This window comes from Anomalospiza imberbis, chromosome 11, assembly GCF_031753505.1.
Source record: "Anomalospiza imberbis isolate Cuckoo-Finch-1a 21T00152 chromosome 11, ASM3175350v1, whole genome shotgun sequence".
Lineage (NCBI taxonomy): Eukaryota > Metazoa > Chordata > Aves > Passeriformes > Viduidae > Anomalospiza > Anomalospiza imberbis.
The window spans coordinates 15,648,099-15,717,960 of NC_089691.1; the positions used below are offsets into that span (position 1 = coordinate 15,648,099).

The 69,862-nt window shown below is 44.3% G+C and overlaps 4 protein-coding genes and 1 long non-coding RNA gene across 32 annotated transcripts in view; 2 read left to right on the forward strand and 3 right to left on the reverse strand.

Moving 5' to 3' along the window:
• Positions 1 to 9,040, forward strand: part of PTPRG (protein tyrosine phosphatase receptor type G) — a 389,287-nt gene extending 380,247 nt beyond the window's left edge. For all 3 annotated transcript variants that reach the window (XM_068202110.1, XM_068202112.1, XM_068202111.1), the window contains 6 exons: positions 1 to 30; positions 458 to 586; positions 2,832 to 2,978; positions 3,731 to 3,873; positions 6,913 to 7,048; positions 7,772 to 9,040. The exon at positions 1 to 30 is cut by the window's left edge and continues 47 nt beyond it. In XM_068202110.1, the coding sequence (XP_068058211.1) occupies positions 1 to 30; positions 458 to 586; positions 2,832 to 2,978; positions 3,731 to 3,873; positions 6,913 to 7,048; positions 7,772 to 7,918 (732 nt within the window). In that variant the 3' untranslated portion in view covers positions 7,919 to 9,040. The remainder of the gene's footprint in view (positions 31 to 457; positions 587 to 2,831; positions 2,979 to 3,730; positions 3,874 to 6,912; positions 7,049 to 7,771) is intronic.
• Positions 9,041 to 27,834: 18,794 nt separating this feature from the next.
• On the reverse strand, positions 27,835 to 31,238 carry LOC137480389 (uncharacterized). The gene is made up of 3 exons (XR_011002870.1): positions 31,142 to 31,238; positions 29,840 to 29,962; positions 27,835 to 28,210 (listed from the first exon to the last, which is right to left on the reverse strand). It is a non-coding gene; the product is annotated as an uncharacterized lncRNA (long non-coding RNA).
• A 172-nt stretch (positions 31,239 to 31,410) lies between these two features.
• CEP15 (centrosomal protein 15) lies at positions 31,411 to 41,498 on the forward strand. 3 transcript variants are annotated; one of them, XM_068202113.1, is made up of 5 exons: positions 31,411 to 31,565; positions 33,013 to 33,093; positions 33,811 to 33,934; positions 38,614 to 38,688; positions 41,215 to 41,498. In XM_068202113.1, the coding sequence occupies exons 2-5, from the start codon at positions 33,041 to 33,043 to the stop codon at positions 41,356 to 41,358; spliced, it is 396 nt and encodes a 131-aa protein (XP_068058214.1). In that variant the 5' UTR covers positions 31,411 to 31,565; positions 33,013 to 33,040; the 3' UTR covers positions 41,359 to 41,498. The 3 variants fall into 3 exon arrangements, with proteins under 3 accessions (XP_068058214.1, XP_068058217.1, XP_068058215.1); XM_068202116.1 differs by lacking the exon at positions 31,411 to 31,565 and adding an exon at positions 32,026 to 32,099; XM_068202114.1 differs by lacking the exon at positions 31,411 to 31,565 and adding an exon at positions 32,075 to 32,199.
• A 10,258-nt stretch (positions 41,499 to 51,756) lies between these two features.
• FEZF2 (FEZ family zinc finger 2) lies at positions 51,757 to 56,054 on the reverse strand. Its single transcript, XM_068202117.1, has 5 exons — positions 55,130 to 56,054; positions 53,907 to 54,748; positions 53,680 to 53,814; positions 53,456 to 53,588; positions 51,757 to 53,027 (listed from the first exon to the last, which is right to left on the reverse strand). The coding sequence occupies exons 2-5, from the start codon at positions 54,690 to 54,692 to the stop codon at positions 52,771 to 52,773; spliced, it is 1,311 nt and encodes a 436-aa protein (XP_068058218.1). The 5' UTR covers positions 54,693 to 54,748; positions 55,130 to 56,054; the 3' UTR covers positions 51,757 to 52,770.
• Positions 56,055 to 66,207: 10,153 nt separating this feature from the next.
• Positions 66,208 to 69,862, reverse strand: part of CADPS (calcium dependent secretion activator) — a 207,016-nt gene continuing 203,361 nt past the window's right edge. For all 24 annotated transcript variants that reach the window (XM_068202133.1, XM_068202137.1, XM_068202141.1 and 21 more), the window contains 2 exons: positions 69,261 to 69,365; positions 66,208 to 67,542 (listed from right to left, as the gene is read on the reverse strand). In XM_068202133.1, the coding sequence (XP_068058234.1) occupies positions 67,363 to 67,542; positions 69,261 to 69,365 (285 nt within the window). In that variant the 3' untranslated portion in view covers positions 66,208 to 67,362. The remainder of the gene's footprint in view (positions 67,543 to 69,260; positions 69,366 to 69,862) is intronic.

The following is a 69,862-nucleotide window of genomic DNA, read 5'->3' on the forward strand; positions in this document are numbered from 1 at the left end:
ACAGATTACATTAATGCCTCTTATATCATGGTGAGGAAGCCAACACCTAATTACAAAGTAAAATCAGTTCTAAGGTGCTAAATACCAGATGCCTGTAATTGTCTTAATTCTGTATGTAATGGCTGTGTATTAACAGATGAGATTTTAACACCTTCCCCATAATGTAAAGATATTAACCATGTTTTATTAAAGATTCTTGCCTAAAAAAATTAATTACAAGGTGCATTTAGATGGAATGTGTATTTCTGTGAGATACAGTCAAATAGATACTGGGATTTAAAGTAAATTAAAGCAGTAGAGACTCTGTAGAATTTAAACGGAGTTAAGAAAATACAGTCTGTGTGAAAATATTGTGGTGTAAAATGAAATAGGGTCATTACGTGTCCCCAGAAATTAAATCACTGCTTTAAAAATATGGGAAGCAGTAAGTAACTGTGTGTTTGTTTTGCTGCCAAAGGGCTACTACAGGAGTAACGAGTTCATCATAACCCAACATCCACTGCCACATACAACTAAAGATTTCTGGCGAATGATTTGGGACCACAATGCACAGATCATTGTCATGCTGCCGGACAACCAGAGCCTGGTGAGTTGCCTGTGTCTCTCCCTGCGTGGTGCCACTGTCACAGCCCAGCTGGGCACAGCACAGGGTCATTCAGTTGCCTGCTGGGGCTGTGTTCTGGCCGAAAGCAAAGCCAATTTTTGAGCCACCTACTCAAACTTTGCCATAAGCTGGTTACAAAAAGATAAGTTCAATGATGTAGGGGCTGTTCTTTTGCTGTCGCCTTCTGCACTCACCCATGGACATCAGGGCTGGAGGGACTTCAGTGCTCACAGATAGCACAGCACACCAGTGCTGTCAGCATCTGCAAGGCTCCTGAGGGCTGCCTGGCAGGATGCAAGCACTGAGGGTATGGAGAGGCTGGGCTTACAGGTAAGGACTTGGAGAGGAGCAGAAATGCAAGGTAGGGACAGGAGGACAATTGCTTGTTTGCCTGTGAGCTTAAACATCAGGCCATGCAAGACTATTACTGTGCAAGGCTGCACATGCCATTTTTAATGAAAGTAAAAAGCAAACAAATATGTTAATTTAAGTGGAAATAATGAGTCAGAAAGAGTGATAGAATAAGGAGACACAGGTGAAGTGCTAATCACTACGTCCAGATTTACTAGCATGTCTCAAGAGGGTGTGTTGAAAAGGATTAGGAACTAATCGGTTCGTTTTTTCATGCACGCATCACTGAGGTGAATAGACAATTGTAGCTGAAAGTGGAAGAGAAACCGCCTTCATTACAGCAGGAAAATAGCAGTCATGAGGGGCTACTAAAGAGGCAGCAGTCAATATGCTGCTTGTGTGTGGGGATGAAAGGGAGTGCAGCACTGCAAGGAGTGCTCAGAGACATTCGATCGGATCAGAGAGTGCTTATGAAATGAAAATATGTCAGGTGGAAATGAAGAGGCTGATCTTGTCTTCACATGTACATGAAATAGCTCTGCAGAACCACAGTGATCAAAGGGTAAAGGAAGAATGATGGGCTCAGCCACAGTGCTTTCACCTTCACCATTCCCGGGGTGGAGGTGGCCAGGAAGGCAGTGGCATCTGGCCTTGGCTCAGTGGTCAGTGTGCAATGTTTTGGCTGGCAAGAAGGGCTGGCACAGGATTCAGGCAGCACCAAGGATGTGCAATGCCAAAGGACAAGGCAGTAATGGAAGGCACCTGCTGCATGAGGACCTGTCAGGTGCGGGACAGGTCCCTTGCCTGGCCCTCGGCCATATTACTCTGCTTCCCAGTACTTCTGCTTATCATTTTCAGAATAAACACTGACAGCACAAATCTCAACAGCATCATGTGTATCAGAGCTGCAGACCCACAGAAATACACCTGGTTTAACAGGGATGTGCAAGGCCACGACAGGATGACATCAGTTCATAGTTCATGTTCACTCATGAGGGAAAGATGGGATGTCCAGAGACATGGGTTTGTGCATGTGGCCAGGGCAACTTCGGTGCTCATTCTGCAAGGACATAGACCTTTGAAGCCAGGAGAAGAAACAGACTTTGCACGTAGGTGGTGACAGACCATAATTTCCTTTCTCTGCAGCACATTAGGAATTCACAGTTATTTTTTAAATAAGGGCTTTGACAGCTGTTTTAAAGAACAGTTTTGAATTACATCCTGCCAGTCAGGCTACTTCAGCACTGAACTTCTTCCAGCCTTCCCAGTCTCACTGAGGTTTTACAGTGTCCCTTCAGTAGAACTTGGGAGAACAAGGGAGAACTTGCATTAAGTTCAGCCAGTGTTTCTTTCAAGGCTAAGAATATTTGGGTTTTTCTCTTCCTCTTCACTCCTCTGCTCACTCCTAAAAATTCAAGCCCTACATAAGTATCCATCAATCTTCTACCTAGGCCTGATCCACAGACCTTGAGTTTTGGATTAGACCACAATAAACACAAATTTAAAATAACAAGTCATTAATTTTTAAAGGTCAATGAGATTTTCTAAACAAATATCTGACTTTCAAACAAAACTGTGTAGGCAGGAGGTCACAAAGCCTGGGATACAATACAAAGGTTAAGTATGAGTGAGCTAAGATAACCATTTCCCTGTGAAACCAATTAAAAAACAGATGTTACCTGTTTGAACACACAAAGGGAGGATCTGGCAGGTTTACTGCCTACTGTAACAGTAAATTTGTTTTAGACAGAAGTGTTTTTTAAAGGTCAGTTCCTGATCATCTCTATTTACCAAAGCAATTTTTTGATCCACTGGATTTTTCAGTTGCACAAAGGTATCTGAAAGGCTGCAGTAGTGTGTTCTTTCATTTCTCCAGGCAGAAGATGAGTTTGTGTACTGGCCAAGTCGTGAGGAATCCATGAACTGTGAGGCCTTTACTGTGACCCTTATCAGCAAAGACAGACTGTGCCTCTCTAATGAAGAGCAAATTATCATCCATGACTTTATCCTTGAAGCTACCCAGGTAAAGTAAACCTTCAAATGTGAGTCTTTGCTTTGCACCAAAATTATACTGATGTTATTTAAATGCAGAAGAAGAAGAGTTCAGAAGATTTTTGAAAAGGAATTACTTGTAAATGCATGTGGATGCATGTTTCTCTCAGGGGAAAGGTATTCTCATTGGCTCCTTCTCCCTCTCACATCTTCTCCTTCCAGGTAGATTCCTCTAGCCAGTAAGGCTAGTATTAACTGTCTGTCTTGCTTGAAAGTGATTTTACCAAGGTGTATTGTCTTATTTCTGCTTACAAATGTCAGCATTTATAGTTTAATTGTTTGGGAGTCTTAACTAATCATAAAAATGTTAGCATGATTGTTTTGAACTATAAACCTGCTTCTAGTTTGTTATCTGGATGGCAGCAGGACTTTGCTGCAAGACATTTGTTTTTGCAAATTTAAATTTGCAAATTTGCAATTTGTTTAAATTTGACTTGGTTGCTCTTGTTTGACTTTTGAGCCATAAGGACTCTGAGAGAGGTTTGATATGAGCCCTGAATTCAAATACAAAATCTTGTATTGATTAAACCTTTTGTCAAACTTGCATTATTTTAGGGAGCTCACTGTTACAGAGATGCTGGAGCTGTGTGTCCTCTTTCTGTGTAAACTGTTTGGAAGAAGAAAGTTTCCCTCCAGTTTGCAGTGAAGCTCTTTCCTCTCTGTCCCTGGGGTGGATGCCTGTGAAGTGGAGGAAGCTAATGCCAGGCTGGTTTGTCATTGCAGGATGACTACGTTCTGGAAGTCCGCCACTTTCAGTGTCCCAAATGGCCAAACCCTGACGCTCCCATAAGCAGTACCTTTGAACTTATCAATGTAATCAAGGAAGAGGCCTTAACAAGGGATGGCCCCACCATAGTTCATGATGAGTATGTCATCACTTTTCTCCCATTTATGTGCAGATTGTACACTCAGCTGAAAGACACTTGTTAGGACTGATGTCCATTCCTGCATGGAGTAGGTGGGGTTTAGTAGTCCAGGGAACAGATTAAGAATATTTAAACTTCCAAGGATGAGTTTTCAGTTGGCATTTGAGGCCAAGTACATTTTGCTTAGTGTAGTTTTTGTGTCTGCTATAATCTCAGGAGGTGAGGCTGTTTGCTTTGCAAGCATTTTGGGTTTTTCTGCTCCTAGAAGAATCCCAAGCAAATCCTACAACCTGCTTCAGAGCCCAGCAGAGCTTTGCTGTAGATAAGGCTCTAAGCAGCCTAAAGTGGGCTGATGGAACTAAGTTTCAAAAGAGCCCAGGCTTCTGTCTAACAGCTCAGGTTTCATGTGCCATGTAAGACAGAACAAGCTCGGCTCAGTTGTGTCTCATGATGAGCAGCGGAACTACCTTGTGACAAAGGGCCCCGGTCTTCTAAAAGCAGATTAATTCTTTCTCCTTTAGCTTCCCAAAAAATATTCCAAGAGACCCATACAGTGCCAAGTGGGAGTGAGGGGGCCCACTGACTCCAGGCCAGCATGCCCCAACACTTGCCTCTTTTGTAGCACAGTGGCAAGCATTGTCTCACCAGCTATGCTTGAACACCCAGATATAAAGAGTGCTAAATACTGTATTGTATATGATAATTGCACACATTGTGGAGCTGCAGAATACCATTATAGTGAGGCTGGAGCCTGGGTCTGACCTGATTTCCTTGGAGGGACAGTTTCCTGGTGGGCAGATCACTTCCTGGAGTCATTCTGTGCTTAAAATCCCAACTTCTGACAGTGCTCATGTTGTCCTAAGAGCAAGCACCAAGCCAGCACAAACACCTGCTCCACCTGCAGCCTGTTAGATTTTGCCACTGCCACGAAACAGAATCAGTGGGAAGGTCTTGGGAATCTTTGCAAAAGCCTCACTACCACGCTCTGGTGTGTCAGTGGTCAGAGCAGGCACTGTGCTGGTGTCCCAGGAGGAGGTTCATATCCACCGGTGCTGCCGGAGCTCTCCCTGCACATCCACGTGTCGCCACTGCAACAGGTTTTTCCCAACTGACTCCTGCAAATGGTGCCTTGGGCTGCAGCAAGTAGTTTTTCTCCCACCACCTCCTCCTGCCTTGCTTATGCAGACTTTAAGCTCTGTTGCCTTTCACCAGCACTGATTAATTCCAGGCTGGTTTTAATATTCATGCTTTGGGTAGTCTGAAGTGAAGTTTTGCTGCTCTTGCAGTATTTAAGATTATGTTTTACAAAATTAGAAACATTATTGATTTAGGCATTTCATTTCTAGATGAAAAAAAGAAAATCAAAATTGCATTCCAAGCAATGCTGAATCATTCTTTCTGTACATTGCTTTTTTGGTTTATTTGTCATATTCAATGATTTTATCTTTATGCCTAATACATAATGTGGATTCTGCTTTTAATTGGAGTCTAAGGAAATGTAGCAGAAAATGAAAATTTCCCTTTGCTACATGCAACAACTATATCACATAATCTACTAATAATTACAACTGCAGATTAATTCCAAATATATGAATATGCAGATAACTAAATTTATGTGGTATTTAGGAAGTACATGGTGGGATGAACTTGATAACACTTTTAAAAGTTCAGAAATTCCAACTGAGACAGTTGTCAAGATTTTTAAATGTAACTGCCCAAGTGTAGGCAACTATGTACAGATCTGCTGCATAATTTTCTGCAAGAAAAGTCTTCAGATTGTTGAGATCTGGAAGTTATCAGCCTGTGTGAAAATGATGCCATTACACCCTCAAAGGGTTTTAGTTGTGTCAAGTACATGCACTGGGCACTTTGTCCACTGTCCCTGTAGATGAGTCACAGCCATCTGTATGGTGCTGCTTCTCCTCTAGACCTTACAGCCGATAGAGCACATCCATTGTGATCTGAGTTCTGTTTCCCATCTCTAGGTAAACTGAGTTTGAGTTTGCAAAAGTCATATAAAATTAAGTCAGCATATGTCTTGATTTCCATGGCAATGCTGTACAAATCCTAGTGGTAGTCTTGCAATACAAGATGGTATTGCAGCATTTGCTGATTATTTCAGTTTTCTATAAAGCTCTCCAAGTGGCTTAGAGAGCAGGTCAGCACTGATGACCCCATTTAGCAATGGGAACATTTAAACACAGACTTTCTCAAAGTCACAGAGTAGACCCATAGCACAGCCAGGACAGAATTTCAGTCTCCTGAGTACCAGGAGAGCAGAGGAGAGTGTAGAATCCGTTGTGTAGGATCCTTCATGATGTGCCTCACACCTGCACCTACAGCCTGAGCACACTCCCAGGCTTGCAGCAGTGAGGTTTCCACCTGACCAGTATCTCAAGGATATCTCAAGGACTGAGTCGTGATTCTGATGAATAACTGCTGCTTGGGATTTTATTTCATGACAACACAGCTCAACTCTTCAAAATCTGTAATGTCTCCTGGGTGCCTGGCTCAGGGATGTTGCCTTTACCGATGAATCAGACCTAGGAAAGACTTTGAGATGTGCCCCAATTACTTGTGAGCACCACAGAGCTGTGTTAGCTTTCTGCAATTGTCAGATGTGGAGGAAGAGGCAAAGTCTCATTTCTTTCTAATCACTCGTGTTTTACTTGAGCTTCCACTAATGAATTTAAAATACACTCCACTGTAATGCAGATGCTCTCAGCCCATGTGGTGTGGGAGAACTGATTTCAGTGTTACAGTGTTACAGTCTCCAGGCTGGGTATTTTGGAATGGCTCATATTCTGCTGCTGATACAGTTCTTTGTGTTGAATAGTGCAGATAACCTGAGGTTACTGGTTTACCATCATTTCTTCTATGAATTAAAATGTCAAAAAAATAGCCACTATAAAACAAGCTTTTAGTAAATACAAAGAGGAACTACAGTAATTAAATAAGGCTATAACAACACTTCCATGACTCTGTGTCAGTGCCCTGGTGTGTTTCTCAGTAACTCTTCATTTTGGTGTGGTTTTCCAGGTATGGAGCTGTGTCAGCAGGAACTCTGTGTGCCCTTACCACTCTGTCTCAGCAGCTGGAGAATGAAAATGCTGTCGATGTTTTCCAGGTGGCAAAGATGATAAATCTTATGCGGCCCGGAGTATTTACAGACATTGTAAGTCTCTAAATGGACTATAAATAGACAGTTTACAAGGTTTTAATCTGAGACCAAAAGCATGAACTAAAACATGCATTGTGTATGTTATCAAGCCTTACAGCATCTGCTGCCAAGCAGAATTTGCATTTGAACGTCTTTTGTGTAGTTGTCATTTTTTGTTAACCTCAAAGCCACACTGTAAGTCTCTGATTTGCACTTGAACTTATTTCTCATACTTTGGAGGGGAGCATCATACAGGCAAGTCCTAGCAGAGAAGCACCTTTCAGCTCGTCACCCATCTGCCTGCCAGCCCTGTGAGCTAAGCTGTGCCATGTCGATCTGGCACGTTGTGCTACAAAGGGATGCTCAGGGCAGGAGAAGCTGCAGGGCTGAGGCTCTTCCCTGAGTATCCAGCAAGAGCAGCCCCCTTACCTCAGTGTGTGTGGTACAAGGTTCTGACACCCAGGGAGTGACCTGGGGCTGACTGGTGGCCTCAGGTTTTGTCCTGCCCTCCTGAAGTGTTTAACAGTGTATCAGAAATAATATAATCTACCCAAAACTGGAGTTTGAGTTGACAAGGTTAAACTGGATGAACAGAGGTAATTGCTCTAAGTCTATTTCTTTGCTAAGTGTTTGCTTCTGGTAATGAATGCCCATGACCTTCCCTGGAAATGCCAAATTAAAGTGCCACTCATTTATGTACATTTAAAGGACTGAAATGACTTGTTCTTTCTTTTCCAGGAACAGTACCAGTTTCTTTATAAGGCAATGCTAAGCTTGGTCAGCACTAAGGAAAATGGAAATGGTCCCATGACACTGGACAAAAACGGTGCTGTGATGGCCAGTGACGAATCTGATCCTGCAGAAAGCATGGAGTCTCTTGTCTAATTGGAAACCTGAAAAGGCACTTAATTTGTAGAACTTCTGAAGACTGAGTGAACTTTTTTGAGGCCTTTTTTGCCAGACTCTAGGTTATACAATAACCCAATTACTTTTTTACACTGATAAAAGTTTTGATATTTATTTTTTGCCATTTTATGTCTTAATGGTATCCTACTGAGCATTTGCACCTCTGTTTATTTCACACAGTGAAACGCAATTTTATCTAGTTTGCACTATATGATCAGTGTTACTGCCTATAATATCCTAATACAAGACAAGCCCTGATGTGACATTCCATGACAACAAACATATGCTTTTTCTGTTTTGTTTAAATGCAGTGAAGTTTTGCTAACTACAGTGACCCTCAAATCTTAAATCTTGAATGCTAGGCCAGATGGATTCTTTCTACAACAGATACTGTACCCCTTAGTACCATATTTATTATTTAGTGATCATGTCAAAGTTTTGGTAATGGTGTTCTGCATTCCAGTGGAGTGGATGAGCAGTGTTCATCCTTTCTTGACAAAATGTGGCAGGTGATTATTAGCTACATTGAAGGTCTAACAGCCTTGTGGAGCTGAAACAATTATTTCTGTATTGTTTCAAATTGCTGTGTTGTACACTTACAGACCTGAGACTTGCTTCACATGGAATATATAAATTACATACAATATAATTATAAATTAGATGCAATTCATACGTGGGATGCGGTGATAAGTTTTGAATTTACAATTTCAAACGTTCCCCATGTGTTCAGAAAAATGTTGATTTTGGTTTTTAACCAGCCCTGTGATGGGAAAGTATTTTGGTTTTATTTTCATCGGAGCCAATACAGTGAGAAATCTACAACAACCCAAAATCAGACCAGTTTTCAGATATATTAAAGGTAGCAATATTTTACATTACTAAGCTATTCAATATTTTAAACACATCTAATTTCCTTACTATTTCTTGAATATGACCTCACACCTAATGGTATGTTACATGATGACAGGCGTTTCTTAATTTCATAACTGTTAGATGCCATTTTTACAGGTGTGTAATTTTCATACTTTAGTGCTAAAACATAAAGTACTGATCCATATTTACTGGTGAAGCAAACTAATAAAAAAACTACCTATAAAGTTACATTCTCCCTCTTTTTTTTTTGCCAGACTAATTCTTTAGCAAAAACCTAGTTTATTGTGTTTTCCCTCCCATACCAATAGAATAGTTTCCCCCAAATTATGTCAGTAATTATTGTTTGGAGCATTTAAGTTTACATCCTCACTGGCTCCCTCTTCCTTTGTATTTGGTTGCAATTCAACAAAGTTAATCCCTGTTTAACAGAAGAAGTAAGCACATGCTTAATTCTCCTGAAAAGTAAAATTAGTTGTGCCCTTCATAGCTTGGCTGAGTAGGGAGGGGTAATTGAGTCTGCCTGGAAAAGGAAATATGTGATTTCAGCCATCCTGACCCTTGGTGTACAGTTAAAGGCACTATCCCTTATATGTGGCATTAATTTCTTCTAAACTACAGAAAACATGCATTGTAATTTTTCAGGACTTGTCAAAATACTACAACTTTTTTTTTTTCTTTTAAATGTAAACCTATTAATTTCTGCCAGTCCAGTCTTGCTGAGATACAGATATTTGGCAAGGTTCTGTGTATTTCCATTTACAAGGAAGCTGAAAGCAAACTGCTCAAAAGGATATTGAGAGTAGATATGTTGGTTCAGAACTTCTTAAGGTGCAAACTGATACGGCCTCGCTGAGAGCAGAGGAGCTGTGCAAACTGGTATGTGCTAACATTTGGCCTTTTATCTTAAGAAGAGAAAGATTCAATGTATTCAAGGATTCATCAGCAAGCTTTTACACAGTCACATTTACTTCTCAGTTTGTTGAATCCCTCCATCCAAGCAATCCCAATAATTGCAAATACCAAATAATTTCTTAAGCCCATGGTTTCAGTAAGGAAATCCCATGTCCAGCAACAGCTAGTCCAAATAAAATATGTGCAGAATGTTTCAAAATATTGTAGTTTGCATCCCCGTTGCACTGCATGGAGGTGGGAGTCAGTAGGAGTTAGGACTGGCCCTCCAGTCACTACACCCCAGTAACAGAATGGTTTAAGTAAGTTCTCAAGTGCTGCTCCCAGCAAGGGCTGGAAGGTTTTGCTGAGTGGTTTTCTGGACAGCCTGCATCAGCCTCAGAGGCTGCTGAGCCCCCATGTGCCCCCAGTCCTGGACCTGGGCCCAGCCAATGCCAGCTGGTAGCACAAAGGGACTCATGAGTTGGATCAGTTCAATCTAGAAGTATTTTAAGTTCCTGGGGAGATGTAGGGAGAAGTTAGAAATTCAAACCTTGACAACTAAGTGACACCAAGATTACTGGAGGCATCAAGAGGTTGGATTTGTTCAGTACTTTCAGGTGATTCATTTCAGTAGCATGATGGAAGATAACTGTGGTTTGTGACACACTGCCTGAATACCCTTGGTTTAATCCCTTACCTTCTCACAAGTTTTAAACATCAACGAATGAAGGCTGCGGGGGTTGAACTTTGGTAGATGCTTTGGAAATCCATGCATTTGCATTGGCATTGGCATTTTCCAACACCTGAAATACTTGTTTGGGGTTTAATCCATGGGGAAATAATGTACACTGATGTTCTAGGAGTTCTCCATGGATTATTTCATAAGGGAGCTCCAGCTGTATGTTAAGTGCTGTGCTGACAGCCAGGTAGCCAATAGATGGTAGTGATGCACGAGGCTTGAAGGGGTGAAGCTAGAAAATTCTTGTGAAGGTCAGGATTAAACACACAGAAGAGCCAAATCTGTCCTCTTGCAAGCAGCTGCAGCTCTGCTCTCTTACACAGGTTTGCACCCTTTCCTTGGGACTGAGTGAGTGGCAGAAGGAGCAATGTCTGCTCAGAGATGGGCACTGATAAACTCTCCTGATGCTCCCACGAGTGTCCAGCCCAAGTCCTGCTCTGCAAATCACCACCTCTTGCTTTTGGGACCCCAACCCCTCGGCTGTACCCAGCTCCTGCCATTCAGTCAGGATGTCTTTCAAGCATCAAAGGTTCCCAAGCAATGTGCAGGTCTGCAAATTAAGAGAACCTGAGAACATTCCTATATCACTGCAGAGTGTGGTCCTCAGCACCAGCCCTGAGAAATAAGGAACAGAAGGACTGAAACACACACGTGTCTACATTTAGAAAATACCATTTCTCCATGTCTTGCACGTGTCCTGTGCCCACAGACCGTGTGAAAGACGTGAACTTTGTCTTGAGACCATAAGAGCAGCCAAGCTTTCCAAGTGGGAATGCTTGGAAAGCTTCTGTGTCATCTGAACATCTGAAATAGGTGGCAGGCTCAGAATATCCCGTCCTCCAAACACTCCTGTGTGTGAGCTTGGCTTTTGTAGGAAGGTCTGGGGGAGCCAGTGGGACCGCTCAGACCACCAAGTCTTCTGCAGGATCAGTGTCTAAAGAACATTCATTTTAAACAGCATTTGTCCTTAGTATTTCAGTGTCTGTTTCCAAATGCTAATTTAGAAACAGGAAAAAAGAAAAATCCAAACCCCTTAAGCTTTTCCTTGTGACTGTTCCTGTACTGTGGGTCTACTCTAGGTTAGTGGAGTCATTTACAGGATCTGCAAAATTTCACTTGTGTTTCCAGCTTCTGACTGCTTGAATTGTTTGAACACAGAGTGATACATTGGAACATTAGGAGAAGAATCTTTATGATACAGCACAACTGCCTTCTCATTAATCTTTTTTAAAGCTGATGTATTTTATTTAAAAGCTAAAAAGTACAGATATGGATTCTACCAAAGATACATGCTACTAATTCTCAGCAAAACAAAACCAACTTAATTAAAAAAAAAACAAACCTGTAGTTGTCTTGAAGATTTAGCAGTCTTTCTCAAATTCATGTCTTTTGACATCAGATCTTTTGTTCCGAAGTTTATGTTCAAATGGTGCCAGTGAACTTTTATATGAAGGGAAAATGCCTATTTGTTAATCTACTGCATTGCTTTTCTTCTTTTTCTTTTTCTCTCCTTTTTTTTAAGATGTAATTCACTGTTACCCTTTGCTCTTCTTCTCCTTGTTGCCATTCTAACAATGTGAACTGCATTGGCTTCACTTATCAAAGGAGAAGGAATGCAAAAATAAGGAAAGAGAGGAACTGTAATAAAGAGATTTGGCCTCTACTTTGTCTTAGCTGTTAAACTGTTTTTAGTGTTTTTGTTAACTATTTGAAAAGGGAAGCATTTTCTACAGAGGATAATTAATTTCAAGAAAAATGTCTTGAGTTTTAAGAATAAACGTCTCCAAAAGAGGAGATAGTCAATTTTATACAATGTCACAACTCTCCAACATTTGGGGTAGTGACTTTTTTGTTTTGTTAGAACACTTGAGACTAGCAAGCAGCCATTGTTTCTAAAAACCGAAGCATTCATGTGTACTCCTATTTTCTTTTCCTTCATTTTTAAAATAGCAAAGTCATTAAAACTGTAAATATTTTGTTGCTTAGATAAGCATCTTCTGGGAACTTTGTATCTATGGTATATAATCATAGAATTTTATATTTTCATATAAAGCTAATTTTTTTCTAGTTTCACCTCCTTCCTAGTTCTGTGGTGGTTATGTGAATACAAACCTTCTGTGTTTCAAGGTAGTGAGACGCCATCATCACACTCCAAAAAAGATTTCCACACATGTCATTTCTTTGGGGCAGTGATTGTGAAAGTTGGATTTTTTTTTATTCCATTGTCAGTGTGTGCAACAGGATTTAGACTTAGCCAGTCACTAGATACGTTTCGTCTCATCGATCCATTCAGAAGAAAAATAAAAATGTGGTGTTTGGTTTGGGGAAAGGGTGGGAGGGAGTATTTTGAGGGAGACTTTTTGTTCAGTTTTGGTTTTTGTTTGGGGGCTTTTTGTAACTTGAAGAATCTTCTTTTTGTTATGTTAAACTATATCAAATCATTCTATTATAGTGTTATTTAATATGTAAATTGTATTGCTATACATAAAATAAAGTATGGTTTTTGATGTATTTACGGACTTCTTACTTATTTGCATCGGGTAGACACCAGGAACAGATGCAGGAGTCAGTATTTCATTGTCCCAGGCGTGCAGGAATGATGAGATTCAAGGCCTACTGTAATTAGATCTCAAATTTCCAAGCAGTACTCAGCTGGGAACTGCCAGTGACAGTGGAGTTCCCTTCTTAATTGTCTCCAGCTGTTACAGATCTGCCAGTAAATAACCCCATCCCTTTCCACCAATGCTCCTCCCCAGACAACTGTGACCCATCAAAACCCCTTTTGGATGGGGCACTGTCTCCATTCTGAACAGGACCTCAGATCTGAGCTTTCTTGCCAGCTCCTTTGACGTGCCCTTCCTTAGATCTATTTCTGGCTTACCAGCCTGGAGGAGCAGGGGCTTCCACCAAGCCACCATCACCCCGTGATTTACTGTGATGAATGGCATTGCTCACTAACCCCAGCACCGTGGCAGGAAAAGCAAAGTACTCATCCCCATCTCAGACAGACTGGGGGGACACAGATGTTCCAAATCCTAGAGACAATGCAGCAAAAATCCCCCATGGAGGGTGTTGGTAGTCGCAGCTGCTTGCTGCTCTAGCCGGGGGCTGTCACTGAGGTGGACACACGAGATGTCATCGATGCTCTCAGTGTTTTGCAACAAAACCTTGGCAGCTCCAACGTCACCTCCATTCTGGCTCTGTGCTCAGAGCTGTGTTAACTATTTTGTTGTTCCTGGGGGGAAGCTACTCAGGTTTGTGGACAGATTTTTGCTGCAATCTGCTGCTGGCACAGCAGCTGCCCAGGCTGCCAGCACCTTCAGAAACAGCAGCACTCAGCCTCCAGAGCAGCACCTGCACAGGGACAAAAACATCAATATCTCAAACTGCTTGGTGATGTGAAATTGCTGATTAAAATCAATACACTACATCTGCCGCCTTTTGCGTTGCTGCATTCTCACCTGTAAGGTCTGTGTTCTGGTTGACTGGGTGGAAGAGGGATCCTGGAGCACTGGATGGGGACTGTGATCAGTGGGACACCACACAACAGCCTGATGACCCTTGCCAAGCCCCCACCTCGTAGGGTGCTCCCTCCAGCCCCTGCTCTGGGGTGCTGCCTCATGTGGCACCCCAGGAGCAGCTTGACACCATCCCACCAGCAGGTCCTGCTGCCTCCTGGATGAGCAGCAGGGAGCTGCTTCCCAGCCTGCCACACCTGCTCTAGGGGATGCTCCAGCACCTCCAGTGCCCTCTATAACTTTTCCAGGCCAGAAGCAGGCATCCAGGGTAAGGTTCCTCTGCCCAGCTTGGCTGCTTCACCCCCATGGAGGAGATGGCAGCCCCTGCATGCACAGGTAGGGGGGTACACAACACTTCACAGCAACAATGTGGGAAAAGAGTGGCGTAAATACTGCTTGTCTGGGAAGTGCCTGAAGGATGGAGAGGATGGCAAGCTGAACATGAGCCAACCCCATCGGCTGCAAGGCAGACACATGCAGGTCTGGCAGGTCTACACTGGGACCAGGTAAGGACACCTCCCAGTTTGCTCACAGCAGGGTTAAAACCATCTTCTTTTGGGAAGGGAGAGCCACACAAACAAAAAAAATGTACCCCCACTGAAGACAGACAAAAGGAGAGCAATGGGGATGGTCAGTGAGCAGGAAATCTGAGCAAAGACAGGATGAACTGGGGCATTATCTAGTGAAATGATGGAGGGAGAGGGCCTGGAAGAGGCAGGAGCAGAGAGGCTGTGGGACTTGTCTCCTGGCACTTAAAACACCACTCCTGAAGGAAGACTATAGCTGTTTCTACATCTTTGATAGATACAACAAAAACTAGAGTTTGACAAGCCACAAGGAAGGTAGGGGTCAGGCAGTGGGAACATGACCTGGGACAGCCATGGGACAAGAAAAACAGCTCTGTAACAGCTACAGAAATCGGAACACCCCAAGGCAGCTCCTTAAATGACAAAAACCAGCATTTTCACTAGAGAGCAGCACCTCTGAGGTGAGCCCCCAGCTGCTGCCAGCCAGGTCATCACTGCACAGACAACAAATGGGGCAGAGGTCCCTGCACTGCCAAGGTCATGCAGCATTTGCTCCAGGAGGCCCTTGCTCCTCCTGAGACATCCTGGTGAGCAACAGAGGCAGGAGTGGAGGGCAAGAGAAAAGACAAAGCCTTGGAGAAAGTACTTGGATTCCATGCTTGGGAATGCTCAGGGAAGAGGCCTGGCTGGGACCTGTATCAAGTGGAAAGATGTAGTAAGTAGTTAATTAATGCTTTGGCAACAGAGATATGATTTACCAGCACTTCCCACTACTAACAATATGCCTGAATTAATTGGTGGTATCAGGAGATCCCAACATCTTCTGTAATAAATAGCTAACAAGTTTAGCCTTTAAGGCTTCCATAGGCTGCTAGCAGTCATCTTAAGCAGGCACAAATAATAGCAGCATTTTTATTAAATGGATTCAAATGCCAGAAGGTTTATTTTCAATATCTTTTACAACATAAAAATAATTCTGATCAATGGCTTGGTCCCAGTTCTATTACTTAGCCACCTGAAGCCCCACAAAGTGCTTCCTGCACTGACATGTCATCCCCACCTGCTGGCAGCCACCTTATTGATCACTGGTGATTTCTGTTCCCCTTTGCTGCCAATCAATGTTTTTGATGTCTTTCTGACTTTGTAATGCTTTGAGAAGCAACGTTCACAAAGCAATCTTTCCTGACACTGTGTTCAATCAATCTGACAGTCACTGGGCTTGCTTTGCTTTTCTAAAGTTGTTATCTTCCTTATGTCTTGAAATCCTTGTTTAGGAGTCAACGCCTGCTTCATTTGTGTTTTGTGCTATGGTTTTGAATTTTGAAAAGATTCTGCATTTCAGTTCCATGTCTCTTATGGGAGCTGTTTCAAATATTTCACATTTCCCTGTCTCTGTGTGTCTGAGCCATGCTTTCTGCACAGCTCATCATTTCTGTCACTGCCCAATTCAAACCCTGCTTCATATCACAGACTATCCTTGCACTACATCTAATCATAAATTCTTTGTTCCTTTGTCTAAGGAGCTGCTGAAAGAGAGAGTTTTTGGGTCAACATCAGAAGAAAGGCAGAAGGTATGTGTCTTTTGTCTTGAGAGAAGGCATTATTGGCTGGAAGCCCAAGGCTCAATATAGGGAACATGGCACAGCCCCCCATCATCTCTTTCACTGGGGTTTTTGTTCTAAAACTGTCTGCAAGATGAGAGCAGCAGACTCTGACTGCTCAGGCAGGGAATAAGACACTGAGGCAACAGTGGGAACGTGCAAATAAAGCCCAAATAATAAATCTAGTACAGACTTTTTAAAAATATTTTCACATCATGATAGAGAAAGAGTGACTTCTCAGCCATGCATCACAGAGACCCCCAGAGTCTCCTAACGTGAGGTTCTGTCAGTCAGTCTGGAGTTCTGAGATGCTGCAGGTCCCTTCCATGAGAGGGAAGGCTGTGATCCTTTCCAGTTCCTTGCTGAGAAGGAAGAGCAAAGGGAGAGTTGATGAGCTTGATTGCAGGACAAAATGAGATCTTTATTCTTCTCTCAGCCAATGCATGGGAGGAAATTTGTGATCTCTGAAGGAAAGCCAGGCTGGTTTTTTCTGTGGGGTTGCTGTGGGGTGCACAAGAGGGATGGAATATGGGTGTCCTTTATGCACTACATAAATGAGCATTTTTCTGTAACAAGGTGCTTATTGTGTTTCATCAGCATACAATCAAGAAGAGAAAACCATAGAAAGACAGTAATGGAGGCCTTCATTACATGCAGTCTGATGGGACCATCAGCACCACACTGCTTCATTCTCCTAATGGGTTCAATTCATTCCCTTCAAAGGTATTGGCTCAGTGTCAGAGCTCTTGGACAAATTCTGAGTCTAATCATCAGATGAACATTTTAATTTAAAATATCATTTAATTTCATTTAAATTAAATATAATTTCATCGTGAATCTGAATACAGTGTGACTGTGACCAAAAGAGGCTGTTGGCTTGTAGCTGTAATATATGTAGCTGTGTAAAAAAGGTGACACTGAATAAAAGTTGACACTTTATTTATCTAGGTATAGAAAGGTTATCACACTTTGCAACTAGCAAAGAAAGTCCTTAGTGCTGCTTGATGCTAGACTTCAAGCTGAAAAACACCTTTATTGGTCTGGGGTGGAATCATAAAAACTCTTAAAGGTTCAGAACCTTAGGTTATGAAAGGCTCTGCCTTCTGAATTTTAGTGTGTTAAATAAGCTTCCTTATAACTTAAATCCAATTTTCTAGATGGCCTCTTACTTTGAGCCTCTTAGACATATGTTATGCCTTTGCCTGAAAGTCTCCCAGTGACCTGTAAATTGTTTGCAGCCTGGGAAATTGGCCATAAGTAAATCTTTGCACCTTTTTCTTCCCCCTCTGCTTTCTGAAATAAAAAGGGTGCAGGTGGCTTGTTTACTCTCAGGCTATAGATCCTATATGGACTTCAAAAGCACTCTTGACCTCCTAGCAGCATGTATTAGGAAGAACAACTGACTCAAGCTAATCTGCTCAGATGAGCAGAGCCCTGTCACAACACAGTTTTCTCTATTTGTCAAAATTCTCCTCCAGCTTCTCCACGGGTGCCTGATCAGCCAGGGCTCAGCACCTTCCAGACCCCAGTGAAGATCAATGACTGGTCTATGATTCATCAGCAACAGTTTCTGAAACACCTTGTTGTGCTGGTATCCACCACAAAGATAAGGTATGTATCTGCCAAAAAAAGATATTAAGCTGGAATTTTGTCACATAAAAGATAAGACAAAAGGAAATAGAACAAGCTCCAAAATGATAAGCAAAAAGGACATGGTAATTTAATATAAATTTCATAAAATTGCTCAAGTTACACCAAAGTCCTTAAATAAGGAATACTAGTATACCCCCATTTTTATGCCTTTATTTCTTTCTGGTTTTATGCCCCTGTCACTGCATGTAGCTGGGTAAAAAACAATGCACAAAATGATAAAGCAAATTTTGCAAATGGCCACAAAGTCACAGACACATGGCACAAAATGCTGAGTCAGTCCAATGCCTTCCTGGTGGTTTCCAGTTTGTTCACAGAATTGTTTGGGGGCAACTGCATCCCCACAGACTTTGAGCCAGATCAGGAGACTCCATTCTGTCACAAATGGCTTAGAACCCACCACTTTGGGTGCTTTGAGCAGATATTTGTTATTACCAGTTATTTAATTACAGCCTCAGCAATGAACAGCCCTGAGCAGGGCTGGTGTTTTCTGAGCACACAGCTACCCCTGCCCATATTTTCTGCTTGAATCATGTCTCACCCTCTTTTCTTCCTCAGACTATACAGTGGTTCCTACCCAAAATAGAGAGTAAAGTCCTATTATGTTATTTCCTTCTAAGTAAGTACAAAAAGCATGTCCCAAAAAGGTAATACTAACTTTGAATTCTTTGCCTTTTGGAGCTCCTACTCCACATTTTGCCTGCACTTCAATTTTGATTGATTTTCCTCTGCCACCTCTCAGTATCCTTCCTAGGCAGCATGATGCATTAACTTTCCATATAATGAATTTTCCCATTTGGTTCTGTACTCCGTAATACACCCACCTCAAAATGAAATTTCAACACTTTGCATTGCTGATTTCCAGCTGTGGGCCATAGCCCTCATTTTTCATAGGCTGGGAACACCAAAAAAGCCTTCAAGACCCAGAGGTCTTCCTTTTAACACAATCACTGCTGTACTGGGTGGGGAGGAGAGCTTTTATATTTTTACAGTAGCTCCAACAATGAAGTTATTAAAGCTATTTTCCACCCTGAAAGAAAGCTACCTGATGATGATATTGTGCCTGCCTTTTAAACTAATTTTATTTTAGTATGGTGCATTTGCAGGCATCATAATCCTGTTGGTGCATGTTATTCCCACTTAATGACTGAAAAGGCTATTGTTTGGGGAATGGGTTTGTTCTGGGTTTTGTGGGTTTGGGGATTTCTCTGTTTAATTTTATCAACTAAAACATCAGAAGCTAAGCCAATTTATTCACTAAAATCCTTCCTATCCATTGCTTTGTTGACTTCAGATTCCTGAGAAGGATACAAGGTACTTTTGCAAAGCAATATGGAGAAAGACCTACAGTTATTCCAGGTAGGATGCATCCACACAACTAAAGGTCTGTCCTAGCCAAGGTACAGAGCAGGAAGTATGTTTGTAGTTCAGCTTCTCATAGAAGAGGAATATATATATATATATATATATATATATATATATATATATTTCTACAGTCAGGTGTTCCACACTAGATTTGGAAAATTGTGTCACTAAATCCACATCCCCTCTGCAGCACTGGGACGTCACAGTCTTCCTGACCTGAATGGCATCAGACCTCCAAATAAAGGATCCCCAGATCTTTTATTTTCACTCTTAACTATTTACTGGATTTTAAAAAATTCTTTTCACCTTGTGTAAGCAGGATTGGTTTCACAACATGTCATTACAACTATTACAGCTCACACCATAGCCCAAAAGCACTATTTTGAGTCTCAGACTTGAGGCATTTTAGAAAGTAATGAGATTCAGGAGAGTGGAATTTTAGCCTTCCTGCAGTTATGATATTTGTGTTAAGAACACAAACTTTAAAGTCTTCTTCAGACACCCACATAAACATGAGATCCAAGGTGGGTACAAGGTACTCAGTGACCAGGTGTGACAGGAGGACATTGTCCCCCTGAGATGCCCAGCTCTGTACCTACAGTTGGGGAATGCCACTGGATTGACATGGAATAGCTGCTGCTAGGGGTGACTTCAGAGGATGTCACGTCACTCAGCTGGCTTTCACAGCTGCTGCAAATCATTTCTCCCTGAAACCATCATTGCCTCTGCCCAGCTCAAAACCTGAGCTTCCCATTAAGAGGAGAAATACATCTCTCTCTCTCCTCATAGGTGAGTTCTAGTGTACGCATTTCCTACTTACAGAAAGAAGGATCTTGGCAGGCATAAGCAAGTGCTTAAAGACAAAAAAGTATTGAAAAGGGGATCTCATATTGTACATATACCCATTATGGCCATGTTTTGTATTAAACTTCCTTTTATATTTAATAGGAATTAATAGATATTTTCACAAATATCAAATGTTATAGGCAATAGCAGAGTTCAGCAGGTTGATTATTACTGCTATAGAGCATTATCTGCTAATGAGCTTGTAACCCGTGTTATCCTTATCTGCTAGATGTTCACATTATCTATTAATAATTTATAAACTAACCTCATTATACGGTTGTAGTATCAACTGCAACAGATTACAGCAAAAACATGCAGGACTCAGGCACTAAAAAGTTTCTCTGTGCAGCTAATCCTGCCTTTATTTTGCGTTCCTCATTGAATTTTATTGTACACTCTTGATATTCTGGAGAGCTCCACTTCTTCCTAGGGCATGGTTATCAGTAATCTGTGGGCTGCATTTTCCCACATGGCAACTGATGCCTGTAGCAGAAGCTGAGCTCTTGCTATTGTGTTGGTACGGACAGGTTTGGGAACAGGAGCAATTAGGATTGTCCACTAACAATCCTCAGGGTGAGCAGAGCTCTACACAGGCTTGTGGGTCTGAGTGCACCAATGAGGCCACAGCAATGCCCATCCCTGGGTGGCTGCCTTCAATCTTCCTTTTACATGAGACCTGTCTAAGTGTCTGAGGACACAGCCTCACCAGTGCACTAAACTGTGCTTCCCTTCTGGGCCATGCTCTCCATAGATTTATTTCACTAAGGTGGTCACAACACAATATACTAAACCTACAAGCAGAAGCACTTGCTGTAAAATGGATGAAGAAATTCCCAAAGGACAGGGAGTGGTTCTTTTCCTGATTTGTGTGTACAGAAGAGGGAAAAGCTTAGAGAAAAAAAGTGGTATATGCTCAAGTCTTCAATTTTTGACAACAGTCACTTTCCAGTGCTATCTAAATAGCAAGTCAACCTCTTTTTTACAAAATCCTCTGCACTTGAATGTTTTCTGCCAGTCCTCCCTCACAAAGTGGCATGAGAACACTGACAGCCACAAGTGCTCAGCTGCAGGATCTGGCTTTGTGAAAATGAATAGCTAAGCTGGAAAGAGTAGGTTCTTCACAAAAAGAGTAGTACAGTCATCCACAGTGCACACATGCTCGTTAAAATCCACTGCTCTAAATACATGACAGCACACCTTTCCTTGGAGCCCCTTTGGGCTCTCAGGACATCCAGGAAGAGCAGCTGTCTGGGCAAACTCTCAAAAAAGAAATCCGGGCTTTACCAAAGCCATGGGCAAAGTTCATTTTGATTTCAGCAGAGCCAAGAATTTTCTGTCACCTTATCACTACATTTCTTGGCTTTCAACATTACTGCATATTTTTCTGAGCAATTTTAGGCAAACCTATTTCAGTCTTCTGACAAAGATATTCATGATGAATAGTAATTATTCTGTTGTAGTAGTATCCTGGGACCTTAGGTGTGGACCCACGTGCATCCACAGCAGCAGTGTGTGGATGCATAATAGACAGGTTGGGTCTTTATTTATGTATGGTACTCTTTGCCTTATCCTCAGACATTGACATGAAGGAGTTTAAACTGAGAAGTAAACACAAAGATGTGGATGGAATCTCTAGTTCAGGATGTGCCTAGTCTACAGGCTGTCAAAGCCTGGTAAGAATTGATGTTTGCTGCTCTTTGTCACCTTCCCTGAGTATCCACTATTGTCCCTACCTAAAAGCAGGACACAGTCTGAATTTTCCTATACTCTCAGTAATAGTGATTTTTCAGCCTGTGCTTTGTTGGGAAAATTGGTCTGGAACATCACTGGTGTAGTGACAAACAAATCACAATCCTGCACCCTCACAGCAAATGGATGGTTCTTTCTAAAGAACTCCTAGATGTTGCCTTGTTTTTCCATAAATAGGCTTTTGCAGAACATTTTTACAGTTCACAATGAATGATGCCATTTCTAACTTAGTGTTTCCACCGAGATTAATCTGATTTTCTGCATGTATTTCAGCCCATAAAGTAGCCAGTAATCTAACTGCCTTTTAAAAATCTTGCTCAAAATAAACAATTTTCCCAAGCTACATTTATAATAAATCTCAGTCTTGTAGGCTGTGAGGTCTTTCACTGTCTCTCTTCCTTCTCACCCCCATATCATGCTGAGTCATTTTCTAAAATTAGTCCAGTTGCTTTTCCATGAGCAATGAATGAAATCTAAAGTGAATGAAACCTAAAGATAGACTAGACCAGGTAGATGATGAGAAGGAAGACATATAATCATAACTTTCCAGCCTTGCCAGACTTGTATTTCCTTATAGTCCTGCAAGCATATGAAATGAGACCACAGAAAGAAAGAAAATCTATAACGGAAAAGAAAAATTCCCTTTTTCCTTAGATGTGTATTTCCTTTCCACTCTAGTCTAAACACAAGCAAATAATTGGAAATGATCCTTTACTGGCAGAGATTATCTTGTGGTAATGTACCTTGCTACCTTCAGCATACTTTGTGGGATTTAGCCATGGATCCCAGTCGTGCTTTCATGATCTCTCCTACAAGTAACACTCACATTTTCTCACACATGAACATTAATAACCATTTCTACACCTCCTTACGTGTCTTTTAGTGCAGAGGCAATAGTCCCTCCTCAGAATCTGAAACGGTCTAAGACAATTCCAAGTATATAAAACTTACACACCATGTTTTTCAAATATAACAGGGAAAGCATAATTTTAATCATCCCTGTTTGATTATTCCAGTTGTCACAATGTGTAAAAAGGTATCACAAATTATTTTGAGAGATTACCCAACTGCAGAGAGACATTTCCAGAGAGGAAATTTAGAGCATCCCCGTAATCGCTTGATTAATACACCAGTCATATTTTAGCAGCAGATAGTTTGATTGCCTATATGAACTGGTTCCATTCCACTTGCTTTAAATACAGAAAAATACTAAGTAGCTATGTAGCTCTATGAACAACAGAACCAAGGAGCCTGGTTTTCTATAGATTTGAGCTGGTAGGGAAAAAGCCTACATGAACCCTCTGACATCTTACAAATTTTAAGCTCTCCTTACTACTTTTCTTTTTCTCTGAATAGCCATCTATCTTCAAAAAACTTCTAGAACTTTGATGTCTTTGGGACTAGTAAACTATTTAACTTGGTGTTAAATTTGGCTGCAATTGGTCAGCTTCAAAAATCACTGGAAATAGAGACAGCACAGCTACATACTCTCACACACACAGAGTATAAACACATAGGACACATTTAAATAGAAAATCATTCCCTTTAAGAAACGGATATAAACTGCTGTAACTCTACAACTTTTGCCCATCATACCCATTTTCAGAAATTCAACCACCAATCATCAACTGATATAATTCTTTGATAAGGTTTAATGAAGAAACTAAATGGTACTCCCTACAGAAAATAATTTTCTCATTCCTTGGAATGTATTTTTTTTCTCATATCTCTTACTGCTTCATCTTTCCAAAGAAAGTACGACATTATTGCAAAACTGAACTATAAATGACAGAAAAGCAACCATTGACCCTTTTCACATCAGTGGCAGCACTGACATTTTTACCCAGCTATTCAAACCCTGGACTCCACAGTGCTGTCCATAACTCTTATCATAAATAGAGTCTGATTCATTAAGGCCAAAGACAATCCACTGTGCAAGAATATCTGAGAATGCTGTTAGAACTTACTGCTATTTAAATATTTTAAACTGACAGCATTTGAAAACCAATTTGAAAGCTAAAATTTGAATTCACCTGCCTTTCACTGCCTTAGGCTATGAAATAGGTTCAGACAAACAGCCAACCACAAATAATGTCATGTAGGACTTTGTAATGTAAAGCTCGTAGTGAGATCACAGCAAATAGAAGGTTACATTAGGAAGCCTATGCATACAGGAAGATCTTTACAACGCAGAGATGCTGTGTTCAAAACATTCTCCTCCCAATGCCTGAATGGAGTAGCAGTGCCCTGCACACCTACAAACATGTCACGAACGCAGCCTGGCTTGGCAGGCAGAGCCAAGCTGACTGCACAAGTTGTGCATTGTGTGTTTTTTACAGATTTTCCCTCTGCAATGCTATCCACAGCCAGAGGCACAGAGCAGCAGGCGACTGGTAGCTTTAATTTCCAATTTTTCTCTCAATGAAGACCAGCAGCTGATAGCAATACTGACTCTGGTGGTGGGATTCTGGTATTTCACCAGCATGGCTCAACTGAAGAGGTCTGCTATGAAAACCTTCCCATGGGAAAGGCTCTGCAAGTCAGCCTTCCCTCCAAAGGTCACCAGAAAGCCATGGCTCAGACTCCCAGCCACAGATGGGTGAAGATCCGTTTAAAATGAACCCATTCTCCCTCCCTCTGTATTCTGTCCAGAAGTTCACCTGTCTGATACTTAAGCACTTCCCTAAAACCTCTCTGTTCAATAGAAGGTTTATTCATTACAGAATCATAGAGTGATTTGCATTGGAAAGGACCTCAGAGTTCATGTAGTTCCACCCATCTGGCCATGGGCAGGGACACAAATGGATTACACCCATTTGTTCTTCTCATAGCACTATAATTTTGTTTTAAAATCTCTTTTTCACCAATATTAATATTATCATTCTATTGTTAGAAAAAACAATTGGACACCCTTCCTGCTTCTGTTTTGATAAATAAGCCAAATATTTTAATCTTTTCTCACAAAACAAGTTTGCTTCACTCTCTTGATCATCCTGAAAGCTTCTTCTATACCTCTTCATTTTTCTTGAACTCAGGTGACCAGAAACACACCAGAACCATCACAGCTGGTCAGATAAGTAGAATGACCTGTAAAAGGTTTGCAAGAAGCTCAGCTGAACAATTCTCTTAAAAGTAAAGAGGGGTGAGACAATTCATCTTTTATGAAAAGATGAATTATGGTTATGGATAAGCCTGAGGGGAGGGGGTTAAATCGAAGGATAGAATATGACCTGTAATTTGGGATTAGTGCAGATTGTGTCCCATGGAAGTATTCATTAATTATGCTTTTATATTACTTGCATAACTCTTGTCTCTTCTCCTTCCAATTTGTTCATACAAAGGAAATATGATACATTGACATTTATACTTCACACAGTGTTTTAAAGCAAAGTTGATTCTTTTTATAACATGAGGCTTGAGCTACATAGATTCTGTTCCCTTTTCTTAGATTTATGTGATCATCCTCCTTGCTTCTCTGATTTTAGGATGGTTGTTAATATTCTAAAGGTTTTGTTACATTCTCTCACACTTTAAGACATTTCCTGGAAAGAACTGTTTATCAAACTAGTATTTTGTGTTTGTAAGAAATGTAACTTCTCTCCTAAAAAGAAAAAGGAAAACCACAACCAACAACCAAATTTCATGGAAACAATATAGAGGAAAGAGATTAGGCAAAAAAAAAAAAAAATGCATATCTTTTTAAATCTGCTATAAGAGCTTCTTCTGAGGCTTTCTATCTCTGATTACCAAACAAGATACTATTTGATTTTTTTTAACCATTTTAGCAGTGCTAAGGGTACCGCTCAAAATTACTGAAATTGCAGATCTGAGCACTCAGCTGCTCTAAAAATTCAGGTCTTGTGTGGGTCAAGTTGGTCATTTCCTCTGAATGAACACTTAAGAAAACGTTGGCTTTCAGCAAGTTGGTTCAGACTATGAATCCACTCTGGCAGAGATGGGAACAGGACTCAGGTTTTCTGACTGACTGATCAAATGGCTCAACTGTGCTATCACCAAGAAAGAGACTTTAAAGAATGACTCTGAAAGGTTATTTTCGTTGAATTGCTGAGTACATAAAATGTGTTGAAAGAAAGGGTAAAACTTCTTGAAAGGGTTTAGAAATGGTTATATTTCTAATCTGTTGTGGTAGGATTTTCAACTCCAGTGTTCAGTGAACCTAGACTGACAAATTTATTATAGTTATAAGGCTGAGAAACCTATTAGAAGAAATATAATAGAAGGTACATTTTTGTGAGGCTTTAATAGGAACAGAAACAATTCAACAAAAGACTAAATTCTGTAAGGTGGGAAAAGTCATTTATTAAATCTTTCTAAAAAGATTGACTGACCTTTCTTTTAAAAGTGGGGCTTTTTTTGTAAAAAATGAAAAGCTCAAGCTTCATAACAACAACCCAGTAAAAGGGTTTATTAGAAATTGGCTTCCTGTACAAGTTCAGTTATTCTTATTGTCAGTAAATGTTGGTGTTATGCAGCAAGAGAAGCACTGTTGCCTCTCTAATCTCTTCCTGGAACTAAAGAAATTCATAATAAAAGCACTCAAAATCGAAACAGAAATTAAAAAATAGAATACTGCTGCTCAGGTTTGTATGGCAAAATCCAGAAACAATGGGCTGAGAATTCAGCTCATGAGGAAACTGTGCCAGAACTGTGAAGGTGGTGTTATTTCTTATACCTCCACTTACAGTAAAAGTCAAGCTATTAATATCAGGCATCTTGACAGTTGTATAAATGCATGTATTAAAATTCAAAGTACTTTTTGCTGTTGTAGATGTATCATCATTACAGAATAAGGCAATTTTAATGTACAACCAGATGGCAATAGCATTACTTAGGGTGGCTAAAACTTATAGGGTGACTTGTACACCCAGTGCAAATGGCCTGAAGCTGAAGATGGTGCCCTTCACCATCCCAGAGCACAAAGCTGAATAGTCCAGTTTGTTTGAAGCATCGTGTGAATGCATTGGAAGTTGGAAGAGTGTTTAAATAACCAGCAGTACCTGCATGTGACTGAATTCACATGAAATTAGCAGGCACTGACCTACTGCTCAGTGAAATTGCTACGGTTTCGAACAGGAATCTCAAAGCAGGCCAAAGCTGACAGACTTTCTGTCTGTGCAGCAGGCAAAGTCAGTCCTGAGGAGCTCCAATGAACCTCCCTCCGCTAGGGTGTGAAAGACATAAGCTGTGAATAGTTTTGAAGCAGATGGTCAGACACTGATCAGGTACATAACTACAAGCACCAATCTGAGGAAAGCAGTTTCTCAAAGCTCCCTACACAGCCCGTACAGAATAATACCTCTGGTCCATCAGAGCAGCTCCAAATGCTCAGCCTCCAGTCTACATCATGGTCAAGGAGAGCTGAGCTCTCTGCACTGATTAGGGAGGGAGCCAAGGAAAATTAGCCTTCCCTTGTGTAAACCATCTGACATGATTTTATGAGCCAAAAAGTGTATTTCTATCCCTCTTGGTCACATGCACCCCTTATGCTCTCAGGAGGAGCTTGCTCTCCACACTGGGGAAGAAATATCCAGTCTACACAGGTAAGTGAAGTGCTGGTTGAAAGATCAAAGCTAAGCACGTCCACTCAAAGTACTCCAAACAGGAACAGAGAACGGTGGTTCTCAAAGAGGTTTTTTATTGTGTTTCCTTTGTGCAGTTTAGTGAAAACAGACAATGGGAATTGTTTGAAATGAAGTTTTCATTTACTATCGTAACATGCTGAGAAGCAATTAGATTCAAGTTAATTACTGTAAATAGTTATTATAATTACTTGTAAAACATTCAGCTACCTGTACATCTGTTAAAGTCAGTGGAGACCTGGGTTTTTTTGTGTTTTGTTTTTTTGTTGTTTGTTTGTTTGTTTGTTGTTTGTATTTTAAGGGAAAGCTTAATGTTCTTACTTAAGGGCCAAACTATTTTCATGGGCTCTTCAAAAATAAGTAGCTATACGACAGACACTACTGATGGAGAGCACCTATTGGTGCCCTTGACAAGACTGAGAGGGAGTATCACCAAACTATCTGAAGAATTGTCTAGTCTAGTTATATTTACAGAACCTTAAAGGACTTTCCTCAAAGAAAAAAAAAAAAAAAAAAAAAAAGAAATTGCAGCTGAATACTTATTTTTTTAGATTTGTTTTATTTGTCAGGTTTCCATCCCTACTTGCAGCATGAAGAAAATATTGTCATGTTAACATCTTTTTATCAAGAACAGTATTTTTTTCTGTGACACTGGACAGAGTCTGGCCTGGCCGGATGCACAGTTTTACACTACATTTTGACAGGCATACAAAGCAGCTGGACTTCTACCACTTCTGTGCTCTCACACACACAGCTCTTGGTTCTTCCTCTTCACAAAGGTCTTCCAACTCTTTTTCGGAACTCGGCCCAGTTGTCTCTAGTTTGGACTATTTTCGCACCAGCTGATGGTTGCTGAGCCCACCCTGGTCTGCTGTTTGGGTTCTGGCTCACCTGAAACAGGTCTCCTGATGTCTGGGGTCAATTCCAACAAGCACACACAGATTACATTAGTTTGTCTAACCATAGACAAATGTGTTGGAAATTAATTTTCAACAACACTTGGCTTCCACAGGTGCACCAGTGTTTCCCACGCCAAATACACACCTTTAGCTACCAAAAAACCCAAAACCCAAATACAGGAATATGTTCTTGAGTTGTCCTACCATTTATGAGCTTCATCTCAGCTCTAACATCACTACTGCAGAGAAGACAGTCATTTGTAACACAGGACAGGGAAAGGTAGAGGACCTGCCAACCAGAAAGGTTGAGAGCTAGTCTCTGAATATTGGAATGCAAAAGAGGAATTAGAAGCCCATTTTTACCCTCCTAAGTTTGATACTTTATTAGCTCACTTGTAGTAACTTAAAGCAGCTTTGCACAGGGCTTGTGCAGTTGACTGAATGCTGCAGAGAGCCTCTGCAGCTGATAGGAAAACTGCCATAAGCCAAGGTGATGGCCACAGGCCGCTCTCTCTGATGGGATTTCATGGTCTCGGACTGTCCCATAGGCCTGCTGCATTTCACCAATGATATCACTCAACAAATGTTTATGAACAGATAGACCTCAAAGTGGACATTCAGCTACTGTACCAACAAAGGGGTACCTCAAAAGGTAAGGGAAGGAAGAAGGGGAAAGCAAAGAAAAAACCCCTAAAATATGCGCATTTCTTTAAAAAAGTTTTGAAGTGGTTTCATATAAGAAAACTCCTTTCTTACAGTTTTCCCTCTGAAATACTGGTGTGTCTTGCAATCCCAATATATAAAAACATTTCCTTTTTTAAAAACTGACATATGGCAAAAATTGCTAGCAGTAAATAAACACACATAAAGCTAAATCGTGCCATCCTAAATGTTAGTAAAAATGACAAAATAAAATACTATCTATATAAACTATGCACAGGTGTGTAGCATATTACAAGCAAAAAACATATCTTGCAATTATAAGCCCACAGTATTTATTTCAGTTGTCTGTAATTACATTTTTTATATGTTTGTTTAGTAATATCAATCCAAGACATCACTTTGAGGATATAATTAACTGCATGTTAGAACAGGATGTGTTAGACTGTTTTTGTGCGTTGAAAGAGACAAAAATCTTTGTTAGCTGTATTTAAGTGCCATCTAGTGTCCCAATCCACCAATTTCACTCAGAAAACCCTCAAAACCCTCAAAGCTTTCAGAGCAAAATCAAGTTGCAGGGTTAAAAAAGAGTGAGGGTCACAATGTTCCCATTTCCACACTAAGTCCTTAATCCATATGGATAGTAAATACAGATCTCTGCCACTGGCAGGCATCTAGTTTTTCAATTCTTTATAGCAGTGATCCAACAGCAAACTCACATAGAAGTATCTAATGAAGACAGAATCTGGGTGGAAAAAAGGCTTTTTATAAAACTGTTAAAGGTGGGTTTTTTCTGGAAGATCCATAACATAACTGGAAGCTCAGGCAGGGGCACACATGACATGACACACATGTAACAGCAAGACACACTACAGCGGGGCGCCAGTGCATTCAGATACAAAAGAAAGCTTTTCCCCGTGTACACATCTTCCTTCCCCAGCTCTGTACGCTGACCATGACACCATATGGTCTGGAATGTCACCTGGAGGGGTCTGGAATGTCACCTGGATCGGTTAGATCAGCTGTCCTGGCTGTGTCCCTCCCATCACCTTGTGCACTCCCACAAGATGGGGCAGAAGCAGAAAAGGCCTTGACCAGCAGAAATCTCCCTGAGTTGTCAGCTCTGTTTCCACCACAAATTCAAAACACAGCCCCAGATCAGATACCGTGAAGAAAATTGATTCCATACCAACCCAAACCAGCACGTGGGGATTTGTAGCTGTTACCAGCACAGTATTTTTTGAAATAAGTTTAAAGCTTATATTCTTGACAGCTTCAGAACCAATCTAGGTTAAAATGAGAGTTTATAGCTCAGTAGCTATGAAATTCACCCACTGTCACATAAGAAATTAGCCATTAGAAAGTTATGGCTTCCCCCTGTCTCTTTTTCTGCAATACTGAACAACTGATAGTATCTGTAACTTTAGAAAAATGCTCTTGGCATTCTCATCACAAATGGCATCTATAATGGTCTATGTAAACCAAACTTCAGTTTGTCTCTTTTCTTCCTGAAATGTATTAAATGCTACAAAGAAAGAAGGATGACAGCCATTACAGAGAGCTGGCATAGCTCAAAGTAAAATATGCAGAACACTTGGGCTTTCTGTTGCCGTTAGTGTGACCATAACAATTAGCTTTTCGCACCATTAGAAATGAGGACTGACTCCTACGCCTCTGTGATATCTAATGGAAAGTCTTGTCTTTAAATCACAATGATAAAAAGAAATTAAAATAACTTTTTAAGTCCTATTTATCCTGACTGCTACAATAAGCAAGGGTAAGTTGACAAGTACATTGAAGAGCTTCTACTTATGTCATGAAGTGAATTAATGTGAATCTGTTGCAGAAGTATAAAAGGCAGAAAAAATTAGAAAATATAAAAATATGAAAAACCACAAGAAACAGATTCGATCAGCAGTAAGAAAGGCTTGTGATGAGGTCTCTTAAACTAGGATGAGAGAATGCTTAGATGGAGAACATTTAGGCAAGACAAGCACTTCCACAGCACCTTTTAGAAATCTAGAGCTGCACATGTACGTAAATCTATTGGGCACCACTCAAATGGATAAAAAAATTTTTTTTAGCTATATCTAGCTTGGAATTTTTTTGTGTTTTCTGTGAAGGACAAAACATTTACAGAAAACAAAAAATGTGGATTGTGTTTTTATTTTAATTTGGAGTCTATTTTTATGTAAATTTGCCTATAAAGGCCTAGATTCGCCTCAGCAACCCTCCAGCTTCGAGACTGGGAAGGAACTAAGGTCTGACACACGGGCAGGATCACACCAGAAGGTTTGGAAACCATGTGGAGAAGCGGGCTGGCGCTGCCGGGCGCTCTCCCGGGTCGGACATGGAAGGCTGTGCCCTGCACGGAGGGAGGACGAGCTTCTTTAAACGCAAACCGCGGCGGAGCCCCGGGGCCACCGGGGCGCCAGCCCCGTGAGGGGGAGCGCGGGCACGCGGGACCCGCGCCCCCGGCCGCCTCTCCCCGCGCTCCCGCCCCGGGCCGTGATTGGCCCCGCGCCCTCTCGCTCCTCCAATCCCAGGGGCCGAATCCCTTCCCGCCCCCGCCTGATCCCGCCCACCGAGACGACGGCTCGGCTCCACCTTTCCGGCCGTCTCCATGGCAGCGAGGGCGGGGGGTTCTAAGACGTCCCGGAGATCATTGCGGTTGGTTGATTTGCTTTTGGAAGCCGGCGAGGCTAAAGGTAAACTAGCTAGTGTATTTGGTATTTTACTTTTATTTCCTGACTTATTCTCCCGTAATTATACGGGATGGCACCTTTCAAAGAGATCGTAAATCCATCCTTTCCCCCCCCTTTCCCAATGGTAGGGCGCAGGCGGTGCGCGGCCCCGCTGTGGCCGTGGCGCTCCCGCCCCGTCAGGGCCGCGGCCCGAGGCGGAGTGGCCGCGGGTGCCGGGGTGGAGGTGCTGTACTCGGCTCGAGGGGCTTCCCTGGGGCTGCTGGAGATCGGGGTCTGCCCGCGGAGCTTCGTCCCGGGCTGCCTCAAGCCTTGGCATCTGCCCAGGGCAGCGGCTGCCCCACGGTGCAGCGGGCGGAGGATGCTCAGGCTGGTGCCGGTTTGTCCCTCACGGCGGTGCCGGTTTGTCCCTCACGGCGGTGCCGGTTTGTCCCTCACGGCGGTGCCGGTTTGTCCCTCACGGCGGTGCCGGTTTGTCCCTCACGGCGGTGCCGGTTTATCGCTCCTGTTGTAAGCTATAGGCGCCCTTAAAGACAGGCGGTACGGGCGGCGGGATGCTCTGGCTTCTCCTGTGGCAAAGAGCACGAAGTGCCCGGCTGAAGGAAGGAGCGCTGAATGGGTGTGCTCCGTGTTAAACAAGGTGAAGCAATAGCAACAGACCAGGCGGACAGAGGTGTTTTCAGAGTGTGATAAAACATACATCCCTAGAAGATGCACCCCAGCATCAGAAGAGGCCACATGTAAATCGCTGGTTTCAGAGTTAGGTGTGACACGTGATAGTGAGGAGGCCTTAACTAATGTTATCTTGATGAGCTCTTTTAGTTCTCCCACCCTTTGAGATTATCAACACGTGACAAGTTATTTAATTTTACTTAAAGTAAAAACGCAGTCACCTTTGAGGTGAAAAAAAAAAATAGCCAAAACATTTTCAGTCTTCTGAAAAGTGCTGTAGGATCTTTATTTGCATCAGTGGGCAGTTGATCTCCTTAATAGCTCAGAAAAAAATCCATTGAGTTGTAAACAATTTAAACCTATGAACAGGTCCCTGTATCTATGAGAAGTAGTTTACAAGTATAACTGTGTTCAGTGTAATGTGATAAAAGCCAGAAATCAGTAATGTGAACAGTAAAAGACAATTTATTTAAGCACAAAGTATGTATGTGGTTATAAGCATCTGAAACTCAAGAAAACTCAGTGCTGAATCTGAAACTGAAAAAAACTTGGTTTTCATAAATTATTAGAATACAGTAGCATTTCCCTGAAACATATTGTGAACATTCATAGTGTGAACGTAATCAAAGCAAATTGTAGCAATGCCTTGTGGCAGGTTTTGTGTAGATAGCTGACATGTATAATGTGTGCAGCTTTTTAACCAGAATCGTTTAATACTGGAAAGTGTACGTTAATGTACATCTTTAGACAATTTTAATTTCACTTGGCTTTCCTTTTATAGAGTACAAAACTGGGGAAAACAACTGAAGATGTCATCCTGTTTGGCTCAGGAGGTTCACCTTGCTAGAAGACATGAGGAGATGTGAGTAGTTGTGCTGTGCCTTGCAGCAGTGTGTGTTGGGTCTTGTGATATTCTCCCTCCCTGCCCACGACCCTCAGTGCCAGTGAACCTGAGCTCTGCACGGCACAGTGGTGCTTCAGCAAGGGGCTGGAGTTCCAGGAGGTGGCACTCTTCCTTCAGGAACCATGGGAATTAGCATCCTTGCCTGCCGTTTAGAGTATTTAGGTTGATGAGGTTTTTGACTTCCAATGGTGGTACTGGTTCGAGACCTCCATTGTCAACCTGTCACTGTTAAATTCCTATTTGGGGAAGGTAATTGGATTCTCTCAGTCAATGCCTCAATTATAGAGTTGCTTCTTTGTTGCCCTGTAAACTCAAATTGTGAGGCAAATACAGTAGTGATTCAGGAAAATTTGCTTTTCTTGTAACAACTAGTACGTGCCAGTGAGCAAATGTGGTACTGATCAAGTCACCCCAACCCACCCTGTCTTTCCTTCTTCTGGGAGATTCAGTGTTTCTGAGCACCTCAGCATTTGAGGAGTGCTGGTTGCAACGTTATAGCTTGGTACAAGCACAGCAGGTGATGCCTGCCTGTACCTTTTCCCTCCCCCAGCACACCCACCCTGCAGCCGGCTTAATTAGCCCATAGTTTTGAGAAAACTGGGTAAGGTAAAAAGGTTATTTTCTAGCTCCTGAGCAAAATGTTCTACCCACTTAGCAAAATGTTTTCCTTTGTAGACTGTCTCAGAGATCAGAGCTGCTACAGCAGATGGAGACTTATCTAAGAGACAAAAAGACTAAAAAGACATGGCAAACTCAAGCAGCTGATGCAGCTCATAAAAGGAATGCAGCACTTTTAAATGTAAGTTTCTGCAACTACCAGGAACCGCATCAAAATGTCACGGTTATGTAGCTTAGATAATTAAAAAAAAAGAGAGAAGTGTTTGCTCTATAGTTGTCATTGGAATTCTCTTCTATATGGTTCCTTTTTCTGGAACTTGACCAAAAACTATTAAATGACAAGTCTTTATTATCCCATGGCATCACTACCTATTTCCCGTGCCCTTCTTACAAAAGCCTCATGGTGGCAGCTGCTACTATGTATTTTTATTTTTTTTAAGCACATGTAGTGAAGTAACACATGCTGGTACATGTCTGCCTGAGAGAACTTAGGGGTCTGTCAGGACTCACAGCCCCTCTATGCTGTGGGTATGTTTGGAAATGGGCTGACCAGGCTACAGTGCTTTGGGCCAAGGGTAGGAACTGTTCTGCTGTGGTTGTGATAAGTTGTGGAAGAGGTTCTCTGTTTAATATTTTTCTCTAAAGAGGTGTAGAGTGACTTCAAGCATTTTACTTGCAGGTCTGTGAAAGCAGTGTTTGGTGTTTCTGGCCCTTCATAGGGTTGACACCATTAATAATGTTCATAGCTGTTCTGCATACCTGTTGTAATAGTCAGGTAAGATTTTTTTCCTAGGCAATTAAAAATATCTAAATTCTATGACAGGGACTGGAATACTGAAAGGCTCCTCTGGAAGCCCTAGCTCAGGCATCTGAGTTTGAAGAGATACACTTGACCACTGACATGATGCATTTGAAAAATGTGTATTGCTTTTCCAGGAGGCAGCAGAAAACTGAACCCCCTGTGCGTTTTCTTTAAGCTCCTACTTATTAAGGGTCCATAATGCATGTATTGTGTTTATTGAAAAAGTTTTACTCTAGAAAATTACAACATTAATTTGTGTCACCAGAATTTCTTTGGGTTTTTTTATGCAGAGCCTGGTTCAGATTTAAAATGTTCACATTTTGGGTGGGTATAATTCTATTGCATTGGAGTTTGTATTTAAATAGGAGGTTTATTTAGAGAGGGGAAGACAAGAAGAACAGTTAGCCAGGAATGCCTTCTTAACTATTCTCTGACACTGAAGATTTTTCAGCTTGTGCTGATGAACTGGTACACTCTGGACAGGGGCAATCAAGCCCCTCTTTTTTTGGTATAGTAAGTGTAGGTGCTTCAGAGAGAGGCTGAGGATAAATAGATGGCTTGGTTATTTTTTTCCATAGCTCCTGCTCTGTTGATTTAGTAATTTCAGCCATTATGACTCCTATTTTCCATAGATGTTTTAGGTTAGATTTTTACTTCGTAAATTTAGGGTTTTATGAATTATTTGTGTTTATGAATGCATTTTCAGTTTACATATACAGGCAAACACAATAAATGCAGAGTATATTTCTCCATCCTGAAAGCTGTATTATAGTGGAAATGGTAACAATAGCTCAGACATATACAGAGTGTAAATATTTCTGCAGTTAAACAGATATTTGCTATCTTCTGTCACATCCTCAAAATTGTTCCTTTCAAGTGTCAAAAATGTTGGTGTTTTTACAGAAAAAAAGCAAAAACATATGTATCAAAACAAATTCTGTTGCAGGATAAAATAGCATAAATCAATTTAAATCTATTAATTTTACCCTAGTTTTAACAAGCATGCACTCTTGCAGATGCTTTTTGATAACAGAAGAAAACAGGAAAAAAATCTATGCAGCATAATATATGAGAAGCTTGAAAACAAGACTGATTAATGTGCCAGCTTCAGAATATTGTTCCTGATACCAGGCACTGTACATTTCACAGTTACCATGTGGAGAGTTGTTGATTTGGCCTACTCAAAAATACATGGACATGACGAAGTGTTATTTTTTTATTTGCATTTCTGGTTTTCTGCGTGTAAGCAAAATCAGTTGTTTTCAGTAATAGATCATAGCAAAAGCCATTTTTCTTTCTCTGTGCTAGTTGGAATTTATGCACAGGAAAGATTTCAAAATTAATTTAAATTCTAATCAGTAGGAAGAAAGGAACTAACCTTTTTTTTTTAATTGAAATTTTGACATTATAAGCATTTGTTCAGCATTTTAGCATAATTATCAGAGTATTTTCCTCAATGTCTTTAGAGGGAGACTGCAGATTAGGGAAATCTGTATCATTTGGTGCTTATATAATGTTGTCGTAATAAAAGCAGAAATTAGACTAGTATTTGTAATCTAATTTATGACATTTGTTTCTCAGTGATATTTCTTGTGTTTAGAAATATGTATTACTGTGCAACAGCTTGTAACATGAAATAGAAAAGAAAGAGTATGCTATATAGTAATTAGTACTGGAAAGGTAATTTAGAACAAATTTGCTTTCCTTCCCGGGCATGCAATTCCAGAATTATTTAAGTGTGATTGTGCCAGCCTGATATCAATATAAGTGACAGCTGAATTTGGTCCCCTAAAAGCAATGCATGTGTCATGCATTCCATTTTACCTCTGGGGAAGGGTCTTGAATTGTTTTTGTTCCAGTCCTTGTGGTTTTAGGGGAAGCACTGTAAGATGCTCTCTTTTTTTTCAGTACTGTGACATATTAGATTAGCTAGTTTTTTCCAAAGAAGTTTATACTGCTGATGTACTTATTTTTATATTGATGACAGGGATTTATTTTTCTTACAAACCTTACCAGTTGTGTAGACACACAAGAAGTGCCATCTAATCTTTCAGTAGTTCCAGTTATTTTCTAAAGCATACTACACCTTCCAGCAAAAATTTCTTTCACTGTCTGTCATTAAATCAGTATTCTGAATGACAATAGGCTGCACAACACAAACTGGAGTGGGCAATGAAAAGACACATCCAATATCTAGGCTATGCCAAAGTGACCTTCTCTACTAAACATATATGCACAACTGCTCTCTCCTTTCTTGCCTCAAAGACATTCATTTCCTATCACCATGAACATTCCAGTTACTTGGCTGAGTCTATAAAGAAATGATTGATATTCTTCTGCCTTCCTGTTAAAATTCCTGCAGTAATTAGGAAGAAGTAATCAGAAAGGAAAATCCAATGAAAGAATATGAGGTGAACATTACTGAATGATCCTTTATTCAGTATGGTTTGTTATGGGGATAACTTCTCCAGACTTGGCCTGAGCCATTCTGATACGAGCTTCACTTGGTGCTGTTTGTGTGTGCCTGTTCTAAGTATGTGCAGCAGAGAAATTCCTTGCTTAAGTCACTTAAATCTGTGTTGGCCTCTGTTATTTTGCCATCGTGATTTCAAACGGTCTATGTCCTTTTTCCTATTCCCTCTATATGTTTATCCCATTAATCTTTTCCTACGTGAGAAGGGGAAGCCATTTGCTGCTTCTGAGAATTTGGATAAATCTGAGAATTAGTTTACTCTTTCTCAGACATCCTTTAGCTTCCTACAGTGGTATGGATTTTGCTGTAGAAAGGGGAAGAACTATTTTACTTGGATTAGGTTTGTAATTATGTACAAGAGAATATTGTAAAAGGAATTAATGAAATAAAATCAGATGAACACTAAATGGAACAATCTGACTATGTGTGTCACTAAGTTAAACTTCAGCAAGGCTGGTTTTTTGCTTTTATTAATCATACTCTACTGTACTAAACTTGAGTTGAGCACTGTTTACTTATTGATGTATTCAGACTGGCTATTATTCAATACAAGTAATCGTGTTTGGTCTCTCTTGTGGATATGCTCCTCCAGAATCTCACTCTTCTTTTCAGCAGCAGTGGTGGTGAATATTTGGGAAGTCCCTTTAGGGAATTTCCTCTCTCATTTAGTTTTTCTGTTGTACTCTTCACACCCGCTCTCTGCTCCCAACTCTGCCATCTGCTATACTTTCTTTCCCCCTCCACTCTGTTCAGCTTTGGCTTCTTCACACCCCACTCCCACGTCCCTTTCTGTCTCTCTTCATCTGCCCACCACTCAATCTCTTCAATGTTTGGGTATGGAACTAAGCCCACAAGAACAGGTCAGAACTTTAAAGGGGGAGGGCGGTTAGTTTGGGGGCATGCTTTGGATTTGTTTGATGCTGTTGATTTTTTTTGCTTGTTTCTTTTTTAAAAGATTTATTTGGGCCTCTGTGAATCCAGCACACTTCCACTGGACAAGCAGGAACCCAAATACTGACTTTTTTTTTTGTATGAAAACTATGTGAGGTGCATTGTCATCCAAGCTTGTCTGGTGAACAGCTTGCTGCAGCTCTACATTTATGTGCACATGTTATGCATGCATATTAGCAAGTCATCTTTGTCTTGAGAAGTAAAGATCTTGCACATAATTTGCCTAGTTACTTTACAGTTACAGTAGCTAGAATACATACTTCAGTCTTATGCAGCAGAGAAAGATGTTCTGTTCCCCTCTATTTCCTTAAGTTTTATACAACAGAATTTAACTAATTTACCCTGGTGTCCAGAGAGAATAGCAGTGTTTACAGCAAAAGTCTTACTTGGTTGTGAAATGTACTCTTGTATGAAAAAGGTGCAGCAAACACATTTAGCAGCTGTAGGGGGTTAGTCTAAGTAGTACAAGTTGTATTTCAGAGTGACTAAACAAATATTTGAACTTCAGTGTTAATTTTCGAATGCTGTTTAGCTGTAATGAGTTTATTTAGTTAATTTAAATGTCATTATATGTGTATTTGTCTTTTAAAATTCCCAGTGCTTGTTTTTAAAATGTACTTTGCTTGTGTTTTAGGATATAGAAGCAGCAGAAAGAAGGCTGCAAGAAAGAACATATTTACTCCCACATCCTGATACTGTTAAGTTAGAAGTAAGTCCTAGAACTCTGTCTTTTCATTTGTTTTCATTTGCTGTTTACCAAATATTTTTCTTTTTTTTTTTTCCCTGAAGCATGTTCTTAAAGTGAAAATAATTGATTTTAAAATCCAGTGACTGGTATAGCCAAAGGCCTGTGTGCTGTGTAGCAAGCTGAACCTAAATTTTGGGACAAGGTCCCTAGATTCTGGAGCATTCTGGTGGAAATATTTAGCAGCCTTCAGATCTATACAAACTTCTATTTAAAAATGAAGTCAAATATAAAAAATCAATATTGTGAATATTAGACGGTTACTGTGTTTACTATGTCAGAGCTATTTGGATTGTTTTATATGGTCATCCCGTTCTCAGTTTACCACAGATTGTCACCTTTACATTTCAGGGTCAGCAGTTTATCAGCATGAACAGAGAAAATTTCACATCAATTATTTTAGAGTTGTATGGAAGCTTATGAAAAGTACTGCAGCAGGAACACTCAGTTCTTTTTTCTTCTTCTCAACCTGCAGTCCCTAAAGCATTCCTTCAAGATAAAAATTTTGAGCAGGTTCCTATCTGTTTCTTGCCCCAGTGGTTTGTGTTTGTGTTGTGTGCTGTGAGGTGGCTGGGTTCCCAAAGGCACAGAAGCAGAGTGTCCTGTGCTGGTTTGGGTGCCGGGGCTCTGTCAGAGCAGGGCAAAGGGCCAGGTTTCATTGCTGTCAGCTGTGAAGAGAGGTGTATTGTACCTCAGCTTCACACCTGCTGGGCAAGTGTTGGCATGCTTAGGCTATTACTTAAAGGAGAGGCATCACTTCTTGTTCTGGTTACTGTTCAAAGTTTTCATCTGTCATTGCATTTTGTAAATAGCCTACTGTGGCTGTGACAGGGGGCACACTGGGTGTGCCCCTTCCATGGCTTTTGTATTATTTTTAGACATTTTTAGGCAAAAGGATACATCCTTTCCTGAATACTTGTACATTTTGAATGATGCTAAGGAAGATGCCAACCTACTAATATTAAACATTAAACCTGTCTTGACTGTGTTCAGAAGTAGTTTTAGACTCGTCAGTGACTTTAGAGACACCTCTCGAGTTGTTTGGGTCATGGTAGGCGTGAAGCTGCTCATTGAGCAAAGTCAGCACAAATTGGAGGCTGCAGAGCCTTTGCTTGTGGCTGCAGAATGTCTGCACTCTGCTGCAGTGGTGAAATTTTGGAGAGAACAGAGTTACTATTTGAAGGAGAAGATCCTATTTCAGCTTTTTTTTTTTTTTAATGCTTCTAGAAAAGAGTGCTATAAATAGTGGGAAAAGAAAACTTTCTTTCATGGTACAAAATCCTTGTGCGTGCTTTGTTCCAAAACACTTCTGAGCATATTTCACTCAGCCATGTATGTGTCTGTATTAAGATACTCTGAAAGTTATGGCTATAATGGATCCCCAGCTTGCTGAGTCGGAGTAGTTTTGTGTGACAGCACATATGCTTGTCAAAAAAGATTCTTTGAGTAAATCTGTTGAAGAAAATATTTTTGTAAACCTGCAAGAGCCATAGTTATATCTGAGTTACATGTAAGGATCAAAACGATTAGCCAGGAATCTAATACAGTGCAGGGAGATCTTCAGTTTTATGCTGCGCTTCTCCTTTAGTATATACTTCAGTAAAGAAAAAAGGCTCACTACATATGTATCATAACTGTTTTCTACTGCAAAATTACATTTTTCTGAATGGACATCAATGGCAATAGGTGCTTACATACGTGGATGGATTAAAGTGCTATCTTAGCACAGTTCTTAGATCACGTTATTTTGTGGGGAAAAAATGATACTTAAAATGTTCCTGAAAATCCTAAAAACAGTTATCCTTAGGATACCAGCAGAAAAATGATGAATGCTTAATAACACAGATAAATAATATGTTAATTGTATTACTCAGAGGCACAGTGTAAAGCAAGAGGAAGGATTAGATGATCCACAGAGATTCTCCTAGACCACTCACTAAATATGCATCACCTTTTTATTATTATTTTAATTTGTGATCCAAATACTGGATATGATTACTTCATCAATGAATTATCGAGTCTAAAATTTTACTCAAATATTTTGAACTATAGTTCTATATAGTAATGTAAACTTTTCTAGAATAATCAGTTTACATTGGTAAAGGGGCAGCCTTCATTTCTAACATTTTTTCCACTGCAAAATGAAATTTCAGTAACATACATACTTAAATATAAAAGCTGCTTTTGGAAAAGTATATAATCATGGGAAATAGTTTATTAAAGGTACTGTAAGGTCTAAACTGATGCATTGCTTACCACAAGAGGGCACATTCAGTCACTTCACAGTTTGTCCTGCAGAATGAAATATTTCCAAGCTGATATTTTGTATCATAAAAGAGATTAAAAATTTCATATGTTAACTATGTTGTTCTTTTCTGAATTGCTTTACTCTTAAAGTAAGATTTAATAATGCATTGCATTTCTATATTGTTTTAAACTGGCTGACACAAATTTTGAAATTAAGTTTATTTTTTCTTATATCTTTCTCAGACTCTCTATTGGGCATCAATAAAAGAATCTCTTCCCAAATGGGAAGAGTTTCTTTTAGGAAGAGCAGAAGTTCCTATTGGCTTTAAGAAAATGAAAGCTACAAAGCAGAACATAAACTACCCTGAAGAAGATTCACAAAAATAAACATTTTAGTTTAATTCTGTTTTGTAATTTAGCACTTAAGCAAAGAAGATCATCCAGATCGGGCAACAGAAAATCATGCCATGAAACTGAAATGTAAATAATTTAAATGAAAATTAATTATATAGGATAATTTTATTCCATTGTTGCATTGTGTACAATTCCTTATTTTTATTCTGTACTAGGGAAGCAATCCTCAAATGGGCTTTTAGGATCAAGAATGAGAAGCATTGGTGTGTAGATTTCCACCAAGGCAATTGGGTTTTCAGTGTGACAAGAGCTTTTATGTTATTTTTGATCCTCTGCTTCTACATGTAAGTGCGATAAGTAAAGACAGATTCTTGCATTATCTTTCTTCACTTCAGTCATCTGTGCTGCATGCCTGCTCGTGGATGAGGCAGAAAGGAAGAATTTGCTGTTAGCAGAAAAGGCAGATTGTGCATCAGAGTAGCCTTGGTTTAGCACTAGGAATCTGCGCAAGAACCTTCAAGAGAGTGGTTGTAGAAGGAACAAACTTGAATTTCTGCATCTTGTTTTCCCTGGTGTTTTTGTCATTGCCACTTTCATCACTCATACACCTCACTCCAGGCAGCTTTTCCCAACCTCCTTCTGCCTACATTGTATTTGTTGTCTAGCGGGTGGGCAAACAAATCTCTAGGGCTTTTTGCTACCCCTAGGCTGCTCTTAATTCTATTTTCTTTCTGCTGATATAATCTACAAGTGAGAATTTTTTCTGAGACATGAAAAGTTTGAAAGAAGCAAACTGAAAGGTAACTGGCAGTGGCTGTCCAAGAACAAAGTGTATACAGAAGTTGAAGATACAATATTTTAATTTTCAACCATTGAACAGCTTCCCAGGTTCCTCCTACAAAGGTGCAGTATCAGTGAGTTTTAATTGTACTGAGCTAACTTGGTATGAAAAATTCACTGATGCAGAACTTCTGAAAGTGTCAGTTCAGTGGAAGATCCTTTCTGGTGTGTGACGTGGCCTGCAGAAATTTTATCTTTCCTGAGCAAAAGAAGCCAAGAAAATACTAATTTCTTTTATTGTTAAGAACCTGGACTTGAGTCAATACACTGTTAAAATTTAATGTCTTGCAACAACATCATTCCACCCCCAACCTGGAAGTAGTAGGAAAAAAAAGTACCTCTGGCAGTGTCTGAGGATATGAAAATGTAATGATTGCAAATATTACTAGTCTACTAGTTATCTGAGCTATGCATCTTCATACTACATAGAGACTCCGCTATTCAAAAAACATTATATCCCTATGCAGCATGAAGAATCACTGACACAGTAAAATCAAAACTTTAGGTGCAATATTAAATTGTTTTATATTTTCCACAGGAATATTAGGAGTTCATTTTAAACTTTTTCTATTGAAGTGTCCATTAAACTGATAACTTTTTACAGAAACTGCCATCTTAGAATTATCCTGTTGAGTGGGTGTTGGTGTTTGTAACAATAACGTTGTTTTCATAATATGTGATGGCAGATTAGCACGCTTCTCTGCAGTGTTGTTAACAGTTGTAATTAAGGAATAAACAGTAAAGGGTGTCAGTCCGATGACAATTTCATCTATAGTGTCACAATACAAAATGTCACAAAATATTAGAACTGTTATATAACTACAAAAATATCAAATTAGGCTTTCATCTTACAAGCTGAGAGCTTAAAAAAAACTTGGCATAGAGACCATTGCAATTTTATACCTACTCAGTGTTCTGTCACAAAGACAACTTGGTAATATTTTCTTCTGTAAACTCACAATGTGATTCTCAATCTGATTTATGTGTATGGATCTTACAGTGGTAGAGCTCACATTTATAAAGCAAATAATTGGAACCAGTTGAGCACACAAGAAGGGAAAACCTATTACACATGATACTCGGAAGGGATGGATGAGCAGTTAGTTGCTAACAAAGGGGACCCATCCTGTTCTTTGCGTCCAAAGGGAGATCACTTCAACAAAAATCTGGGCCCCTAAGTACTTTATACATGCAAATAATGTGAGTCTTTATCTCTTCCACCTCTGCCTAAGCACTGGGACACAGTGCAGATGCTCAGGATCTCCTTGCCCTGGTGATTTCCCCTGGAAGGAGATCTGGGTGTGTGGACATGGAGTACATGGTAGCTCCATGCGTGAGAATTTGACAACATGCACGAAAGGCACCTGCAAGCAGGGTTAGAGTAGTTATTGTGCTGCAGTTAGGTGCTCATATAGCGTGCCTGAGAGTAAAATTAAATTCTCTTCAAAGAAGGAATTTAATTTTATTTCCTGCAGCATCACTTTAGAAACAATAGGACAACAAGTTCAAGGAAAACTATGAAGGAACATGTCCCGGAAAAGAAAAACTAAATTAAGAGAACCATGTAAAGCAGGAATCTATGTAGGTGACTCTTCTCAGAGACAAGGGCCTTCATATTGGCCTGTGGTTTGAAACAAATAAATGCAATTGCCTATGACTGTGAAATAGCACAGTAATAGGGGCAGGAGCAAGTGTCTGCTGAGCTGGGGCATGCAGTGGCAAGGGACTAGAATTATATGGTATCTCCTGTTTTACTTAGATTTGTTGAGTTTCATTTACCATGGCTGGACTAGCTTGATACTTGCCTTTTTATAGATACTGATTTGAGAAAGCAAATGTTAAATTTTGGTGTGCTTTTAAAAAACTTAAGAATCCTTCTAAGTGATTTGTACTGATATGATTTAATATTGGTCTCCTATGAGATCTTGAATGGGTATTCTTCACCAAGTCAAGGCAGTCACTTCAAACGTATTGATTCTATGTAGTTATACCCTATCTTATCCCAAGCTTTTATATATATATATATATATATTTAAAAATATATTAAATATAGAAATTACATCATATATATAGTCTGCAATTTCCTACTCATCATGAGTAATTTTTTTCTCAAAAAAACAAACTCGCCACACCCCCCAAAAAACAAACAAACAAACAAACCCCCAAACAAATAAACAAAAAAAAAAAGAGAAAACTTGTTACTCTATAGGCTTAACTTGCTGCTTGCTCTTTTGTGTTACAATATATGTATACATAAGGTGTGGTGGTCCTAGGAGCCTGTTGCTTCTTGTGCTTTTCTGATAGGTGGGGGACAGCAATTGAGTAAAGAGCAGTGAGAAAACCCAAAGGTTTTCCTGTTTGTAAGTTAATCTTGTAGTATCTTGCAAGAAGAAAGAATTAATCATACTTTTCTAGGTTAATGCACAGATGAGTAACCCCAATACTACCCCAGGAGCACAGCCTGTTCACCCATCTTGTCACCTCTACTATCACATTCCCAAGCTTTTTGCTTTCTCAGTTATTCTGGCTGTGGGGGCAGGAGCAGAAGGCAAGGCATGTTACTTTTCCCTAGCATAAAAAATTTCTTACTCTGCAGAATCTTTCACAAGCCTATTAATTTAATTTGAGAGTATAGTTGAAATATTAAGTTGATTTAGATGCATATCTGACACTATGGTATCCTCTTGATATTTATTTAGAGTCATGTTTTCATAGACGTTGGGAGCTAATTTTTAGGCTGAGCTTATACTTCTTAATTTCTGTCTTTTTCATTCGCGCTTAGAGCAGGTTGGGGATGTAGATGCTCAGTTTGAGCTTGCTTGTACTGAAAAATAAGAAAACCAAATTTTAAATGGAATGTACTTTTAGAGGTTATATCTGAAAGAAAACATTATTTACTCCATAATGGTAATTTTCATAATATTTTAATACTTGTGTTCAGCTACAACTTGACCTTAAATATCACCCCAAATGCAAGCTGTTTTAACATATTTGTAATGCTAAGGTCTTCATTACTGTGATATTCTGTTTGCTCAAGGATTATAATCCATGGGTATACTGTGTTATAGTTGAAATAAAGCTTTGATCAGTGTTGCATTCCATGGATGAGTTGGATGTAGGTTGTTGCCTGCTGCAGCCGAGTGTGAACAGTGAGTAGGCCAGCGATAAATACTTTGCTTAGGTATGGTGTTTGTTTTCCTCTGACTCTGGTATGGAATATTAAACTGCTAAGTGAAGATTAAAAATCTGAGAAGTCTACTGATGAAAAATCCAAATGTAATGAATCCCAGATCGATTATTTTCACTGTTCCTATTGTTTCATAATGTGTAAGCTAAATTACTTCAGATATGCGATTACTAGGAAGATGTAGATATAGATACTTAAACGCTTGCTAAGGAAACAGGTGGGGGAAAATGGTTCTTTAGTACATCCTCCTGCTGTGTGAAACTCTTTGTCTTTGCTATAAATAGGGTGATTTAATTTGGGAATTTGCTACTCCTTTTAAATACAGTTAAAACAGCTCTTGAAAATGCGCTAAGCTGTACCCGCTGTGTTTGTAGCCTTCCAGTTGTAGCTTTTGCATTTGACTTACTTTGAATACGTGTGTTTTTAACGCATACGGATAGAAAGTATGCTCACTTCTTCTCATAAGTTTTATCGCTCTGATGATAATCTTAAAAATAAATGTGTGGTGTTCTTTCCCCTCACTCGCAGTCGTATCACCTACCAGAAAGCCCTAATAAGCAACAAAATAGTGTGAGACAGTATTTACATCACACTTTTGAAACAGATTCAAGCAGAACCAGCTGCTGTAAGATTATTTTACAAATCTATTGTAAATTAATAAAAGGGGAAAATTGCCTTCCTTTAGGTAAATTACAGTCTCCTTTACTAATTGCCGTACCTTGAAGCCGCAGTAAATAAGTACCTGCCTCACTGCAGTGAATGGGAAATGAGAAATGTAATTTCGGTAACCAGACTTGCCTTTCTTTACCCATTTAGTTCGTATGTGTTCCAATAGCTTCATTCACGGAGCTCTGACTGTTGCTCAATAAAAGCTTCCGGAGGATAATGTGTTCAAAGTGAAGCACATGCCGGCAGCTTTGTTCAGCGCCGCCGAACCTGCGCGCTGCGCTCCGCGGCCGCGCTCGCCCCGCGCCCCACCGGTGCGGGCTCTGCCCGAGGGACAGCGCTGCTTCGAGCCGGGGAAACGCCAAGCCAAGTGACTGTGGGAAAGGGAGAAGGGAGGGGACGAAAAAAACCCAAACAAACCAAGCCCCGTTTCTCGGTGGTCGCCCGGTGTGACATGAGCCCGCTGTGGCGCGGGGGAGGACAGACGGGTGCCGGTCGGTCGTGATCGGGGCGCGGGGACTGCGCGTCGCCGGGAGCGGTGCGCTGGGAGAGGGAACGGGAAGCGCATTGTGTGTGTGTCCTCCCTCACTCAACGGCGCCGAGATTCCTCGGAAAGCTCTGGGCAGTGGGTTTGATTCCTTGGAAACGCTCGTAATAATAATGTTAAGGGTAAAAAACGTATTCGTAAATCCCTAGGAAAAAAGGTTGTCTATGTGACCCAAAGTGCCGCGGTCCCCAGACAACTGGAATCTGTGTTTAGAGGGTGCTTAAACTATTGCAGCTGCTTTGCTATATTTCTCGGACGTTTCTTTGTATTAAGTTTCCGGGTACACTTGGCTTTTTCCTCTATAATTAGCTTTCTTTTGCTGGATTCATTGATAGATACGATAATCCAGTGTTGGTAATATCTCAATTCATTAACATAATGAATCAGAAGGGAGAGGCTGATAATAAATCAGAAAGCTTCTATTTATGTGAAATATCTTGGCAACTGGCATCAGTGAGAAGACAGTAGAAGGAGTATCAGACAGTTAACGGGACCTCGGGAACGCGGCTGCAGGAGGTCTCAGGTGCTCTCTGCCGTTTAAACGCCTGAGCCCTTCACAGAACAATCGTGTCCATTGCAGTGGCGCTGATGTGGGAAAATACCTGGCTGCCGTGGCCTCGGTCTCCCAAGTGGTTCAAAGCGCCCATCCCCGCTGTGTTTGGGCTCCCGGCCGCCGCTGGCAGAGCAGCCCCGCGGGCTGGGACAGGGGCTGCCACTGCCCCCCCACCACTGCTGTGGCCCCGTTTGTGCGCTTTGCGCGCGGGCTGGGGCGGCCGGGAAGGGCCGCGGATGCTCCGAGAGGCTCGGCGAGGAGCCGGGAGAGAAGTGGGTCCAGCGAGGTGACCACTCCTTGTCCTATGGGCTGGGAGTACTTCTGCTCCCGGATGAGATCTCTTTTAAGTTTGTCATCAGCCTGCTTCTTCTGCCAACGCAGAAGACGGCAAAGATGCAAATATTTGTAGAAGTCAAATTTTGTGTTGTTTCGGGCTTATACACCCAGAATTCTGGGAGCAGACCTTTCCTGTGGTCTGTGTCTTGACAGCATTTTGTCCCCATTGGGGACAAAAAAGTGCCTCGGTGACTAAACACGCTCTTACCGGAGTCACTTTGAAGCAGAATTTAAGATCACTGGTGACTTGAAGCACCCGCACTGAACGGCCGCTTGTACTCCGTGGGGAGCACGCCCAAGGCTCCCTGAGGGCTGAACCACATGGCCCAGCTGCAGTTTCAACACCTTACGAGGAGAAGCAGCCCGTGAAACAGAGAGCACAGAAATCTAAATGTACCCTTTTCCTTTTTCTTTTTTTTTTTTTTTTAATTTTTAATTGAGGGCACGTGTTGCCCATAAGTCACTCAATTAAGCAATTGCAGTAAATCAATGAGATAAATACAAATAATACGAGGCTACGGCTTTGAGCTAGGCAGGGTTAGCAATAAGAATAGGCTAGGAGTGGGGTTAAAAGCTGGGACAGTGTCACCTGGAGAATCGGGATGTGTGGTAGAAACCAGCCGGTAAGAGCATTTCCCCCTCCCCCTTATGAGTCTTCTCTAAGGTCCCTTGGTGACGGTGTTGGTCAGCACAGCACCGTTCCTGTGAGAGGGATGCAGAGAAGGTGGAGAGGAAGGCAGCAAGGGGGAGGTGGGAGGGTGACTGGTTAGAGCAAAGCTGGCCGTGGTGTGAGGTCTGAGTGCAGGAACCCTCAGGAGAGGGAGGCCATGGGGTGACCGCGGTAACTGCTCCAGGATCGCAGTCCAAGGGGTGGATGCCTTTCCCTGCTGGTGGCCCCCTCGGCCTGCACAGCCCCAGGGCCTACCTGTCCCTTGCCATTCCATCTGCATGTGGTTCTCAATGGGTCTAAAGTAGCTGGGCAGGTGGCAGGTAGCCTGTAGCCCTCGCTGTGGCCGCTGTCGGTCCCGGCTGGAGGGAATGCCTCCGCTGGGACCCGCCGTGCCGTCTTTTCCCTCAGGTGCCGGGGCAGATGCCTCTTAGACCCTTAGTCTCTCCACAGAGCTCGCCTGTGGATGGCAATGCAGGCCCGGCTATCTGGGGGTATCCAGGGTATAAATCTGAAGCGGTTAGAGGGGACCTGAGGAGAGAGGCGTGGGGAGGTGTTGGGGGAGTGGGCAGGAGCCACACCATGAGGGCTAGGGAAGGAGCGCAAGGGCTGCCTGCAAGAGCCTAAAAGAACAGAAGTGCCCTGATTTCAACCCTTGGAGGGTGAGGCCCATGAAACCCGTCCCTGGAGGGGACCCTTTGTGGATGGCACGAAGGGGTGAGCTGGCACAGTCGAGGCCCAGCAGGCTTACTTAAAAATCATGCAAATACTTCCGTAAAACGGCTTGTAGCGGCAGAAGGACAAGTCCTACGGGCACCTGGGCGTCCCGGGGGACATGGCGGTTTGGGAAAGGCATGCGTCAATTTAGTCCTGGTGTTGACTTAAGCGAAAGTGCTAAGCCATTCCTAAACCTAAGTCAATACAGACTTAAGCCAAAATTGTTATTAACGAGCTCTAATCTGATTTAAGAGCCTCCGAGCGAGCCGTGTCTACACGACGCGCGTTGCCTTGCGCTGCGCTCCGCGGTGCCCGGTCCCGGGGGGGGGCCGGCATCCGGAGCAGCGGGAGGGGTCGGGCTAATGCAGCCCCGGGGAGGAGGAGGGCGGGTTTCGGGGAGAGCCTGGCCGCCGTGATTTGGGCTGACCGGTGATCTCCCTCCGCGGGATAGCTTCTTAAAACTGTACCCAGTTCGGCTGCTCTGAGGCGATTCGAGTCTGTGCAAGCGCCTCCGGGCCGGGGCTGCCGGGCCCTCTCTGCCGTTCCCCCTCGGGGGGTAGTGCCGAGCGCCAGCAGCTCCGCTCGCTCGGAGGGGGACATGCCAGTGCATTTCTTCCCCCGTCCCAATGGGGCAGTTGAGTCCTCCACTCTACCCCTCACTGGGGGCCTTTCTTTTCTTCTCCACCAGCTTTGAGCAGCGCTGTTTCAGATTGGCCTTTTTATGTTTGATATAAAGAATAGTTGTTGGCCAATTCCATCTTTTCATCGCTGCTCTCCAGGCCCGGGTCCAAGCGGCTTGTCAGATGCTCATTAACTCCCCCTTTGGCTCTTTCCAGTGTGTCTCCTAAGCTCATTGTGCCAAGAACTAGCGCTTCTTTCTCTTTACATGGCTCCCTTTCTCTGCTCCATCAGGGAGACAAATTACTTTCCAAAAGGGATCGCCAGGGATGGTTTAATGAGAATTTCTCCAGCGCTGGCCGTGGAAATCAATGTAGTTAACATTCGGTGCACTTAATTGGACTTTTCTCTTCTGCCTCCTTCAAAAAAACTCTGAAGCTATCCTGTTAATCTCTCATTTGTAATCAATTGTGTTGACTAAACAAAAGTCTAGGTCGTCCTTTCTTCCTGTCCCAGACAATCCTTTGTTGCCTCTAAATGCCTCATTCTTGAGTGCTCCTGGTCGTGTAGATGGGTCCGATTTTTGACAGTTCATTATTGCGCTTTTGTCCATTTAATCTCCCTCGCTGTGTTTTGCATGTGCATGCCTTAATGAGCTCCGTTGGCAATTAACATGTTTCTAGCAGCAAACTGGTTGCTCAGACGTTTGGAGAGCGGAGTGCAGGGAAAAGGGCAACGCAGCTGCCTGTAGGTTGGTTGCTTCCCGGTGCCCGGCGCGGTGCCGGGACGCACCTGGGAGCCGCCCGGTCCCGGGGAAGCGCTGGGCCGGGCCGGGCCGGGCGGGCCGAGGGGGAAGCACGGAGGCGCTGGCACGTCGCTCTCTGCGCAGAGGCACCTCTAACCCTCCCCCCGAGGCACCGGCACCGCTCAATCTGTTGTGTGCGCGGCTGCGGCGCCGGGAAAGGGGTTTTTGTGCGGGTTTTGTGTTATTGAGGCTTGCTGGCAAGAGTGCCGAAGTGTGAGCAGTCGTGGACAGCAGAAACATCTTGTGAGGGAGAAGATAATTGGAGTCTCTGGCGTGTGTGTGTCTGACAGAGCCGCCCCTCCCCCGCGATCTGCGGCTTGTGTGTGCCGGGATCCGGGCGAGAGCCGGGGGGGGGTCCGGGGCCGGCCGGTGGCCAGCGCGCTGCCGCGGCCCCTTCCCGGTACGTCCGAGATCGGGGGGAAGCCGGAGCGACAGCCGGTCCGGGGATGGCTGCCCACCGCCCCCCAGGAAGGGCCAGGTGACCAAGCCCACCAGCGGCGGCGGACACGGCACTTCAGGGTGCCCCCAAGATGCCCTTAGCCGTGACGGGGATGCCGCCCTCTCCCCAGACGGCTCTGTAATCAACGCCGCTTTTTATAAAAATGCGATAAGAACGCACTTCCTTAATTCCCTTCCTGGGAGTGGGTTTCGCACTGCTCTCGCCCATCAGGAGAGCTGAGGAAGCAGCCTGCGCGCTGTCTGTGGTGCCCGCAGCCGCGCCTGGCTCCCGCTTTCGGCTCCCGGCTGGCAGCCCAGACCTCTTCCCGGCGCCCGAGGTGCGGAGAAAGCGGCGCTTCCCCCGGATCTGGCAGCGGGAGGCACCCCTCGGGATGCCCACGCCCCGCTCCCGTCCTCCGGGACCTCGTCCTGCCATGGCCTCCCCCGGCACAGTGTCCTCACGGAGAGAGGGGTCCCTCCCGCTGTCCCCGGCCCGTGGGTTGTCCCGCCCCGTCTGTCGCGGCGGCGGGAGAGACAGACTCGGCTCCTGCCTGCCGGGGGTTGAGCCGCAGCCCCTTCACTTGCGGGGCCGTCTCCCCCTGGCAGGGTTTCCGGAGCGGCGACTTACCGGTGACGGAGTTTGCATTTTTTTTTTTTCCCTTTTAAAATTTTTCCTTTTAACCTAAAACTCTCCCAATTTTTTTTTTTTTAAACAAATTCGGTCATGATCCTTCCCCGCTGCCAGGGTCACTGGACATTCTTTTTCCCTCCTCAAAGCGTCAAAACGCTGTTTCACACACTGGAAAATGCAAACCCCGAGAAACTCTAAAATCGCCCCGTCTCTACAGCGGGAGAGCGGGGCCCGGAACCCCGGCCCCAGCCCCCAGCCCGCTCCTTGGAGAACATCGCAGCCTAATAATGAATCCAGAAACCCGGAGCGAGGGGTTGACTCCCGTTCCTGCGCTCGGCGGCGAGCTGTGCTCGTCCTCGCCTCCCTCTATTTAACCACTCAATTAAGCGGAGAAAGGTGAGCTCCCCATTACGCCGTCCCCAGGCATTTCGGTGCCTCTCTCGTTCCCCTCTTCATTGGCAAGCCCGGCCCGAGCAGCACGCACACGCCCGGCCTCCTCAATCTCCTTTCTCCGCTAGAATAATATTGTTCCTAACGACGTGGCCGGAATAGACACTTGCGTATTAAAAGTGAGGGAGGGGGAGAGATGAGAAGGGAATATTTAGTGTAATCCAAGTGCTTGATTATCCATATTCTGATCACAAAGAGTTTCTGAGGCCTGCTGGGAGTGATTAGATTAATGTAATGCGGTTTGAAGGGTCTGTGTTTTCTCTCTTAATTTGGGTCATTACTCGGAAAGCAAGCGTGAGATCATTTTATCTGCATGCAAGGAAAGATAGTCATTCAGGAGCGGTTTAAACACGCCGTAATGAACCGACCCCGAAAAGCGGCGCTGGGAAACTCCGAGCCGCCCTTCGCGCTGCCGGTCGGGGCCGCGCAGCCCCGCCGCGGGTCCTGCAAGGGCTCTGACCCCGTTGCGGGGGGCGGCCGCAGCCCTCTGAAGCCGCCCGGCTCCCTCCCGCCCTCATTTCGCTCCTCTGATGCTCGCGGCGCTCAGCGGGCCCTGAGGCGGCAGGGCCCGGCTCCCGCAAGCCGCGCTCACACGGGGGGATAGCGCCGTGCAGCCCGGTCCCCGCTCGGGCCGGGGCCCAGGTGGGAAATGAGACACCTGCGAAGGGCCGGTTTATTGTCCCGTGATAGATATAGATATAGATATATTCCTCACTTATTGGAGCGTACATTTAAAATGGAGATTTACAGACACGTATAAAGAGCGCTGTCCTGGCGCCGGGCGGGGGGCGGCCAGCCCGGCCCGTCCTGGCCCGCTCCGGCGGCGCAACGCGCCATTAAATAAGATTCCTCTTATATACAACTGCGGCTCGGGGTCGCTTGCTACCGGCGGCTGAGCTCGCTGGGAAAAGGACAGAGAAGCGAAGGCTGGTTTGGATAAATAGTGCTGGCCTGGTTGAGCAGGTCCGAGTGTGGCGGCACGCCGGGCCCTTAGCTCTGCCCGCTGCGCCCAGGGTCCCGCGGCGGAGGAGCGCTGGAGACGCTGTCGTGCAACTTTCGGACGTGCTTCTTTAAATCAAAGTTTCTGCAAAATCCTTTTCCGCAAGTGACACACGTAAAGGGCTTCTTGTCATTGTGGGTGTGCATGTGGAAAGTCAAGTTATAGATCTGGTGGAAGGCTTTGTTGCAAATGGTGCACTTGTACTGCTTCTCTCCGCTGTGGGTCAGCTTGTGGTTCTTGTAGTTGCCTGCGAAAGAGGAAAAAGATGGAAAAGGGAGTTAACCGAGGGTGCCCCGGCCGCACGGTGCACAGGTAAGGGGGGCGTTAGGAAGTGTCTCCACCCGCACCCCCGTCCCACTTGTCAAACTCGGTCCTCGTCAGCGCGGAGCAGCGCGCAACTGGCATGGCACAAATGAGAGAGGCAAGGTCAACCCGGTGACCCGCGGCAAACGGAGGGCTCTGGATTAGGACCAAGGCCCGGCACCTTTCATTTAAAAAGCATTTAGGGGGAACCGTCAGCACTGCCCGGCGATGCGGCCCAGCTTAGAGGCAAAGTAATTGGGAGCGGCGGCGGATCTGCCCGCGCCCCTCGCTTTCCCCAGCCGGCCAGGGCTCGCCGCGTTTAATCCTCGCTAATGATGGGCGAGGGCCCCGACGCGTCCCGGCTCAGCTCACCTTTCTGGTGGAAGCCCTTGCCGCAGAACTCGCAGACGAAGGGCTTGTAGCCGGCGTGGATGCGGATGTGGGTGTTGAGCGTGGAGCTCCTGTTGAACGCCTTTCCGCACTGGTTGCACTTGTGAGGTTTCTCCTGCACCGGGGTGCGAGAGGCCCGTCAGTGGGGGCTGCGCGGAGAGCAGGGGCGGCCGCCACCTCCCGCAACCCGGCCGCCCCCCACCTACCTGGGTGTGGATGATTTTGTGCCGGCACAGGGTGCTGGCCTGGCGGAAGCCCTTCCCGCAGACCTTGCAGACGAAAGGCCGGGCCCCCGTGTGCACCGGCATGTGGCGGGTGAGGTTGTAGTGCGCGTTGAACACCTGTGGGGAAGCGCCGGGAAGGCGAGGTCAGGCACGGCCCCGCCGCCGCCGCCGCCCACGGTTCCCCCACCCGATGCCGGCGCCCCCCTTACCTTGCCGCAGACCTCGCAGGTAAAGTTTTTGGGCTTGCCCTCCGCCGCCCCGCCGCCGCCGCCCCCCATCTTGGCGTGGCCCTTGGGGGGGCCGCCGCGCTCCGCCGCCGCCGCCTCCTTCATCACCTGGTCCAGGTGTCCCGGCAGCCGCTCCTTGTGGGCGAAGGGAGGCGGCGGCGGCAGCTTCTCGGCCGCCAGCCCCGCTAGCTTGGCGTTCTCCAGCAGGAAAAGCTTCTGGTGGGCCGAGAGCCCCCCCGGCGACGGGGCGCCCAGCAGGCCGGCCGGGAAGAGCTGTCCGTGCAGGAGGTCGGCCGGGTGGTACGCGGCGTCCAGGTAGTTGAAGTAGTAGAGGGAGCGGGGGGCAGCCGGAACGGCCCCTGCCTGGTGGATGACCTGCGGCTTGATGAGCCGGCCGCTGGGCTGGCCCAGGGCGAGCTCTGCCTTGCAGCAAACGCCGCAGTTGGCTTTGCAGAGCCCCGCACCGCCCCGCAGGCTGCTCTTCCACAGCTCCGAGTAGTTGAGAGTCTTGGAAGGCAGCTCGTAGCCCAGAGGCGGGATGGGGATCACGCAGGGCAGTGGCGAGCACAGGCTCAGCGGCTTCTTGCCTGGCTCCGGCCCCGGCCCGCCGTGCCGCTCCTCGAAGGCCGGCTTGGGCTCCGACGTCTTTGCCATGATCCGCTCGATGGAGAAGGCCAGGGTCTTGGAGGGGTTAGCGGTGGCGGCTCTGCCGTCGTGCCGGGGGCAGGAAGAAGGCATGACCGTCTCCAGCGACCCCGGGCTCGCCATGTCGCTCCGCCGTGCGGGAACTTGGTGTGAGCAGCGACTCGCTCCCGCGCTCGGCTCTGCATTCCAGAAAAGCCAGGAGACAAATCAATTTAATAAGCACCTTGTTCTCCCCCCCACCCCACCCCCCACCGGCACCCCCTCCCTATTTACATTCAAATGAACATATTCAAGAACAATGGCACGTAGGGTACCAGATTACTGCTCATTAAGCGGAACACGCTAAAGTAACATGCAGGCTAGACCTTGTTAGTATTAAAAAAAAAAAAAAAAAAAAAAGAAAGAAAAAAAAAAAAAGAAAAATGGGAAAGAAAAAGAAAAACCTTCCCCAGCCCAATGCCACCCAGCCGAGCCCCACCGATGGCCACGGTCCGGGAAATGCGGGAGCAGGGGCGGGGGGCACGGCGAGGGGCGGCAGGGCTCGCCTTGGGACCACTTACCTTTGCCCAGCTCCGGCGAGACTCATCCAAGCAGCGCAGCGTGGCCACAGTCACATTTTGATAGCAAACATCTTCCTGAGCGTCAGATCACGGTCTCGAACATTTAAAGCTGACATCATATGAAGTCACTTTGAGCAGAATGACATGGGGATGCCACCATGGATCTTCCCCAAGCCGAGGCGCCGGGCTGGAGCGCGGTGGGTTGGGGCAGAGAGAGGAAGACGAGCCCCCCCTCTCCACGCACAATTTCCTTCCAGTTTAAGACGCACAAATCGCTCGTGTGCGAGCTGGGTTTTTCCTCTCTCTCTCCCTTCTTAAAAAGCAACTTGCAAAGCAGAGGAATCGTTTTGCATGTGGCAAATTAGAAGGCAAGTGCGATTCACAAGTTGGGTGGAAAAGAGTGCTCCAGTTCTTGCTGGGGTTAGAAGAGCCACTCCGAATGAGCGTGAGGATTTTTTTTTCTTCTTCCTTTTTTTTTTTTTTTTTTTTTTTTTAAGAAGGGGGAGAACGATTTTTTTTTTTCTAAAGCAACTACCACGCAACCATGCTCGAGTTATTTTGGCAACCCATCTGCAATCAGCTCCGTTGCAACCGAGCTGGAAGATAATTAATAAATTGTCACTTATCTGCGAGCCTCTCCAGCATGTATAAATTAATAGCCAACCCATTAATTAGGACAGTGTATTAATGTTAATTAAACTAAGTTTAATTCTAGCCCTCTCCCCTCTCAGGGTAACTGGTGATTAGCCTTAAATAAATGCGGAGGGAGTCGTGTCCAGGACTCGATTTCGCTGCTGAAAAAAAAAATTAAAAATAATAATAATAATAAAAAAGACCCGTGCTCAGCGAAGGGAAGTTCTGCAAATTATCACCCCCTAAAGGTGTCCGCTGCCCAGGGGGGCACCCGACGACTCTCCCTTGCCCTTGTAGCCCTTGTCCTTCGCCCCCCCCACCCCGCTCCCCCCAGCACTTTCTTCTTCCTCCTTTCCCCCCCGCCCCCCCAAATAGGCGAGGCTACATTATAGCGCCTGGATGCCGGGGTTTCTTTCCTTCCTCTCTCTAATTAAAACACCGTGATGCGGGAGGGGAGGATTTGCAGAAACCTCAGATGCGAGGACGCGGTAATTGAGAGAGTCCCGCGTACACCTGTTTGGGGGGGCCCGGCTGCAGGGCAGCACCCCCCGGGCTCTGATTAGCCGCCCCGTCCCTCGCCGGGGCTATTCAGCCGAACCAATTTTCCCCCGGCGATTCAGGGCGCTCAATTCTCTTTCACTTGTAGCCACTATAGCGCTGCGTGGAACCTGGTTTTGTGTGTTTCTAAAATAAAGGGGAGGATTATCCGGGAGAGAGGGGGGGAGCGAAGGGTTTAGATTGAGCCTGGCCAGAGGTAAAGCAAGCAATGAAAAGGCCCCCCCTATATATATATATATATTTTTTTTTTTTTTCCCCCTCCCTCGCGCGTCTAAGAAAGTTTAGAGGAATTCGGGGGTTTTGTGCGGCGCTGACAAAGCCGCGCCTCCTCTCCCCGCCGGGACAGCTCGCCGGCGGCTGTTTGCAGACAGGCTTTTTCACCTGCGAACCACAACACGCTCCAGAAACAAACTTTAAAAGCGGCGGCCGTCCCCGGCTGCCTGCGGGCGGAGGGGAGCGCCCAGCCCCGGGGGGACACCCCGCCTGGAGCATCAGGTCCTGGCGTCCGCCCAGCCCAGCCCAGCCCAGCCCTGCCCGCCCGCATCGGACGGGTCAGCGTGCAAGGGAGAGACGGAACCGTCCGGCTTCCATGGGAAGAGGCTGGGACGGGACCGCGGAGAACCACAGAAGCCGTGCCCGGTGTCTGGGCTGCGGGAGAGCCCGGCTGAGCCCCGGGGAGGCACGCCGCGCTTGAGCCGCGGTGCCCGCCCAGCCCGCGCCTCCTCCGGGCAGCGGGAGAGGGCAGGCGGCGGCTGCGCTGGGCTGGACTCCGCTCACTCCCGGTGCTCGCCGGCTTTAGCGAAGTATTTAATTAGCCTCCACAAACTTCTTTTCCTCGCCTGCAGATTATACTGAGTGGAGGGTTGGGAACTATTTTACACCTTGCCACTCACATGTTAATTAATCTCTATCTAACCCTAATTGCAGTTTATTCAAGCACCGCTCAAACAGCTCACCCACACAATAAACACTGGGGCTGCTTTTATCCATATTACTCCCCGCTCACACGTTGAGTAATTAACTCCAGTACCAACTAATAGTGCAAACAAATATTTTCTGTAAACGAGATGATTTCGGGCAGGATAAAAGAAGGGCTGCGGAGCCGGGACCGGGAGCTCGCTGCCAGCTTCCCCGAGCCGCCCTCGTCCTTGCCGGGGTGTTTGCTGAACCGGGTCTCTCTTTCCCTCCTTCCCTGGCCAAGGGGACAGCTGGCGGCTCGCTGCTGCGCACCCACCGCCCTGCTCGGGGCAGAGGGTCCCGCAGGCCTCGGGGCTCCTGGGGGCGAGGAGAGGCAGGGGGCCCTTGCGGAGCCCCGGGGCTGCCTCCTTCCTGCAGCCCGGAGAAGCTCCCGTGCATCCCGAGGCCGGGTACCGGCTCGGGCCGTGCCGCTGCCTCCCGGCCAGCTCGAAACCGGGTACCGCGCGCCTTACGCATCAGGGCATTGAGATCCCAGCTAAGACCCGGGCATCAGAGCTCTGTATTTTAATTGAAATCGCAGGTTTAGGCACAGCTGGAGGCCGTCTCTATCGATTCGACTTCTGCTGTTCCGGCGAGCATATTACAACTGACTGACTTTGAGACAGCTGCCCCAGCCCCACCGCCTGCCCAGCACCGAGCCCGAGCCCCTCTGCTCCCGGAGTGCCAAGCGGGAGGGGTGGGTCTGGGGGGGCCGAGCGGCCCAGCCCGGCTTTGGGAGGCAGGAGCGTCCGCACGTCGGGCGCGCAGCGGGCTCCCGGCTCGGCCCCGCGTTCCGCCTCTCCCGTGGAGGCAGTTCTCCCGTGGGGTTTTAATCCTTCACCCCCGACATTTGGAGGGAGAAATGGTTTGCGGATTTTTCCCAAGAAGGCGCACGCCGCAAAGACGTTCCCATTGCGGACGCGATCGCTTCTACGGTTATTTTTACGCTGCTGCCTCCCCAGAAAAACGAGTGCGGTGCCCGGGCGGGCCGGGCCGGCCCCGTGCGGGACACGCCGGGTCAGCCGGGGCTTCTCCAGCGCCCGCTCCCCTCGGGGATCCCGTACGCGCCCGGCAGCCCCAGCCCCAAACGCTCCCCGGCCGCTGACATCGAAAACCGGTGGGGCTTCCCATTTCGCTCCTCGACAGGCAGACCCGTTTGCTGAGGGGCTCCCGGGGACGCGTCCCGGGTGGGTCCCAGGCGGGCAGGAGCGCAGGGCCCCGCAGGCTCGGCCCGGCTCCCCGCGTCCGTCGGGCCGCCTCCGCCCCGGCAGTCGGCACTGGGCATTTCTGGTCCACTGGAAGATAACTTAGGATCCTCCTAGTTATTTAACTTGGCAGCTGCTTAAACTCCGCAGTGGAAGCTGCCGAAAGTTATTAGCATTATGCTTCAATCTCCCCGAAATGGTGGCTTTGATTTCCGTGCTGCTTTGCTTTATGTAGGTATTTTTCTAAATACTTTTTTTCCCCAGTTCTTTTCCCTGTTCTTTTTTAATGGAAGGTGATGGACTGCCGGGTGAGCCACCAGCCCAGGCAATTTGGATGGGGCTGTCTTTGCGAACCAGGGTGGGGCAACAGCTTTTTCTGTGGCTTTGCAGCTTTGTGCAAGGGTGCGCTGGAGGGGCCCAGGGTTGGGCTGGGAGAAAGGCTGGGCTGCGGTGCTGGCCGGCCCTGGCCCCACCGTGCTGGATTTGGGTCTGTCTCCGTGCAAGGCAGCAATTACGACCTCAAAGAGTCAGCCCAGGGATGCTCCCAAGGTGTTTGGCCGCAAGTCAGTTTGCAGTGGTCAGACACTGTTTGGACAAATTAATGAGCAATGAACAGAGAAGTCAGGATAACAAAGTTTGAGGCAGAGGTGAAGTGAGGGTTGTTAGCCATGTGAATTTTTCAGGTTATTCCTTTGAAACTGCGGTACTTGGTCCAATGGGAGCAGTACCCCGCAGCTCTGTGTGCCTCAGTCCCCAGGGGCAGTCCATCCTGTTCTGCAGGGCCCATAGCATCGGTGGGGTGACCCTGCTTGCCTGTCACCCAATGGACACTGCCTCACTGGGGCAGGAGTAGTGACTGGCAAGGCCACCTTGGATGGAGCGGTGGCTTTGAGACCCTCCAGAGTATTTTTTCATTCCTTTTATTAAGATATGTACATTACTGCCTAACTATAGGCAGATATATTTATTTTATATTTTCAGGTTTTTTTAATTGGGGAGCTAAGTTTTTGGAGCACTGTACAGGTTCCAGAGGAAGTGTGGTTAGTGGGATGTTGGAGGCAAACTGGCTCAGAGTCCTTGCATGGCTGTAGTGGTCTATATTGTCAGGGATGGCAGGAGTAACATCGACATTTTCAACCTAAATCCAATTTTAAAAGCTGGTATCTGACCTGCTTCTAAAACCGTTTGAAATCTAGTCCCACTGCAAAGCAACCGGCAGGGCACCGTGGCAGGAGCTGCACAGAGTGCCTCGATGGCAATCAAATGGGCTTATGTAATTCTAAAAATGGCAACTCCTTACTTGCCACATCTCTTTCTGTCTGTGCGGAGAGTCCTGCAGAGCTGCCAAACAGAAGCAATTGAATGAACTCTTTTCCCGGCTCATTCCTCCTTCCGCAGCTCGGAGAAAGTGAGCCAGAGCCTATTCTAGTTTGCCTGTCAACAGGAATGGTAACTAACGGCTCGATCCCAGCCAGGCTTTATGCCCCAAAAACGCTGCCTGCCTGCCTGTGAGGAGCAGAGAGAGACATCATGAGGGAAATCTAGTTCCTGGTGTGAGACTGGTCTAGCCCAGGAGGCAGGTGAGGAGTCGTTGGAATCCACACCATGTCCAAAGCCAACCTGTCCAGTAATGCAAGGAAGAAATTGTTAAAAGGGTGAGCTGCTGTTCTCCATCTTTATTGTCAGAAATAGTCATCCTTCGCATTGCAGTAATGGAGCAATGCTGCTTTTCATTTCTGAACACTGAAAATGAAAGATGTTCCTTCCTAATGTTTTGAAATATACTTTTTTTTTTTTTTTTTTTTTTAAAGAGTGGGAGCTTTTAAGTTTTCCTGGGTTTGTAGGGGTTTTTTCCCCTTATTTTCTATTTAGGAGAAAAGGTGGGAGGAAGTAGAGAAGGAGAATATAATGGGGGGATGGCCTTGTTCGCACTTTCCTACTGAAAACGTTTCAGGAAAAGGAACAAAAAACAGTGAAAATGGGTAGAAGCCCACTTCAGTTTCATGTTCCTATTCCTTCCTTTTTTTTGCTTGAAAGAAGGAAGGCCAAAAAAGTAAGTGGGACAAACTCCGCGTGTTTTGAATTATTCTCCCCTTAATGAGATAGAAAAACATCTCATTTTCAAAATTACTTCCTTTTTCAATGAAAAAAATCAAATAGAGAAAGAATCTTTCCAAAACCAATCTTTCTACTGTCGTTTTGCCACTCACTCCTCACTCAGTGTTGTCCAGTCTTTCTGGCTATGCCACGCCAGGTCGTTTGCTATTTGTATTTGCCATTGTTTGAACTGTTGATCACAGGTGTTCTTATCTGCTGCACAGCTGGACTCCATGGGCTGCGTGGTATGGAGGTGGCAGCAGGTCGCAGCACCCTGTCCCCTTCCTTCCTCTGGGTTGTGTGGGACCGGCTGGACTGCAGCATCCCTGTCCCTCATGGTGGCTAAGTCAGAGAGAGCCTGGCAAAACTCCCAGATTGACAAGTGAAAGTGTTGCTGTGCTGCTTGGGCACAAGAAATGGGTTGATTCATGACGACATGATCTAGAAAAGCCACTAAAAATCCCTCAAACAAGGAGAGCCCAAACTAAAAATCCAGACCTCGTTACTGGAGGAAAAAACTTCAATGCACAATCCAAGTATTTCCTGAATGTTCAAGAATACCCACAAATTATGTAAAAATATATGATAATTTATTTATTTGATTTAATTATGAGCCTAGATTGCGATTTTGGAGTGGGGGTGGGGCTGGAGATAGTGATATTGAAAAAAACAGTTGTGCAAAAAGCTGGGGCAAGTCATCAGCCCTGGGGCACAGAGGAGCTGCTTCAGCTCTTCCTCACAAAACACAGAGCACTGCAGAACCTACCAGGAGCTCTGAGACTTCTTGGATGTGGAGGACCTGACCAGGGTAACTGTTTCTCCATGGGGAGCTCTAGGCCTTTGGTCCCACAGTCCCTCAGTGGATGAGGCTGGTGTTCCATGGCCATGGCCAGTTTGTGCTGGAGGGGCTGGCTCATCAACTCCTGCTTGTACACCAAGCACAAGATCAAGGGTAGATCTGTCATGGTGAGCATTGGCTGCCCCTGGTGGGGCATCCTTCCCATCCCCAATGGCTGACTCCCAGAGCTGCTGAACATGGCCACGGGAGATGTTCCTGTCCCTGACGTGAGGGTCTGGATGGGCTTGGAGGCTGCCACATCTCTGCCTCTGATGTAAAACCAAACCCGCAATCTTTGCCTGTTTAGCTGGATAGAAAAACACCTTTCCTGTTATCAGAGTTCATCACCACCACGTTCACTACCAGTCTTTGAGCTATTTATCTCCTCCTACCTCCCTTCCAGTGCGTGCTTCTCCTCTCCAGCTGACAGCCTGGGACAGCCCTGACATCAGCTGCTTGTGGAGCTCTCTGTGGAGAAAGCCAGTCCTAAACGGTGTGGCCTTTGCTCCCCCCAGCTGTCACATCCTCCAGGATCTGCAACAAGTCCTGATTTTACAGACCCCATCTTGACAGTCCCCAATCTGATCTGACCACCTGGTTTGTTTTTGAATTGAGCACTTGAGTCATAACATTTCTGTTTATTTCAACAACTGTATTCCTTGCATAGGAAATGAGCCAAGATGGTCTAAGGCGGGGATAGCGAAGCATGTCATGGCTGTAATTACTTTTGCTCTCCCAATATAAATTTTTACAGTATAATCAAAACCTTATTTTCGTAGCACTGGACTCTGTTATTGACTTAATCTTCTTAAGTGCTCCTATTATTCCAGTGATTTCATCGTTGTATGTTGATTTTAATCTTTTGATCTCCATATTAGCTACTGCCTGTAACTAATTTGTTGCTCAGTGTTTTTCTTTGTTTTGACCTGTGAGGCATTTTCCTCATGGCACACAACTCTGCTGGCAGATTGCATATAATCTCTGCACTTTTTTTCTCCCATATTTTGCATAGTTACAACAAATGCGGATTTATGACTTGAAATGGAATATGAATCTTTTAGAAAGGCTGAGGAAAATATCACTTCAGGTTTAGCTTGAAAGCCTAAACATGTTTGATTAAAGGAAATATCATGCAATACAGCTCACCAGAGAGAGGTGTAACAAAGGCTTTTTTTAGTCCAGCAAGTTCATGATGGGTGAAAACTGCAGTATTTTTATTATATGCAGTCGGGATTGAAGAGTTCTGAAAGCAGTGCTAGACCTAAGATGAAGAGGGCTGGGTTTTGTGAATGGCTCAAAGGACTCTCCTAGCTGAGCTTGGCTTGATACAACAGTGGCTTTGTCGAATCCTGGCAACATGGAGCAGGTTTTTGAACAAATACTGGTGATGGAAGTGCAGAGTTCTGAACTTCACAGCCAAAGTGCAGAGGTTGACATAGAGCTCAGCTGCATTTTGGTTGGCCATTCAACAGCAGTTTTTCCCTTTGGTAGTTGGTGGTTTAACCTGTGCTGATTTTTCATGTGCTTTGTTTGCATTAGCTTTTTCCTTTAAAGCTTAGAGAAATAATTTTTGCCTTAGGTTTGCTGTGACTTTTTAAAAAAGAACACAGCCTGAATGTTGGCAAAATCATCTTTGCTTTGTTGCATGCCTGTTTATGCTTCTGAACACAAATTGTCTTCTAATATTTTTGACATTTTGGTCACTAGAAAGGCAGAAAAGCAATTTCTAAGATGCCTATGGGCCAGAAGACATGCATTACAACAGAGGGGAAAGAATCTGTTAGTTGGTGAAATATAAAACAAATTGGATGAACAGCTGCTGACACTTGTCAGTCAAATAGTTGATAGCATTTTCAGTCTCCGTGCCACATGCTTTAAGTAAGTCTGTCAAAAAAAGGATATTTTAGCTGGACTTCCCTGTAAATATGAGAGAAGTTTTGGCCTGATCTATCATTTAAAATTTTGCTGGCAGAAGAATGAAATTTTCCTCTTTTCCCAAAACTGATTGACATAACTGTATGGGCAGATTCTTCATCGAGGTGCAGTTGTACTGGCACCAAGTCCTTTGACTGCTGGAGCTCGTTCCATCACAGCAACGGGTTGAAGTGAACCAGCAGGAGATCTTTGCATTCCTCAGCCACCTTTGCCAGTCCTCTCATCTATCCACAAGCCCTTATAGGTGCTGCCCAAGGTGTAGCTTTGCTTTGCAGGAGCTGAGCCCTGTCCAGACTGTAGTCTGTAGCCAGGAAGGATTTGAACCCAGATTGATATTTTTTCCGGCAAAACCAAACCATTTTGGATTTGACATTTCTGCAGGATTGACCCAAGGTGGCTCTCCCCACTCCTGGTACCACAGTGCAGCACTCATATAGGAGAGGGTTGGGCTGCCAGCACACCCCTGGCCACGTGCAAGGTTAAAGGCAGTGGGGATCAGGGGGCAGTGCACTCCTTTGCTCAGGCACAGGCTGCAGACTGTGGAGTGGGAGGTTCAATCCTGCTTTGCAGCAATGCTGTAAGATCTTCTCCCTGCTTACACTGAAGTACATAACCTTGAAGCTCATCTTTTGGGTGCAAGTGCCTTAAAAATAGTGAGTTGGCTAATGCTTCCCTGTTCTGTGGTCAAGCCTCAGGGCTGTGGAATTTCTGGGGTGCTTTTTTGGGGTTTGAGGACACAAAAAGCTGTCACAGGCCATAGGGTCACTGCTCATGACAGAGGCACTCAGTTAAGGGTGTCCAATCACTGCTGCTTTAGGGAGGTACCGACGTGTGTTAGCAATGCACAGCCAAGGAGCATCTCCTGAAGGCTGCACCCACACTCTCTCATTCAAAAAACTGAGCAGGGCTCACTATTTTGAAAGGTGGCAGGTGGAAGTGGGCTGTGTTTTTACCCAATAAATATTTTGTGTTTAAAAAAAAAAAAAAAGGGAGACATTTCCAGAGCAGAATCAAGCTGTTTCTCCAGCTCTGCTCTGCCTGACTGCCAGCAGAGCTATAAATTTCGATGTCCTTCAGTGCTCTTTGCTACCAGCCTGGTGACCACCACGGCTTTCTTAGGACTTCCTCTTGGAGCTGTTGTCCTTCACACAAATATTTGGGGCAGCTGAGGGAGAGGATAAAGAGGGCATGAACACACGTGTGCAGCAGTATGTGTGTGGGTCTCAAGTGAGCCTCAACCCCCTAGAAAGTAAGGACCAGGTGGTGCTTACAGTTTGTCCCTTGCTTTATATCTTGTGAGACTTGCTTTATCAGGGAACTCCTGGGAGGGCTTCAGGGTGGGAATGAAGGCTCCAAGCGTAATGAGGTCAAGGAATAGATATTTTTTGCTTGCATGCCAATGGCAAACCTGCATCTGACTGGTTTTGATAGACTGACTATGACTTAAACACTCAACTACTACCCCAGCTCCTCCGAGGACTCAGGGCCAAGTAGTTGCACATATAAAGCGTGGGTAAGAAGAGGGAAAAGCTTCCTGTGTCAGCGGTCACAAAGCCATACTCCTGCCTAAGTCCTCAGAACCAGCTTTTTCTGGCAATGCTTCCATCTACCAGCAGCACAGAGCAAGACAAGTATCAAGTCTGCTGGGCTACAGTCAGGGCTCAAAATTTGTCTATTCTGGTGCATCAGATGGCTTCTCAACACGTAAATGGTACTAAATGTGCACATCCACCACCCACTCCTACAGTGAAGCCCCTGCTAATGCCCCTGTTCCAAGGGAGTGGTGTTCCCAGGACACCTGGGAAAGGTGGATGCTGAATGTGTAGGGTGTGGCCATCCAAGTGGGGCTGCACAGCACCTCCACAGCAGATGCTAGACTCTGACACAGAGGGAAGGGACCCAAAATCCAGCACTGCAGGTGAATATGCTCCAGGCTCCATAACTATCCCAGCCCAGTCCAGGACTCAACAACCCCTTCACAGGCAGTTCCGGAAGTCCCAATCTCCTCTCTTATGTCCAGGGTGGGTCTCATGTCTTTTGGACTCTGGAAGATGGTTTAATTGTTCATTATGTCAGGAAGGCTCATCCAGGTAGGATGTTTTTCCATTTGTCCATCTTTTATTTGTGAGAGATGAACGTTTGTCCTGGTTCTCCAGGTTGGCAATAGGTTGTTGTGTTTGGGGGTAAAGCACACCAGTTCTTCTGCTCTCAAATGACTGAGACCTGGGCTAGCAGGAACGAGTTCTGGTGTGAATTGGCTGATGGGAGGAAAGGACTGACCGCAAAACCCCTCAGAAAACTCTCAGTCTAACAGACAATCAGAATGGATTGGGTTGGAAAGGACCTTAAAGATTATCCAGTTCCAAAGCCCTGCCATGGGCAGAAACACCTTCCACTAGACCAGGTTGCTCAGAGCCCCTGACCTTGAACATTTTCAGAGGTGGGGCATCCATGACCTCTCTGGGCAGCCAGTTCAAGTGTGCTTCCATTAAACATGTTTTCCATCAAACCACACTTTTATTTAATTTCAGCTCAGGGTTTCTCTCTGCCCTGCCTGCTGCTGCACTACGACAGCTTTGGGAGAAGTTAAAATACAAACTGAGGCCTTTTGAAAGAAGGTAAGTGTTGGGTAAGGCTGATGGCCATATAATAACAGGGGCTGAACCAGAGCAGACATCAATTAGATGCTGAGGGACAAATCATAGGACACAGAGTGCAGATAATGATGGAAACGGCTGTAGTAGTCATAGCAGAAATGCTCTTGTACCTGGGGAACAGACAGTGTGCTCCCAATCCTGACCTTGGGGAGCAAATCGGGAAACCATCTTCTTCATTAATAAACTAAAGAACACCCATGAGAAAAGAAAATGCCTTTATTCTGTGAGGTTGGGGCTCTTACATCTCAGCTTGGTTTTTTTTTTTTTTTTTTTTCCTAAGGCAGACATAAAAAGACTCCATAATTTATTATTAGGACATCTGAATAGTTATTTATTGAGAAGCCACAGTTCTCACACTTTTACAACTGTCGGCTTGTATAAGGCAAAAAAAGCAAGATGGATCACTATTTTACACAGAAAGTAAAAGCTCTGGAGAAGGAACCGATGGACATGCAGTTACTGGTCAAAATGCAATGTACATGACATATATAAAAACCATTGTGAAACAGAGGAATTGTAAATTATGGTTACAATCTACTGAAATAAATATTCAATATATTATTATAAACACATTTGTAGAGTCTAAGACTGTAATTAAAGTTGTCTTTGTACATACATGGTTATTTGAAATTTAAACAAAAATGTAACATTTAGAGGAGCAAACGTCAACATAAAACAACTGCTTTGGACTTGTAATGTGGCATGATATATCCATAATGATAGGATTAATCTGGTGTGGCAATTAGAATGACTAATCCTTTGGGATGTAGTCTCTATGGAGTTAACTGCATATTGAAGGGAAGAGCCTGGTACTTTAACAAGGATGCAGAATGATTCAAACGGCTGTCTGGGTTTGTTTGTTTTCTGGTTTTTAAATGAACAGAGAGAACAAAAAAATCATTTGTAATTGCCTGGTTTTTCTTTTAAAAACAAAGCTGTTTTTTTAATTAATTTTAAGCAGTTGGCATCCACAGAAGAGAAAGAAATGAAAGGACTCGAGTCACTCATCTTCACAACAATTTACCATCAATGTATATACAGTACATTAATGAAGCATTGTTTAAACTTTAATAACAGGGACACACCTAGGATGTTTTCTATGTAGTTTTTCCATTAACAGTATTAAACAATGGTGCTCCATATTGCTTATGAACATATAGATATGAAATTAGGAAACTGATGAATCAAAGAGAGGTGCTAATCTTATTACCACACAGCTAACATGGCATTTGTATTGGTAAACTTCTCATGGGCATTTAGAGCTGACATAAAAATTCCTAATGTGGCTAACTGAGTTACAGACGAGGTACATGCACGGATACCAGGCGACCCCCAGCCGCTGCTCCAGCTTCCCTAGTCATCCTCCTCATCCTCCTCATCGCTGTCCTTCATGGTGATCCCCTGGAGCCCCCCGCCCTCGCTGACCGACGCTGTGGCCTCCTCCACTGTCAGCCGGTTCCGGATGGTCTCGTAGGTTTTGCTGTTCAAGGTGGAGTCCAGCACGCCTTGCAATCGGAAATCTCGGTACGTTTTCTAAAGCAGAGACAGGGAGAGGTCAGGGCCAACACCAGCTCCCCTGCTTTGCTGCAGGACTCAAGCTGTGCCCCTGTGCTGAGGGTTTGGGGTCACTAATGGGAGAGGCTGGGCTACCAGGGAAATCCCAGCCCTGGGGACATTTTGCATCACCTGGGAAGTGCAGAGGCCACAGGAGCATCTCTGCTGGCCACCACTCTGGCGTGGCAGAGGTCCCTTTAGGGTGCCTTGGGCAACAAATTGCAGCTCTGTGACTCCAGCCCTGCCTTTGTGGGACAGGCTGGGCAGTTTCAAAGCAGCTCAGGGGAGCTTTGCATAGGGTGGGCTCGTGTCTAAAAAGACATCGGAGCAATATAAGGGCTCTGCTCCAACTGACTTCCCTTGCTCCTGGATGTGTTCATCCCGCGCCTCTAATGTCAGTTATTTCTCTTCAAGCAGCAGGATGCTTATCCCCCGTACCCACAGACATGATTACACATTCCCGGAATGCTCCATATTAAACAATCCTATCTACAGTACAGGGATTAAATAAACTAAGTCCAGGATACTGGACGAAATTATTGCTGTATAAATATAAGCATTGGGCACATGTTTCTTAAATCTCCCTTTCTTCACCTCAATCTGGAAGTGTATTTCCTTGGTTCCCATCTTCCCTTGTTATTACAATTAACATCTCTTATTTGAATTTATGCTTAAAACCTTCTACACTCTGTGAGATAAAACTCTAGTCTCGTTCATTTAATTCTGCTCTGTGCTCTGCATAGAAACTATTTATTGTTCTACTATTTCAGAAGTCCTTGGGTTTGTTATAGCTGCTTCTGAATGTAATATTGGTATAAATAAAGCACAAGGAAAAAAAGCTTTCCTCAGCTAGCTGACAAGTAGGAATAATCTGTCTGTGCCTGTTGTTTTCAGTTATGAAAAGCACATTTAATACATTTCAGTTTTAATTTATTCATGCCTTCAATGTGTTCACTGCACACAAGACCATAAACATTATAAAATACTAGACCAAAAAGCATTAGATAGAACCTAAAATGATCAAAAATATATTTACCCCCTTCTGTGATCTTATTATTTCATGTAAACCACTGTGATTTCACACTGAAATAATTATCATTAGTCCAAGGCATGCACACACAGAGATATACACATACACGTGCACTTAAAGAAAAAAAATGCTACTTTCAGGGTATGTTATCTCACCTTTGTGATCTCTTAGAGTTGCTTATATACACCCATTGTAAAAGAAACAACTTCAACTAACTATGAGAACAATCTCATTTGCATTCTGACAATAATCACGAGCCATAGCTGGGCTTAAATGTTTCTAAAAAAAAAGCGTTAAAAACTTTTGGGTTGATTTAACCCATTTTAACACCAGAGCTCACTGGTGTGATCAGTGAATTTGTCCACAAAAAGGCCAATTTTGGTGCACTTACTCTACAGGTAAGGTCAAATAGCAAGAGAATTTGGTTTTTGTTTTTAATGCAAGAAATTACGTTGTTCTTAATTGCACACCTGTATTTTACATCTCTCTGCATTTAAAGTTCCTGTTTATCCAGTGCTACTTGCCACAGACATAGCTCTCTTAGTTATTTTAAAGAATTTTAATGAATCCTTAATTTATCTGCCAGTGAAAGAGCTCAGACATGCAGGCACACACACACATGCTCCTCCTGACAGAGAGGGCCACTGGGAACACCTTGGGAGCTTACCTTTACTATCCTAATGAGGGTTTTCAGTTGGTAGATGTGGAGCTGCAGGTCCATGCGGTCTGTCAGCCAAGTGCACACGACGCTCATGGAGCTGGTGTACCATTGCTGCAAGAGAGACACGACTTCTCCAGCACCCACACGGGGCTGTGTGCGATGCCCTGGCTGATGCTTGTGCCCCCAGCATCCCCTCACACCCACCTTTGCCACCTGCCAGCCTGCTCATGGGGGGCCACAGACTGAGAGGGGACACTGGCATCTGCTCTTACACAGAATTTCCATGCATGGGCTTTTATATTTTAATAACAACAATAACAAAAATAAACTTATTAGGAGGGTAACGGCCAACAGTAGTGCCACAATGTTTTGTAATCTGATTTTGCCATTGGTGGCACTTGCCAGCAGTGATGTGTGTTTGGCTCGAGTCATGTTTTTAACCTGTCTCCCCCACAGTGAGAACACAGTTCTGCCTTTAAGGATGCCTGTCCCATACTCAGGTTACTTACCATCTTCAAATTCAATCATAAACAGCCACAGGATGAGTCTGGGACCCGGAGGGTGAGCAGAGGGGAGGCTCATGCTGGGCAAGATTTGGCTGGGGGGAA

What these genes read in the sequence shown, in the direction of transcription:
- CEP15 (XM_068202113.1), top strand. Translation starts at nt 33,041, where the DNA reads ATGTCATCCTGTTTGGCTCAGGAGGTTCACCTTGCTAGAAGACATGAG. An exon ending in GCTAGAAGACATGAGGAGAT is followed by an intron (nt 33,094 to 33,810) that starts GTGAGTAGTTGT and finishes TTTCCTTTGTAG; the next exon opens with ACTGTCTCAGAGATCAGAGC. An exon ending in CTGATACTGTTAAGTTAGAA is followed by an intron (nt 38,689 to 41,214) that starts GTAAGTCCTAGA and finishes TATCTTTCTCAG; the next exon opens with ACTCTCTATTGGGCATCAAT.
- FEZF2 (XM_068202117.1), bottom strand. Translation starts at nt 54,692, where the DNA reads ATGGCGAGCCCGGGGTCGCTGGAGACGGTCATGCCTTCTTCCTGCCCC. An exon ending in CCTGCGAGGTCTGCGGCAAG is followed by an intron (nt 53,815 to 53,906) that starts GTAAGGGGGGCG and finishes GCTTCCCCACAG; the next exon opens with GTGTTCAACGCGCACTACAA. An exon ending in CAAGGGCTTCCACCAGAAAG is followed by an intron (nt 53,028 to 53,455) that starts GTGAGCTGAGCC and finishes CCTCTTTCGCAG; the next exon opens with GCAACTACAAGAACCACAAG.